We start from the raw sequence: 72089 nt of genomic DNA, 5'->3' as shown, positions 1-72089 counted from the left end.
CCAATTTATCCAGTTATTTACTTTGTCAGAGATTTGATTTTCATTCGCCATTTAAATATATGCTTCAATTTAGTCAGGAGTTGGCACTACAGGTTATGTCCAAGAGATGATAATGCTGTGTGATGATCTACCTAATATTATACAGCATGGCCATTTTCCTTAGCTACACAAAGTAACTGTAAAGGCTTTGCTTGGACTGTTTGCTGTGAAGAAATGCATAATTATTGTTGCTTAAGTACACTGCAATAGTTTCTTTCCAAGTAATTGATACCAGTTCATTTATAATTTTTCAAAAATGGGTAGAGATCCTCCCTGAATGGGTTGAAATGAAACAAATAAAACACTTTTCAGAGATAGTTCTTTAATATGTTTTGTATTTTTTTTAAATAGTCATTAGATTAATTAAAATGAACAATTCATTATTGACACATTTCAATAATTAACTTCACATTTAACATTACATTGATTCCTCCACAGCATTTAATTAGGCCTTGAAAATAGCAGTCATTGGTCTTCTGTGGTTGGGGTTCACTTGCCAGGCTGTCTGAGGCCTGCGGTGGGTTGGCACCCTGCCTGGGATTGGTTCCTGCCTTGTGCCCTGTGTTGGCTGGGATTGGCTCCAGCAGACCCCCGTGACCCTGTGTTCGGATTCGGCGGGTTGGAAAATGGATAGATGGATGGATGTCTGAGGCACATGACTTTGATGTGTTGCAAGTGTTGATGACCAATGTAGATTTTTTGAAGGAAGTATTATTATTACAAGTGCTGTCAAGCAATGCAAAACAATAGCTAGTTGATGATCATTTTAAATGTTATTAAATGAAGCCTTGTTTCATGAGTTTCCAGTTAAAAAAATGTGAAACTGGAGTTAAAGGTAGAGTAAAAAAAATGCACTTTGACTCATGACAGAAATAAATAGCATCACTTCAGACACATAACTGATGTTAAAGGTCTGTAACCAATATTTGCTTGTCATTCTTCATGTGTATGAGAACTGTGGAAATATAGAGATTTCACAACTGTCAATCAAAACAGAAACATCCATTACCTTCTTTTGAAAATCTAAAAATATTTCTTTATTTGTGGTAAGCAGACAGTGTAGTTACAGTGCATTATATGTGGAGGGCTGTTCCTGGAGTTGAAAGCAACATCGATCAGAAGTCATGCAGATTAAAACCATTAATCTTTATAAAAATAAATACAAAGCATAAAAAATATAAACACAATCCATGCAAGTTTTTTCCAACTTAATATACAAATTTTAACATTACTTCCAAAAACTGAATACATATTTTAACAATGAATTAATTTTCTAAAAAAAAATCCCAAAATCTGTCTTTGAATTTTTTTTTTATGTTATTCATCTATCCATTTGTTAACCCATTTAGTCCAGTACATGGTTATAAAAATCCAAAGCCTGTCCTGGCAGCTTTGGACAAAAGATAAGAATCCACCCTGGACAGGATTACAGTCTGTTAGAGAACATAGCCAAACTGGGCTACATTAGAGATGCTGATTAACCAGCACATACCTCTTTCTTTTGGGGAAATATCCCATTATACCTAGACAAAGCCCATAGTAATTATTGCCAATCCTACCATATGACTTAAACTATATATTCATTTTTTATAAACTGCACAAAATATATAGAAGCAGAGAGATGTAATGTGTGATCACTTTGAGACTTTTCCACTACCTCTGAAAATGGAGGCAGTAATTGGGTAAACATGTTACCTTGCTCTTTTTAGTGCTTCTGTAATTAATACAATATATAGATCACAAGAAAAAAAATAATTAGGTAACACATCATTTTAGGGTAGTTTCTAGTGAATTACTACTTTACTAAAGATGGGTGATTATGAACAATTAACTCATTGTTCATAATTAAACAATTAAAACAATTTAACTCATGGGAATCATGATATGTTAAATTTGAGACATAAACCCCAACCTTCCTGTTTTCTGAATTTTGCAGGACAGTGTCAACCCAGAACCTATCAATAAATAGAACGAAAAACAAACAAATATGACATTTTTCAATAGTAACGCAAATTACTATTATATCTCTTGTGGTGTGAGCACCAACAGTTCTGGAAGAGCTTAAAATCTGAAGTAGAATATAGTCCAGAATGCACACATAACACCTGTGTTCATGCCTTTTTTATTATGAGAAAGAGTAAGACAGTGCTTAATAAGCTGGAATACAAATACTGATTATGACCAAGATGGGTTTTAAACCTGGTTCTGTTTCAAGTAGTATTAAATAAAGTTCAACTGTTACTTTATAAACCCCCTGGCAAACCCTGTATGTATGATATTTTATGTATAGATTTATTGTTGTGTATTGCCTGCAACATTCAGTACTCCTGGTATAGAAGGCAAACAAAATCAACCTTCTTAAAAAGAACAGGAGCACAATTTCAACACAGTGAACCTTACAAGGTATTGCACACAAACCCCTTATTTTGTTATTTAAGTGCTCTGTATCCTAGAGTCTTTCTCCAGATTTGTTCCTCAAGGATTCAGATTATGATAGCATAACTGAACATGTGGTATGAAAACAGGCGTAAGATTTGCATTTTCTTCTAAATAAAATGAAGTTATGTATTTTACTACATTCTTCTTTATCATGTTTCTGAAGAGTGGCAATAAGTTACATGTTCTGACATGCTAGTAATAATGTCACTCTATTCTATACAGTAATAATGTAGCACATAGATTGAAAGTGAATAACACTAGGCTAGAATATGAACTGAGCTAAAATAGATCAACTGTACATTTTGTTCATATTGGTATTCAGTGGATTCACAAAGTTCAGACCCCTTCACTAAAATTGTCAAATTTGTCGTTTTTGCCCATCAATCTACACTGAATAGCTAATAATACCAAAGCGAAAAAATGCTTTTGGAAAGGTTTGCAAGTTTATTGAAAAATTGCAAACTGAAATCTCTCATTTATACATGTATTCAGATGGTTACTTCAGTGCTTTGTAGAAAACTCTTTGGGGCAATTACAGTTTTGAATCTTACCACACATTGATTAGTGGCAATTTATTCCATTCTTCCCGTCATATTCTTTCAAGCTCTATTACATTGGATGGGAAGCATCTGTAAACTGCTTTCTTCAGGTCTTGATGTCCACAGATGTTCTATGGGTCTTTGGATGGGCTACTCGAGAACAGTCAGGCTTTTCCCAAAGCCAGTCCTGTGTTGTCTTGGCTGTTTTCTTTGGGTCATTGTTGTGCTCAATGGTGAACCGTCAAAACAGTCTTGGGTCACATGCACTCTGGAACAGGTGTTACTCAAGGACCTCTCTATTTAGCTGCATTTATCTTTCCCCCAATTCTGAACAGTCTCCCTGTTGCTCCTGCTGAGAAACACTGCCATAGCATGATGCAGCTACCACTATGCTTCACTATAGCGATAGTATTAGGCAGGTGATGACCAGGGCTTGGTTTTTAATAAGCATAGTACTAGTGGCTCTGCCCAAAAAGTTCAATTTTTGACTTCTTCCATTTCACAATTTTTGAGACCAATTGTATATTGAGGTAGTATATTACTGCATAAGATAGCTTTAACCTTAATTTCCAATTTTGCTAGGAATTATGGCTATTAAAAGCCTTTTGTTGTATTGGCACTTACAATTGTGGGAGTAAAAAACATAGATTAAAAAAAACTCTCTATATTAAAAAAAGAAATATACAACACAATAAAGTGTGCAGATAGTGAAGGGGTCTGAACACATCTAGAATCCCTGAATATTGACGCAGATAGTCAATGTGCTGGCAGACTCGCATATAATCATTTGTAGCAATGGGGAGAAACAGTAAGGAAGTTTAGCGGAGGGGTAGTTAAGGTACAAGCTAGGTGTTATAAGAGCACATCATGTTTAATAAAGTTATTTTTAATCTTTGAAGCAGAAGTTCAAAATGTATAATATGAATTACTTATAATCTCAAGATGATATAAATGGGAATATTTTTTCAAGGTCTTGTTACTCCCTTAAAAATTCCTTTCATGCTGTCTTTGATAGTCTAGCCTTTTAGAACTAGCTTAGATTAAAGCAATTAATCATGTTTTTGGGAAATTATTTGTCTTTAGCTGAGCCTCAAACATTGACATATTGTGGGGTTTTCCCTTTTGTGCCCATTTCCTGAAGTCTGTTAAGGCCAGGGCTTCATTTTCCACAAACGTCAGAGTAGGACTTGTGATTTACTACTGGGACCATTATTGAATGATCAAAAGTGAGGCTGCTATGAACACTTGGCTTCTGTAAGCTAGTTATTATTTTGGTAACTTTTGTGGCACCTCCGTCTTAAACCTGAAAAAGTCTGAAAAAGCATGTTATTTTATTTATTCCAGTTACAAGCAGCAGAGATGCTAACTATTCAGGTAAATTGTCAGCCTTTCTCAGTATTCTGAGAAACACGGAGCCAAAACAGAAATTGAAAATCAGACATTTGAAAAATTCAAAATCCTTATATTTCCTGACAAAACAGTCCTTTTATTTGAAGTCTTCACTGTTGTTAAGGGGATATAACATGGCCGCCATAGTGTGCATCCAATGTGTGCTCTGTCAAGGTGGTACAATAGCTAACTGATTTTAACTTATCAAGATTAGGAGATGAAGAGACAGAAGCATGGTCAGGAAACTTGCCAGGTTTGTTACCAAGTGTACCTAACACCCTTACACCCAATCCCAATAACATTTTGTAAATCAGAGTCAAAAGGGAATGTCCAGTTCTTTGCCTTGTGATGCTAAACCAGCACCTAACACATACAGTAATAATTTTAGAGAAAATCCACAATCTTGGAGAAAGTGTTGTCCATCTCACCAGCCTTTATATTAGGGGTGGGAGTGTCGGTTCTGGAGAGTCACAGTGGCCGCAAACATGTTCGAGCGCAGGTTCTTAACAAGATGTGAATTATTGCTGATGAAGCACTTATTGATTAAGTGACATTTTGATGCTTCATTTTAGTGGTCTCGCTTATTATGGTTCCCCACCCTTAATTGCTTATTTCAATCTTAAACAGCTGCGTTCAGTGTTTTAATGGCTCCTTATCAGAAATAAGATGTAAATGACAAGGGAGCCAGCAGTTCTCTAACTTGTTTCAATTTACACCTGTGTGGATTCGTCATACACTATTTGGTTTAATAAAACACTTAAGGGAAAAAAGTGACAGACTGAAAATTATCCGATTTAAGCTTCAAATCATTTGGATGATATCCTTGGAGAGGAAAAAATCTACAATATAAGAACCTAACATTGCAGACTAACAAGCCCTAAAATTAAATAAGGTCTGAGACTGGCAAGGATTGGCGTATACTTAAGCAACTGGGTTGGAATGAAAACCTGCAGCCACTGGGGCCAACCAGGACTGATGTTGCCCACCCCTGCTTTATATGGTTGTGCTGATGACATCATCAAGCAAGACTTCTGTTGACCACATCCCCTAGTAAAAGGTCACCACAAAGTAGCAACGATGCAGGAGAATTCAAAGTATAATACATTGAACAATATTAATAAATGAATAATTAAATATCCAAGCCTTAAAGAAAAATTATTGAGGCAAATACAAAAACTAAGAAACGTTCACATATCTTACTTATGCCTGGGAACAATGCACCATCATAGAATTGTAGACATAAAATGGTGGTGGCCAAACAAAACATGTAAACCTCAAACAAAACAAGCAATTTATAAGATCTAATGCAAACTACATTTCAGCATAGAGTATGAGCAAAGAAAAAAATGATTGTCACCACATTTTTTTTTTGTTTTTTTTTTGTCTTCTGGCTTACTTTAAAAGTAAAAAAGATAAATTGGACACTAAAAAATATTCTTAGACTGCTTAATCTAATTTTGGGTTGTGGGAGACTGCAGCAGGAGACAGGGTGCCAGTCTCTCAGCACTCACTCAGGGCCCAATTTGGAATCGCCAGTAAGGTTAACATACTTTTTCTTTTCTTACATTTTTCAACTAATTAAGAGTTTGCCACATAAATAAACATGCCATGTGAACCCATCAAACCATAAAGTTCAGGTAATATATTTAGTTCATCTATCAATGCACCCTGTTTCCTGTTTTGTTTTGTTTTTTTCTCCCTGAAACCTACAAATTCCAAAAAATGATACAAAGTTCTTAGCAACCTCATAACCACAGTCTATTATATCATTACAATCGTTGTTTTTGTGTTGTCTCTTTGAGATGTGACTAAGACAACATAGCTTTTCTTTCCTGATACTAGATAGAACATCCATTCACCAAAATGTTCCTACCATTTCCACCAAAGCAAAAGCTGTAACAATAAACAATGACTTGAAGTATCTAAAATAGGATAAAGTCCCAATCATATAAGTGCCCTATAGGAACAGATTTACCTGCGTGTAGGCAGCTGCTTTAAGCAAAATGAGACTTAGGCATAGCTGCTTTATAGCTCCCCACATGTATGGCTTGTGGCTGCCTCAAGCAAAGAGACTTGGCAGGAGTAGACCTAATAAACTGCTCAAAAATATAAAGGAACACTTTGACAACACATTAGATCTTGTGGACGCTAAAGTTGGAAAAACAACAGGAGACAAAAACACCAATTTAAAATAAAAAGCAATTTCTTTATTCTTGGTGAGAGGAGGCAGGCTGCCCGACTGCCAGCTCAAGTTGCTACTGACAGGATAGGTCAGATCAGACAACCTGCCCAAAACAAGAAGTTTTTTGCTTTTTATAACCAGTCTTTATTCTTAAACAAAAAGAGGAAATATGGCAGTTCATTTTGCGGTTACATAGAGTTTGCAAGTAGCTTAAGATGACACATTAGATCAATATAGGAGAAGTACACTTTAGTCTTAAGATAAGAGGAACTGTCTGCATATCCAAAATTCTAGGTTCCCTATTCAACTTAGGCTATGCAATTCAGCTATGACTAGTTTTACAGTGACAGCACTTTGCAAAACATGTACTTCCCTATTCGACCGGGGCATCACTGAGCTCCCGGACAGTCTGAGGTGCAACCTGGCTGCGTCGTATAGACCGAAACATAATGTCCCAGAGGTGTTCTATTGGATTTAGGTCAAGCGAGCGTGGGGGCCCATCAATGGTATCAGTTCCTTCATCCTCCAGGGACTGTCTGCATACTCTCGCCACATGAGGCCAGGCATTGTCGTGCACCAGGAGGAACCCAGGACACACTGCACCAGCATAGGGTCTGACAATGGGTCCAAGGATTTCATCCCGATACCTAATGGCAGTCAAGTTGCCGTTGTCCAGCCTGTAGAGGTCTGTGCGCCCCTAAATGGATATGCCTCCCCAGACCATCACTGACCCACCACCAAACCAGTCATGCTGAACGATGTTACAGGCAGCATAATGTTCTCAACGGCTTCTACAGAACCTTTCATGTCTGTTACATGTGGTCAGGGTGAACCTGCACTCATCTGTGAAAAGCACAGGGTGCCAGTGGTGGACCTGCCAATTTTGGTATTCTATGGAAAATGCCATTCAAGCTCCACGGTGCTGGGCCGTGAGCACAGGGCCCACTAGAGAACGTCGGGCCCTCAGGCCACCCTCATGAAGTCTGTTTCTGATTATTTGGTCAGAGACATTCACACAATTGGCCTTCTGGAGGTCATTTTGTAGGGCTCTGGCAGTGCTCATCCTGTTCCTCCTTACCCAAAGGAGTAGATACTGGTCCTGTTGATGGGTTAAGGACCTTCGACAGTCCTGTGCAGCTCTCCTAGAGTACCTGCCTGTCTCCTGGAATCTTCTCCATGCTCTTGAGACTGAGCTGGGAGACACAGCAAATCTTCTGGCAATAGCACATATTGAAATGCCGTACTGGAGAAGTTGGACTACCTGTGCAACCTCTGTAGAGTCCAGGTATGGCTTCATGCTACCAGTAGTGACACTGACTGTAGCCAAAAGCAAACTAGTGAAAAAACAGTCAGAAAAGGTGGGGAGGGAAAATGTCAGTGGCCTCCACCTGTTAAACCATTCCTGTTTTGGGGGCTGTCTCATTTTTGCTCCTCTAGTGCACCTGTTGTTAATTTCATTAACACCAAAGGAGCTGAAACTGATTAACAACCCCCTCTGCTACTTAACTGACCAGATCAATATCCTAGATGTTCTGTTGACTTAATGCTATACTCTGATAAAAAAAAGTGTTCCTTTAATTTTTTTTGAGCAGTATAGTTTTCTTCAGACCTGAGTGTCACTCAACACCTATGCCACTTACCAAAGCAGATGCCCACTCACAACTCTCCATCCTACAGTAGGTATCCCATCTTAGCCACTAACCTCTATGGGAATTTGGCAATCATCCACACTAGGTGCTCTTATCACTATACCTTGGCCCAGCCAACCAATATGTACACACTATTGCAAACTAGCAATATGAATAAAACACAATAAAAAAAAATAGTACCAAAAACTAGGAAACATGTCTGAAAAGAGTCTTTATGAAAGATACTTACATAAGGATACAGTTGGTGTTTAAATATAAGTCCCTACAAGCCTTGGTGCATAGCTGCTTAAAAAGTTTCTTAAATCTGCAGAGATCTTGTATCTTGCCAGTTTTTGTGGAAATGCACAAGTCTCAACTGGGTGATGTTGAAGATCCTCTCCTGTTCTCCTGTGATTTTCTGTGCAACATGCATCCCAAACATAAAGACCTCTCTCCACGTGGAGTTAACAATGATTACATAACTAACTGATAATAAAACCATGGGAGTAGTTTGATTATAAAATTGTGTTCTTTTCCAATGCTAATCTTACTCTCAGGTTAATAAGTTTGTTTTACATTCAAGTAATAATAACTGACGTGTAGCAGTCTATAAAACAAAGTTCAAATCAATAAAGATTCAGTGTTTAAATCAACACCTAGTAGTTTGCACTATTATCATTTAAAATATGCAAACCATCAAATAAAGATGTCATTGGGTAAAACTGCAGTTTTCTTGAGCACTTATGTGCAGCTTGTTTGAGAAATTTCATGCTAGTTAATCAGTCTTGGTTTTGTTGCAGGTTGTCTCAAACGTTTGTTCTAACTAAAATACATTGTTTGAACAGTCATCAGAATGGCTATTTTCCTTTACTAATAGCACAGATTAGAGTAGGTGGAAGAACACTGCTCTAACAGCCCGGCAATCAATGCCCATGCCAATCTATGTGACACTGGAGGAAATTGAGTTCCCAAAGGTAACACATGCAAACATGGATAGAACATGCAATCTTCATAAACCTGGAACTCTAACACTTGCCCTATGAAATTGTGACATAGCAGCACCATGGTATCAGCCATGTATCAAACCATTTTTGTGAAATATAGCACTACTGTATATTGAAATGTGTTTAATTAATCAGAGAGTCTGGAGGAGCATGCATCTCTACTGGATCCACAATAAATATTGTATTATCAGAGCTATGTGTTCAAAATCAAGGTTTCACAGGGTCAATGTTGTATAGAAAAGTCTGTCCTAAAGAATAAAATTGTATTTTTTTAAACTGCAGACTGCTTATGTATTAAGTTATATTTAAAATTTTGCTCAAACCAAGATTAACTATAAATGAACTAATTTACAAAGGAATGTATAGAACCCTTAAGGCAATTTAACTAACTAATGCACATAGTCAATTTATTTTGAAAGCATTCTCTCTTGTGGACTAATTATCTATGGTCCAAATATAGTTGTACATTTTTTCTGCAATGTACCAGTAATTTGTAAGTTTAAAAAAATCTATTTTGTTATGCATGGAATTTATAATGGTTTTAGTTTAAAATGATCCGACATGTTTTATAACTTAATAGTAAAAAGAATGAAGATAAGAGATTGTACAGATATGTACAGGAGCAGAGCTTTTGGGCAGAGACATTCATCGCCAGGACAGTTATCCGGTCATATTGTAATGTCACATGTTTCGCAGCCCCATGTGCGATTTCAACATAAATAGAACTTGTCTGTAAGACCAAATGCGACAACAGAAGAAGCAACGTCAGAAAGAGACCATTTAATTTCGATATCAGGAGAAAGGAACTTATCCATCCATTCATCCATTGTCCAACCCGCTGAATCCGAACACAGGGTCATGGGGGTCTGCTGGAGCCAATCCCAGCTAACACAGGGCACAAGGCAGGAACCAATCCCGGGCAGGGTGCCAACCCACTGCAGGACACACACAAACACACCCACACACCAAGCACACACTAGGGCCAATTTAGAATCGCCAATCCACCTAACCAGCATGTCTTTGGACTGTGGGAGGAAACCGGAGCGCCCGGAGGAAACCCACGCAGACACGGGGAGAACATGCAAACTCCACGCAGGGAGGACCCGGGAAGCGAACCCAGGTTCCCAGATCTCCCAACTGCGAGGCAGCAGCGCTACCCACTGCGCCACCGTGCCGCCCAGAAAGGAACTTGTGCATCAAATAATTGTTGAGTCAAAAAACCACCCAGGAAAACATCCACCCTTGACATTACTGATTTTCAGTAAGCTTTATAAGACTATATAAAACTACACATTTTAGCTGGAAATCCACAAAGGGAGAAAATGCATCTAATATCACTTTGCCAGAAAACTCACTTTCATTTTAATGGAAAATACCACAGACAGAAAGAAGGCATGCCAATGTGCTCTCCATTATCTGGACTGTTAGCTGAACTGGTAATGCAGCGATATGAAAGCGTGGCTCTAACTTGGTTCACACCTAAGCTTTGCATCTGCTATGCTGAGGACACATTTGTGATATTAAAAAATGATCAATTGAATGGTTTCCACAACCCCACCAACACAATATTCTCTGCAATCCAGTTCACTATGGAAAAAAAATAAACCAACACATCAACTTCCTGTACATCTCGATTGAAAGAGGTAATGGTGCCACCCTGATTACAGGTTTATTGCAAGGAATTTTATGCAGACAAAATATTAGTTTGCTAGTAATCACCCATCATCACATAAACGGAGCTACATTAAGACACTAGTTCACACCCATTGTAATACTAAAAAGACTAAAAAGAACGAAAGGTGCTACCTTTTCCAACTCTTCCCATCAAAGACATTCATCAAACAATGCTTAGATAAGAGATGCCAGAGACTCCAGCAATCAATTGACTTTAACATGACCCCTCATCCTAAATGGCACACACTTCCTTATCACAGGGTATCAGAAGGTACAGCCTGTATCCTTTCCAGATAAGGGATCAAAATAGCCCACAAGTCTATAAATAATCTACACATAGTGCTTTTTATTGCTACAAGTTGAAAATTGGCAACAGAGATGCAGAACATGGTTTACAGCATACCATGTGGTTAATTCCCAGTTGTATGCATTGAACAAACCTTAAAAATGCTCTTCTCACATATACAGGAACATTGCAATGCTGTCAGAAGGAAGGACACCCAGTGTCTGGTTTATGCACATACAAGTTCAACTGGACACACATTTAAATGGGACTTGGTGCAAGTGAAATTCAAGACTAATACTAAATGTGTCAGGGAGCTGGCAGAATCATGGCTATCCGATGAAAACACCATTAACAGACTTTTGGACATGAACCCAGCACATGCAGTTTTGAAGAAAAGAACATACACATAATAAATAAGACTTTATATCCAACACCCACCTAACCCCACATCATTAATCCCAAAACCCCACATCCACCTCACCTCCCCTCCTTATTTGCTATACAGTATATTGCTTTGAATTCCTGTGTCTAATCATTTTCTTCTGATGGTGACTCCTAATAGGAGTTGAAAGCTTAGGATAAAAAAATATATACTTTAAGATACATGATTCATTTTCTCCCTTTGTGGATTTTTTGTCTATTTAATTTTCTGTTATACTATGTTGCTTTTAAATTTCTTTACTTTGTCCATATATCTTGAGAGACTGAAATAATAAAGTAAATATGAGGGCACCTAGTGTAGGGCAAATCATCATTTTCTCTGTCCCTGCAAAGTTATAGAGACTGAGATGGGTACTTAAACTGTAAGAATGAGTGCGGTAGAAATAACATATTGTTTGCTGGTAAGTGGCATATACAGTAACTGAAAGATGTATGAGCCTTTGTGTGTCTTGGGGACACCTGTATGTTGCTAGTTCTGAAAATGGTGAGTCCCTATGTGGAATATTAGGAAGCGTTGACAGTGCAGGAAAGGATCTTGTGTGTGCTTGCGTGTATGTGTGTTCATTTTAAGGTATGACAGTACACATTTTAGAAATTAACTTGGTGAGTCTTAGTCATCACTTAATAATACAAGTCAATTAAGAAGAAAAACTCAACAGTCTAACAAAAGTTTATTGATACTGTTAAGTCAGTAGTCACGATTATCTAAGATGATGTGCACAATTTGGATGTATTACAGTTAATTGCCTAACGGTTTTACAATTGGAGCACAGGTAAATTTTTGATAGCAGAGGCAAAGCTGGCAATCCTGTGGCTGCCACAGCCAACAGATGACACTACCAATTAAAATAAAAAAAAAGAAATCCACATTGGGTTTAACACATTAAAAGTTGTTCTTCTATAGTGACAGTATTGAACAACTTTTAAAAAGGATCCTGTAAAAATTACATTCACTAAGTTTTTACATTTTGAAATCTAGTGATCATAAGATGTGGGCTCATGTTTTTAGTGGAATATTTATTATAGTACATTATGAGTAGAGTTATATTTCCCTGTTATGTGCGGCTACTGATGAAACCCCAGCTGGTGCTCAATACTGCTGTTATGGCACAGGCACTACAAAAGCATGCTTGTCTCAGTTTATTAGAATTAGTCCATACTGTGTTACAATACAATGTAATATCAAAGATAACTCATATGGAAGAGAATTCAATAAAGTGACCCTGACCTTTAGTACTGGGTTTCTTCCTTTGAACACCAGAAAGGGTCAGCAGAAAAATAAAAAAATCCAGATCATTAGCAGAGAGAGAGAGAGAGAGAGAGAGAGAGAGTGGTTGGGAGCATTCACTGATTACAGCATGTTGCACCCACCACATGACATACCATCCGGATTAGGTCCCGTGCAACAGGTGACACCTCAGTACCACACTGAAACAGTGTTCGATTTTGTTTTGTTTATTTTTTATTTATTTATTTATTTTTTTAATTTTATTGATTTTATTGAAATCACACAACATTCCATACAAATAGATCAAGTTTACAAGAATAGGATTGAAAACGAATCAACCCCCACCCCTGAGAAAGAGAGCATGGGCAGCAGAATAAAACTTAAACCTAGTAAAAATAAGTAAATGGATAAATTAATAAGTGAATATAGATAAATGGAGAAGAAACAAAGAGAATAGGGAGAGAATCTGCTTCCTCTGTGCTTTAAAAGCTTATTCTAAAATGTTATTGATTAGATCCTGCCAGGTTTTGAAAAATTTCTGCACAGATCCTCTAAGTGAGAATTTTATTTTTTCAAATTTCAAATAATACAAAACATCAGTTACCCACTGACTTAAAAGGGGAGAGTTAGGATTCTTCCAGTTGAGCAAGATAAGTCTACATGCCAATAGTGTAGTAAAGGCAATTAGTTTGTTTGTCCTTCTCCACGTTAAGCCCATCTGGGAGTACACTAAACACCGCTGTTAATGGGTTAGGAGGGATTATGACACCAAGGCTGTCTGAAAGGCATTTAAAGATTTTGGTCCAGAATGATGTTAATTTGGTGCAGGCCCAAAACATGTGTCCCAGTGAGGCTAGAACTTGATTGCAGCGTTCGCAGGTTGGATCTTTCCCTGGAAACATTTTGGACAATTTTAAGCGAGACAGATGTGCTCGATATATAATTTTGAGTTGAATAATTGTATGCTTTGCGCATATGGAGCTTGAGTGAATTCTCTGCATTGCTACCTTCCACTCCTTTTCTGATATGTTAAGGGAGAGATCCTTTTCCCATTGTCCTCTTGGATCTTTGAAAGGGATGGACTGTACAATGGTTTTATATATTGCAGAGATGCTGTCTAAGTCCTTGAAACTGATGAATATATTCTCCAGCATAGAGGCAGGTGGGAGGTGAAGAAAATTGAGCAGGTTCTGTTGAATAAAGTTTCTAATTTGAAGATAGTGAAAGAAATGTGTTGCTGGAAAGTTAAATTTAGAATGTAATTGTTCGTAGGATGCAAAGATGTTGTCTATGTACAGATCTCTAATAAAAAAAATTTTTCAGTGCTTGGAGTGGCAGTTCTGCCACCAACCCCACCCCGAGTTTTCCCTGCAAGTTAGAGGACCTGCTTGCATGGCTTAATGCATTTAACATCATACCCAGGATGAAGCAATTGCAGGTTAAGGGCCTTGCTCAAGGGCACAATGGAATAGAGTAACTTCTGGTGCTTATGCGATTCAAACTTGCAATGTTCTGATTGCCAGTGCAGATCCCTAGTCTCAGAGCCACCACTCTGCCCCTATCATTAGCAAAAGTTAAGAAAAATATATTTTTTTCACACTTCACCTAATTTTAAAAGTGTACAAGATGATTAAATATAACTGATGAACCAATCGAACTTACCACCATAAAATTCACAAATTATATTCAAGTAAACTTGTGTGTATGTATCCTGAGGTATTAAAAGAAAGCATTATAAAAGATATGTTAATTAGCCACTTCTAAACAATAGTCTATTATATCATCTCAATCGATGTCTTCTTGTTGCCATTTTTAAGTTGTAAGACCATGTAGTTGTCATTTCCTCATACTAGACAGAAGGTCCATTCACCACAATGCTCATACCATTTATACAAAAACAAAAGCTACAACAATAAACAATGACTTGAAGTGTCTGAGTTAGGACAGCATGGTAGTCTTAACAACTCTGATCTTAATCCTATAATTATATACAATATGACTAACTTATTGTACACCTGGTATTTTTAGTATTATTAGTCAGTAATCCGTTTGTTTATGAAATGATTACTTTTAAACTAAGGTAGAAAGCTTTTGGCAGCACAGTGGTGCCATGGGTAGTACTGTGGCTTCACGGACCCAGTATTCAGGATGCAAAGTAATTGCCTGTGTTGAGTTTTCAGGCTCTCCCTATCACTATGTAGGTTTTCCTCTGGGTACTCCAATTTTTCGGCCACATTCCTAAAAATCTGAAGGTTCTGTCAATTGGATTTTTCTAAATTTGATAGTATCTCACAAAAGTGAGTACACCCCTCACATTTTTGTAAATATTTTACCAAATTTAACACACCTGCTCCCCATTCACTCACACCTTAGACCCTGTAACACTAACAAGTCACATGACACCGGGGAAGGAAAATGGCTAATTGGGCACAATTTGGCCATTTTTCACTTAGGAGTGTACTCACTTTTGTTGCCAGCAGTTTAGACATTAATGGCTGTGTGTTGAATTATTTTGAGGCGACAGCAAATTTACACTGTTATACAAGCTGTACACTGACTACTTTACATTGTATCAAAGTATCATATCTTCAGTGTTGTCCCATGAAAAGATATAATAAATATTTACAAAAATGTGAGGGGTGTACTCACTTTTGTGAGATACTGTATATGCAATTGTGGTTGTGTAGATGACTGGGAGCTGTGATGGGCTAGTAGCCTATCCAGGGCTGATAAACTGCCTTGCACCCAGTGTTGCTCAAATAAACTCTGCCCACTACATCCCTGAATTAGGTTTGGGATTGTTATCTATGGAAGCATTAATTCATGCTTAAATATTACCCATTCATTCAAAACAGACCAGTTCAGAAGCACCAATTTTCCTAAAAGATGTGTTTTTGAGGAGTGGCAGAGAAGAGGAGTTACCTGGAGATGAACTCATGGAGGCATAAGGAGAATGTATAACCTATATACGACAGTGCTCTGGCCCAGGTTCAGACAGTGGACTCTAGCTGTGATGAGCACTCAACATTGGCCAACCATACTCTCCACAAAAAATTGCTGTCGTCAACATCTTGTATCTTTGTACTAGTGTTTCTATATTAAGTTTGAAGACATGTTTAGTCCTACTATACCGGTGCTGGTCATAAAATTAGAATATCATGACAAAGTTGATTTATTTCAGTAATTCCATTCAAAAAGTGAAACTTGTATATTAGATTCATTCATTACACACAGACTGATGTTTAATCAAATGTTTATTTCTTTTAATTTTGATGATTATAACTGACAACTAATGAAAGTCCCAAATTCAGTATCTCGGAAAATTAGAATATTGTGAAAAGGTTCAATATTGAAGACACCTGGTGCCACACACTAATCAGCTAATTAACTCAAAACACCTGCAAAAGCCTTTAAATGGTCTCTCAGTCTAGTTCTGTAGGCTACACAATCATGGGGAAGACTGCTGACTTGACAGTTGTCCAAAAGACGACCATTGACACCTTGCACAAGGAGGGCAAGACATAAAAGGTCATTGCTAAAGAGGCTGGCCGTTCACAGAGCTCTGTGTCCAAGCACATTAATAGAGAGATGAAGGGAAGGACAAGATGTGGTAGAAAAAAGTGTACAAGCAATAGGGATAACCGCACCCTGGAGAGGATTGTGAAACAAAACCCATTCAAAAATGTGGGGGAGATTCACAAACAGTGGACTGCAGCTGGAGTCAGTGCATCAAGAACTACCACGCACAGATGTATGCAAGACATGGGTTTCAGCTGTCGCATTCCTTGTGTCAAGCCACTCTTGAACAAGAGACAGCGTCAGAAGCATCTCACCTTTGGACTGCTGCTGAGTGGTCCAAAGTTATGTTCTCTGATGAAAGAAAATTTTGCATTTCCTTTGGAAATCAAGGTCCCAGAGTCTGGAGGAAGAGAGGAGAGGCACAGAATCCACGTTGCGTGAGGTCCAGTGTAAAGTTTCCACAGTCAGTGATGGTTTGGAGTGCCATGTCATCTGCTGGTGTTGGTCCATTGTGTTTTCTGAGGTCCAAGGTCAACACAGCCGTCTATCAGGAAGTTTTAGAGCACTTCATGCTTCCTGCTGCTGATGAACTTTATGGAGATGCAGATTTAATTTTCCAACAGGACCTGGCACCTGCACACAGTGCCAAAGCTACCAGTACCTGGTTTAAGGACCATGGTATCCCTGTTCTTGATTGGCCAGTAAACTCGCCTGACCTTAACCCCATAGAAAATCTATGGGGTATTGTGAAGAGGAAGATGCAATACGCCAGACCCAACAATTCAGAAGAGCTGAAGGCCACTATCAGAGCAACATGGACTCTCATAACACCTGAGCAGTGCCACAGACTGATCGACTCCATGCCACGCCGCATTGCTGCAGTAATCCAGGCCAAAGGAGCCCCAACTAAATATTGAGTGCTGTACATGCTCATACTTTTCATGTTCATACCTTTCAGTTGGCCAACATTTCTAAAAATCCTTTTTTTGCATTGGTCTTAATTGATATTCTAATTTTCCGAGATACTGAATTTGGGACTTTCATTAGTTGTCAGTTATAATCATCAACATTAAAAGAAATAAACATTTGAAATACATCAGTCTGTGTGTAATGAATGAATCTAATATACAAGTTTCACTTTTTGAATGGAATTACTGAAATAAATCAACTTTGTCATGATATTCTAATTTTAAAAGAAATAAACATTTGAAATACATCAGTCTGTGTGTAATGAATGAATCTAATATACAAGTTTCACTTTTTGAATGGAATTACTGAAATAAATCAACTTTGTCATGATATTCTAATTTTATGACCAGCACCTGTATAGTTGAAAGAGTTTTTGATTAAAAACTATTTTTAAAATTGATATGACATTGTTTAATATCATCATCTCAAATGCTTAAATGTGTAGAAGCAAGATTTAGAATGGCCAGGTGTTTCTAACATGTTTCGAACACAAGTAGTCACTGATGTTTTTTGTTCCAACCAATTTCAACTTTAACATAATCATAGGCAGCTTGCCTCGTCTATTTGTTCACAGTTTTACAAGCTGTCAGCAGTATCGGATTTACCTTTTTGTACTTCACAAAGTAGTTGAATAATAAAGATAGTTTATTGCAGTGTCTTATGAAAGCTCCTTCCACTCAAATGTTGTAGAGCTCACATGTACTGAGCACTGCAATGAAGGGACACTTGCGGCTTGAGCTGAAATTGTTCTTCTTTGGCTCAACTGGTTAAGATTATCATTTCATTCCACACAGCATGGGATTTCCACCCAGGGTTGCATCCTTTTAATCTGGCTGGGATGCAACGTGAATGGTTGCTCTGTTCCAGCAAAGAGAAACCTGATACATAATAGGATATCTCTCAAATTCATCCATAAATTTGTGGGACAAGATTATATGTAAACAAATTCAGAATAAAAGTCAACCTTTCAATTTCCTAGTAGTAAAATGTAGCAAAAGTCAACCTGTCAATTTCCCAGGTCAAGACCTGGTACAATTGCTGAGAGTTTAAGACAGCCTGACCTTAACACTAAAGTGCAAAGTGAGAAAAGTTAGGGTTAAGGCTGCCTTGGGGTTAGGGTTTTGTAAAGGTGTACATTCGTATGCCCAGCATGTCATTTAAAAAAAAAAAAGGGGGGGCAAGTGGAAAGAGTTGCATAAATACCTTTAAAATAAACCACAACAATTTAACATTTTAGGTTGACGCATAACACATTGGCAAGTTTTATTTATTTTTGATATGAATGTCACATCTTGTAGTGGGCTTATTTTACTTCAATGTTCTTCAGAGCTATGTTGTTGTCTGAGTCTGTGCTGCTGATTGGGTTATCCATGGGAAATTGGTATAAATAAGATGAGTTTTACCATCAGTTTAAATGTCTAGAGCAGAGACACTGCAGTGAAGTTTGGGAGTGGTGTTCAATAGTAAATACATGAAGGTTGGGCAATCCACATGGTTGGCTGTGTTTACCACCTGCAAAGTGAAGGCTGCATTTGATTGTAATGGTAGCAAGATGACAGTCATGAATGAAATGGATTAAAGCATCCTAGACTCTAACAGCAGGAACTAACTCTTGGGACATAGAACAGGTTTTAAAATGGCAACTAGATTTTGTTGTACTTGTCTAAATATGATGTGTGAGTCCCTCTCCTGCACCCCAAAACATGAGGCTGACTCTCAGTACCTTAGCAAAACCAACTTTATTCAGCTTGAAACAGGAACAGCATGGTTATTTATTGTAGCTGGATCTACCACTCTCCTATACCCAGGCACAGCAATCAGGCAGGGTCATGGCCAAGTAGTACTGTTCCATACAATTATAATGTTCCTTGCATCACCCATCGACAGCAGGTGCTCATAGTGTGACCGCGATCCTTTCGGATTTGTTTTCGCGGTGAGCTGCTACAGCGCTTGGGACCCTGCAGTTGCACCAGCAACCGATAGGCTGTCTTCCACAGATGCGGCAATCACACTTCAGGATGTTCTTTGGTGTGTCATCCCATTGGGGGAGTCCCAAAAGAGTTTAGAAACTTTACAACATATATTCAGCATTAGTTCTTGCACCATATTTCTCAGTCTAAGGAAAGGTCTCTCTTCTACTCTGGATTTATTTCACAGGAATGCCCTGGAGGCTCTGGTGGAGCCACCATCAGGGCTTTCTGAGTGCACAATCAGGGACCCGTGAGGGTAAAGAGCCTTTTCACCAAAACAGTTTGGCAAAACTATAGTGTGTGCCCAAGTGATGAAATCACCGAGGTGGAATCCTACCATCCCCCAATAAAACAATTGAGTGTTCACATGCTGATAACAATAGCAGGAATTACTGTGCTGCATTAAACAACTGGGTGTCCACCCTCTGCATTGTTAAAAGTATGATTAACTCTGTTAATTTCATATTCTGTCAGTATCCCCCTTGCATCAACAAGAAAGAATAAGATTGTCATACACTACCAGGTTTATCTTACAATGTGAATATACTAAATTTATTCACTAACATTTGGGTTTTTTTTTTAAGAAACTAGGGGGCTTTGCCCCCTGCTCACTTTGCTTGCCAACCTCCCTGGCCTGCGCTATGCACCAGCCACTTTGTGTCTGTACCGCTCGCATATGTGGATTTCACTTTCACCAAACAACAAATCTTTTAAATCTCGCGGATACGCCTCTTCATTGGGAAGAAACACTACTTTTCCCTGATGGCAACAATGAATTAGACGATCTACAAGTCTCCGACTTAAAGTTTAAATCCAAACAATATATTCGATCTCTTTTCGCTGTTTCATTATTCCACCAAGTAATAATTTCCATTTGCTTGAGCTAATGCGATCTTTACTATCATTTTTTTGACACTTTCAAATTTTAGTACTTTCATTATCTCTAACCTGCCCTGCATGTGTATCATCCCAACATTTTCGAACCTCTTTATAACATTCTACTTTTCATCTACTCTTTGTCTTTTATTTCCAGCCCCGGAACAAAGTCTCGTCTCACGGGACATGAAAGTATCTCTCTGAAAAAGTTACGTCTCGTCCCAAGCTAAAAAGTCACGTCTTGTCCCAGGATTTTTTTATTATAGTAGAAAGAAATAAATACTGTTTAAAATCAGACCTGACAAAATCATAATTCAAAATTATGATATCAGTTCCACATGAATGAATAAACTCCAAGATTATTTAAGAAGGCTTAATTTAAAAAAAACCCTAAAGCTGCTTTGTAACAACACGTTTTTCAAATCAGTTCGTCAACAAGCCACTTTGTGACATTTACGATATTTGCTGTTTTCAGATGTATTGTAGTACTGGCACTGAGTGCCAGAATGGATCCTTGGACTGCTTAGATGGAATCTGTGACTTTGCAGGCTGGTGCCATCTCTCTGAAGCCGCTCATCTGCATGATCCAAGCTCATACTATGGGTGATTCATTTCTGGTTGAGACAGCTTGTCAGCACCATTACAGTATCATTATAATATACACACTTGAAACTTTAAATGGTTAATCACACTTAGATTAAAATAATTCATATTTCAATTATCACACACTACTGATGCTTTCATTTTCCAAATCTCTCGATCCTTTTTAGGTGCATTCTATGTAGCGAAACCCTCTGTCTGTCCACATGAAACCACTCTGCTCCCCTGCCAATTTTGTTGGAATGTGGCACACTTCAAAGAAATTTGTCAAGACAGTTCAATTTTCATTGAGATATCTCAAACAAATTGTTCTGTATGAAGTTTTAAAATTAAAAAAATTCCTAATGAAAAGCATTGGCAAATTTGCAGACTTAATCATCTTAAAATGGAGAAATGTGTTGCGACTTCAACTAGGAATTATTCAAAGTCACATTGACTCTTGAAAGTGGTTGCTTATGGAGTACTTATGTATTTTGTACATTTGCCTCTTTTACTTATCCTAAAGCCGCTCGGATGCCCAATGTAAGTGAGTCAGACACCGGGCAGAGTGCGCACACTAAAACAGCTCACACAGCAGCGCCCATTCTTGCTGCTTTAGGTAAGTTAACTAATAGTGCACAAAAAAGTAACTTCTCTGAAAGTAAATGGAAAGGGAAATCAATTATGTTAGCATTTATAAGACTGAATTGGCTAAAACAATAATATCTGCAGATTATTATTGTAAAGAACTGACACTATCAACCTGCAGCTAAATGGTATTTGAACTAATTAATAATATGGTAAAGGTGCAGCTACCCTAACTGAGATAAACATAGGATGGGTTTAAAAACGGACAGTGGCGTCTGTAGGTGGGAGGCTGTAGTGGCTTCAGCACATCATCTTTCAGTCCCAGATATAATTGAACAATCGCGGCAAGACCCTCATCTTCTTGCCTGTGCTGTACAATTTGTATTCCTGTTATACCAGTGGTTCTCAAACTGTGGGGCGGGCCCCCCTAGGGGGGCGTGAAGTAACAAAAAGGGGGGCGCGAAGATGTGAAAAAAAGAAAACAAGAATCGAAAATATGAAAAATACATCTATTGAAACCAAAACAAATTAACTTAAACTACATTCTGATACTAGAAAAATAGAATTAGATAAATGTCGATAAAAGCTAAGCAGGCATAATAAAATATGCATCTATAATATATCATTAATTAAAAAAGAACAAATTGGTATTAGTGGGGTCCTTTCAAAAAAATCTTAGGGGGGCGCGATTAAAACTGTTATGAAAACTCGGGTCGTAAATACTTAAAGGCTGAGAAACTCTGTGTTATACAATAAATCAGTTCATTTCCAAGTTTTTGATTACTTTTGTAATTTTAACAAATTACTGTGTTTTAACTAATAGAATTATCTAGATGGGGAACTTATTTTTGTTCTTTTTGTCTTGTCATAGGATAATATTGATATTGATTTTATATTAGTATTGAGAAACTGGTATCAATAGATATTTTTCAGTTGTGAGTTACTGGGTACTACTTAATTGGGTATACTTTCAAAAATGTTTAAGAAAATTGAACAACAATTAGTCACAGACCCTCCACGACTAACACACATCAATCAATGCATTTTCACATCACTTGAATTGCAATCTGCCATCTATAAAAGCTATTGAGCCTCCACAAGCCTATTTAGGCTTTATTTTTAACTCCATTGTAAAGTGCTGTTATAAAGTATATATCTAATGTAGTCTACTAACACATGAAATTGCAGTGCTTTATCAGTATTACTTTTAAATATGATTCATTGTTACAAAACTAATAAACGAAAAAGTAAAAAATGACTCTTGGAAGTAAATAAAAAATGTGAAACGCTTCAATTTTTATATCCATTAACTTACAGTAGTTGCCAAGTGCACCTGAATGTTATTTTCGTGCATAAGTTGAATGACTGCCACATTCTCCATATGTTTTACTTATCTATTCTGCAGAGTGTTTTGAGTTAATCTGCATCTTTGGCAACGTGTGTACCCAACACAAAGTCAAACTCCGATTAAAGCAGCGAGTAGGTCATAGGGGTAGAACAAAACTCAGTGCAACAGCTACATGAACACCTGGCTCTTAAAAAGCGCCATCAAATCCTCAATGATCCTACACTTGCACTACATAGACATTTAATTCTAGCTCTGTAGCATTAAACAGATTTTTACAATGTCAGATAAAAGCTTCCAGATATAAGATCTTTTGTGCCTTCAGCATTTCAGCTGTTTAATAGGAACGGGTAAATAGAATACACATCAATCACTGACATGGCAGAGTTTTTTTAGTTTACATATTTGCATATGTTTAATATGTGTATGCATGTTGGTATTTAGATATACTGTATATGGCTTTTTATATTCTTTTTGGTTTTTATATTAAAGCATTATGTAAGTTTATTATTGATTCACAAACCAAATGATTTTCCCTATATGGGATAATAAAGTTAAGTTCAGAAGTCCCACAAGCACAAGAAATTCTGTGTTCTCCAACTTGTTTTAAGCAATGAAAACAATTCTTTTAGTAGCCCCACTAACTGTACATCCCAGCATTCCTGCTTTGTCACTTACACTTTAGGCATCCTATCATTAGAACTGTCTGCCTCCTTGATTGCTGATTGCAAACAAACTTTTTCTTTTTGGACAAAAGGTGGAGGATAAATTATTATTTCCTTAAGAGATATTCATAGCTAAGCAGGATACTTCAACAACATTTCTGTCTTTTTTGTAATAGATTAAGGCTGTTACAATATGTTCTACTAATACCAGAAAAGGAAGCACCAAACATTTTGTTAGTTTTTTTTTAAAAAAAAAAAAAAAAAAAGGAAATGCTAAATTAAAAAGATTTATCTTGGAAAGCACAAGTAAAACTATTTTTTCATTTGACTTTGAAGGTATTTTAGCATATATCTTGTTAGAATCTTATTTTTTCATACCTTGCTAAGTTTGTTATGTAAGACCAAACAAACACAAAGCACTCTTGAAACTGCTGACAGAAAATGGCATCCATCTCTAATTACCAGTCTGTACTGTTAAGGAACTGTTACTCAGCATTCACTATTGTGGACTTGTCTACATGCAACAAAACTCTGTTTGAAATTCAATAGGGACACCTCCAAGTATTAATTATTTCCTCATTTTTTGTCACAGCAATGTAACACCGCTTAATATAAGGAGTGGTTTACAAAATCCCGGATTTTGTAAGTAAATGTGACATGTCTATATCAAAGGATAACAATTTGCATTTGTCGTTGATACAAGGAGGATGTTTATTCTTTTACTTCTAATTCAGTATGTTCAGAGTCAGACTGCAACAGGTAAGATGATGTGAATTATAAGCTTCTGTGAAAGAGTTCTTTACAAGTTAAAAGGTTGTATTTCTACTGTTCAGAAATCATTTAGACAGGTATGTGATCTGTTTTCTTAGTCAGTAGTTTTTACTATAGTTAGTGATTATTATTGCATTTCTATTGAGATATGTGGTATGGAACAGTGAATATGGAAATCAAAGAAAGAGTCAGCAAGCATAAAGAAACTTTGAGCACACAATGCATAAAGAAACTTTGAGCACACAAGATTTTTTAATGTAACTTTAATGCTTTTTTAGTACTGATAACTGTAATTTATCCGGATGTATGACTACAATAAACTGGTAACCTATCCAGGGGTTGGCACCGGTCTGTCACTCATTGCTGCTAGAATAGACACCAGCTCCCTGTGACATCAAGTAGGATAAGCAAGTTAGATAATGGATAAATGGAAACATCCATCCATCCATCCATTTTCCAACCCGCTGAATCCGAACACAGGGTCAAGGGGGTCACTGGAGCCAATCCCAGCCAACACAGGGCACAAGGCAGGAACCAATCCCGGGCAGGGTGCCAACCCACCGCAGACACAATCATTTATTTCTATTTATAATTAAACTTGATATTAAAATATTTTCGCACTTAGGAAGGTTGAAAATGGTGGTGGAATTTTTTCATAATTACATATGCATTACCTAGATTACGTGCAAAGTAAAAAGAGTTATAGTTACCTAAAAACATAGAAAAAGTGTTAGTATTATATTTGTTGCAATAAATTTCTATAGGTAAAACTGCATTTAACTACATTTAATTATGACAATGATGGCGGAAAAAAAATAGTGTGTACTGTATATATATATATATATATATATTAAAATTAAATGTATTACTAGGAACATGACAGGGATATAGCAGCGTATTGTTCCCATTACATCTTTATATTTACATGGCATGTTCAATGTTTACATGTTATTGTTAAACTGATAACGCATGCATTAAAATAAAATTAATAATACTTAATAATAATAATATTAAAAGAATATGCGTTATATTGAACACAGTTTTTAATATCGTGTACAGATTTATATTTCCATGATACAAAAAATTCAGATGGCTGTTTAAAAAAAAAACCTAGTTCCAGTTGGGTAATTTTTCTCAAATTTCATATCTGTTTGATTTTTATCATTATAAAAATCTATACAAAATTTGAATCATCTGTCTGTAATTATAACCATAGTTTACTTGAAAATTCACGCAAGTATTCGGTTAAAGTACTACTTCCGGTTGATGTAAGTGGCCCAAAAGTTGATAGGATTCTTTATTTTTGATATAAAACAGGTGTACAAAATCTCATTAAACTAAATCCAAGCGTTTTTGAGTTACTGTGTTTACATACAGACAGACATAATTTCAAAAATTGTATTTTCGGATTTTAGGAACGTCAAGAGTCATCAAAATCTCAAGGTCAAATTTTTTCACGATTCCTATACTTTCTCTATACTATGTACATGAGAAAGTAGAAAAGTTATTATCTGCTCATTTGAGTGCTACAAGACCCCATATTAAAATGTGAATAACTTATATAAAAACAAAAAAAGTGCCCCCCAGAAAATGTCTTTTATCAAAATGTATAGTTGTAGCATAAGGCGAGATCAAGCACGGGTAAAATGAGTGTCGAAAGAAATCTCTCAGTCCAAAAGTTCGTTTTAAAATTATTTAGTGAAAGTTAAAAGCAAATAATCCACAGAAGAATAAAAGAAAAAATAGTTACACACATAGAATAAAAGGCAAAAAAAAGGAAAAATGTATCTTCTCTAAACTTGGCTTTTCTTGAGAAACTTTAGTTATTTCTGTAGTTAAAGGTTCTTTACTTCTTCTATACTTAAAGGTTCTTAACTTCTTATATACTTAAAGATTCTTAGCTGCTTCTTCTGTACACTATAAGCGTACGGTTCTGCACTTAAATAAGTACTGTTTTATGGGTTACTTTACATACTCAAAAAGCCCGTGGCCCCATAAGCACATAGGCATGTGCACAGGCACGGTTACGGTTTAAAACCGTATGCCTCTACACCTTACACATGGCAAAGCTGTCACTAACTGAAGAATAATGTTTACTCAAAGCTGTTAGAAATGGCAAGAATATACCAATTCAATTCTACTTATGGGGGTTTTAGGAACCTCCCATAGATTATGCATTGTCATCTAGTAAAATATTTATGAATCTTATATAACTAGGAAAACGGCTCTTACAGTAGTATTGAGTAATACCATACGATACTGTTATAATATGGTAGTTCCAATTGTTAATGTACATCAGACTCGCAGTAATATAAATCTGAATTGCTCTAGCTTTACTATGGCTTAATGCCCAAATTTAACCAATGACTTCTAAAAGGACGAAAGCCACTTCAATATTTTGTTGACAAAGTAACCTACTTTAAAATATGTGGTTTGGTCAAATACAGATCCTAATACCGTACTGCTTTAAAGAGTCAATGAAGTAGGAAGCCAAACTCCTTGCAATGCATGCAGAACCACACATCTACATTCAAGCACCACATACCACCAATGTATCTATGCACAGTAAACAGACTGTAGTGCCTCATGGTAATGGGACAGACATTTAGTACAGAACACTAGTTTGTGTACACTTGCGTTATCCAGTTCAGAGTCAGAATGGTCCAGAGCCTAGCCTGAGCCCGGGACTATGGAGTTGTGAAGTAGCAATTCTAAATATTGTCCTTGTGTATTACCCCATTTAATGTATGCAGAATAAAATAAATGCAATCTTCTAAAACGCTATTTCAGTTGTTGCCTTAATGTAAAAATGAAATTTGCCAGTATCATTGCTTTTTAAGCAACAATTTCTTGTTTTAGGCAACATGACAGAGTTATTAGAGAACTTTTCTGCCATTCATGTCGCCATTTTCTGATTTTTCTTAATGGCCATGGCCATGCTGTTTACCTCATAGTATTTGAGTTCCAGTTACACGATCATTATCAACGTGACATCACCACTCTTCAACACAAGAAGGGATGTTAGTGCAATATAAAGGCTTCTGGATAGAATCTTTACCAAAAATGATGGCCATCTGTCTCACACTTAGTTTTTCTTAGGGCTTGTTTGATAAGTCACATAAAAAGACTTCTGCTCTTCTTTTTTGACCTTTGATTCTGCCAGCTGTTTTGGTTTAATTCACCTGTTATTATTCTGTGTTTGGTACTGATACCCTCCTTCCCTTTTGAGTACAAGTTCACTCTTCATTACTCAAGCCATTCTTGACTTTGCTGAGTCTGGTTTCACGCTATTCTCAACAGGACGGATCATGGTATAAAATGTGGCCATTAAGGAGGTGTTGCAAAATCTCAAACCTCAGATACAATTCCACTGCAATAGTCCCAGGCTCAAATAAGCTTATTTTTTATCTAATGAAGTGCCTTCCAACATATCTCTTCTTCCAAATCAGTAAAATTCAATGCACATATCTATTTTCATTCCTCCACTTCTCCCATGCAAGTGACTCCCTCTCCAAGTGAGGTGAGAAAATACCCTTTATTCCAGACCCAGAAGCACTTCTGGTGCTACATCATTGCACAAAGAAAGCACTTCTGGTTCTGGAGCGTGCCCCCCAAACAGTGGCGGCTGCTAGCTTTTGAAACAGGGGAAGCTCATATTAGGCCTTCATCATAAAATTCATTATGTTATTTGTACGTACATTCTGCCCTCCGTTCCTGTTGCAGAAAATGGTCTGTGACCCTGTCGTACCAATTGGCCATCTTTTCCAGGGACTTAACCAGTTTCCTTTCAATGGCCAGGAGAGCAAGGTTGCTCAAACGATCTTGGCCCATCGTGTTGTGGGTGTATGACTTGACCCGTTTTAAACAGGAGAAGCTCCTCTCTACACCTGCTGATGTAGCGCCAATTGTTGCCACTAACGACAACAGCTTGTATAGCTGAGGCATTGCACTATCCAACTCCATGTCTTTAAAAAACACCAAGAAATCACACAGCTTACCCCTGCTCCCCTGTAAGTCATGATCTTAATATAGTACTTGAAGTTCAGATCTCAGTCTTCCTGAGTCAAAGAAATGGCCATAACTTTTCAGCACACTTTCAAATGCCTCCTCTGGAAACACTTGTCTCATTTCATCAAATTTCCCTGGATTGACTAATTCTAAGAAGCTCATGCTTTCCAAATTTGAAAAACGCTGAGAAATCTGCTCCATGAGATTGTCTAGGATGGCCATGTACAAATTTCTGTAGCGGTCCTGGGGATCCTGTGATTGTGACAGACGGCGCTTTCTAATAGGTTCATCTCGAGGGTCTGATGTGAGATTTGCTGCTTTTGCATAAACTGCTTGATAAGCCTCCTCTGACCTCTTCTCCTTGCAAAAGCAAGGAGAGACCCAATTCTTTTTTTGCAGTAAAGAACATCCATAGCCCTTTGCTGGACAATATCAAAGACAACATCTGTCTCAGAGAATATTTGTTCATATGTGTACAACATGAACACAAATTCAAAATCCTCCAGTTTCATTATGAAGCCTTTGGCAGCATCTAATGTGTATTCATCCATGCTCTCATCCTGGGTAATCTTGTCAAAAGTCTGCAGGAGGCCATCATAATTGTTTGCCACAGTGCTCACTATCCGTGATGTGAAATTCCATCGAGTCGGAGCGTTTCTGGGCAATCTTGAAGACCCTGCAGACTCAAGAAAAGACATCCTTTTTGTTTTTATAGTGATGCCTCATTTTGTGACCCCTAAATGACTGCTATCAGTTATCCCAGTTATTACTAAAATACTTTTAGCATCTGAAATGTAAACTGGAAATTGTTGTCATAGTGGTTTTAAAATTCTCTGTCGATTCCAAGAAGGCTTACGGTAATGCATCATTAATTTTAGACTAGACTTAGATTTTTATGCAAACACATAAATCACATAAAATATGATGAAAGTAAAATAGAAAGAATAAAATTCACAAAGCCATTTAATCCAATTCAGTGCCAGGGCCTATACTGGCAGCATCATCAAAGCCATGTCTGTACAAACAACTAAGTAACACTTCAGTAATCCCTTCAGCAGTGGTGGATGGTAGTTCTAAGAGACCGTAAAAGAAATGTATTGGTTTAGAATTATTAACTGAAAATCTTACTCAATGATGATAATGTTAATATTAGGTTTCATAGATTTAATGCTGGCAATCAAACAATTAAGCATTTCCTTTGACATACTGTAAACTTGATTATTTCTGCACAAGAAAAATTTGATAATAGTACACTCTGCTTTGGTACACAATTAGCAAATTGATAAGGTTTGGGTGGTCTGTATGAGGCTTGTCAATTTCAGAAATGTAATACGTAATACTAAAGACATTTAGTTGAAGCAGTGGTTTCCTCTTGTGCCTTACAGGAGCCTGAATCCAGCAATTTTTTCTACTCTCTCCTGTAGAGTGTTGGGAAGGTTAACCTCTGTGATCCCATTCTATGAGTGCCAAGAGACATGGAATCTTTGCAGTTAGGGCAACCCAGCTTCTAGTTTGCCATATAGATCAGGGGTGGGCAAAGTCAGTCGTGAAGGGCCACATTGGCTGCAGGTTTTTGTTCCATCCCAGTTGCTTAATTAGAAAACAATACTTACCAATAATGTCATGGCTTTTAGTGCTTTAACTCTGCCATGTCAAGTCACTCATATCTTAGATTTTTTTTTCTTTCTAAGGGTATCATCCAAATGATTTGAAGTCTAAAACGGATGAGTAATTCTCAGTCCTTCACTTTTTTCTCTTCACTTTCCTTCCAGGCATTTACAGTAATTAAACCAAATAGAGCATGATAAATACGCACAGGTGGAAACAAGCTAAATGAAGTAATGCTGGTTTCTTTTGTCATTTGCATCTTACTGCTAATAAGGAGCAATTAATAACCAGGAATACAACTAATTAAGACTAAAATAAGCAATAAGGGCTTAAAATCTTAACAAGCAAGACAACTAAAATGAAGCAGAAGTGTTACTTGAGCAATAAGTGCTTCTTATTAAGCAACTGGGTTGGAACAAAAACCTGCAGCCACTGTGGTCTTCTAGGAATGACTTTGCCCATCGTGATACAGATAAATGCCAAGGTTTTCTTTAAATAGGCATGTAGTGAAATGTTCTAATTAATTTTCTGTGATTTGTGCTGTGATTTTTTTTTGCAGTGAACTATTTTACTGCTCCTGCTCTGGGCCATGGCAACACTGTTAATATTGCTGTTAATGGTGCCTACTGCAGTGTTGCAGCTCTGACATCTGCTAATCTTTGATCCTGAATGGTACAATATAAGCGTAAATATAGAGTGCACATCAGATATTAAACTTAATTACCTATAAAACATTACCTTCTTCATTGGACTACAGAAAGTAAGATGTTGAATTGTACATGTAAACATGTTTCTCTCACATTATTTGTTTATTAATTTGATCTTATAAAAAAAGTAATATATAAAATTGCAAAAAAAGATACCTGAGAAAATAAGTCAGCAATTTCCTTTTAACCTTGACATATTAAAAATGTATTGTAACAAAAAGAGCAAAAACAGTGTGTCCAAGATAGCAATACATGAGGACATTCCTAAACCTATTTCTGACACAAAACAACAAACGTAATGCTAGTCTACAAAATGAAACTAAACACAGTGAACCAGGGCTTGTACTACTGAGATCCTGATCTTCTCAAGACTGTCGAAGTCATTTTAACTTTAACTTTTTTTCATTTTATCCTCCTCAGAATCTGGTATCCCCCCAATTTTAATGTCCTCTGCAATTTATTGACTCTACCTGTATTATCGTGGTGTGAGTGTAACACACAAAGTTTGTTAAAGATTCCCCTATACACCCTAAGCTTGACACACAAGCAGAAAGATGCACACAGACTCTATGCACTTACTGTAAACATTTGTTATGTCATCATAGGGACTTACTAACACATCTTAAAACCATGCTAAATAGATTCTAGATCGTCTTTATACAAAAGTGCTTTTATTTAAGCAATAATAAAGAATAATCAACATACAGTTAGGTCCATAAATATTTGGACAGAGACAATTTTTTTCTAATTTTGGCTGTGTACATTATCACAATGAATTTTAAATGAAACAACTCAGATGCAGTTGAAGTGCAGACTTTCAGCTTTAATTCAGTGGAGTGAACAAAACGATTGCATAAAAATGTGAGGCAACTAAAGCATTTTTTTAACACAATCCCTTCATTTCAGGAGCTCAAAAGTAATTGGACAAATTAAATAACTGGAAATAAAATGTTCATTTCTAATACTTGGTTGAAAACCCTTTGCTGGCAATGACAGCCTGAAGTCTTGAACTTATGGACATCACCAGATGCTGGGTTTCCTCCTTTTTAATGCTCTGCCAGGCCTTTACTGCAGCAGCTTTCAGTTGCTGCTTGTTTGTGGGCCTTTCTGTCCCAAAGTTTAGTCTTCAACAAGTGAAATGCATGCTCAATTGGGTTAAGATCAGGTGATTCAAGAATTTTCCACTTCTTTGGTTTAATAAACTCCTGGGTTGCTTTGGCTGTATGTTTTGGGTCATTGTCCATCTGTATCATGAAATGTCGCCCAATCAATTTGACTGCATTTAGCTGGATTTCAGCAGACAGTATGTCTCTGAACACCTCAGAATTCATTCGGCTGCTTCTGTCCTGTGTCACATCATCAATAAACACTAGTGTCCCAGTGCCACTGGCAGCCATGCACGCCCAAGCCATCACACTGCCTCCACTGTGTTTTACAGATGATGTGGTATGCTTTGGATAACGAGCTGTACCACGCCTTCTCCATACTTTTTTCTTGCCATCATTCTGGTAGAGGTTGATCTTGGTTTCATCTGTCCAAAGAATGCTTTTCCAGAACTGTGCTGGCTTTTTTAGATGTTCTTTAGCAAAGTCCAATCTAGCCTTTCTATTCTTGTGGCTTATGAGTGGCTTGCACCTTGCAGTGCACCCTCTGTATTTACTTTCATGCAGTCTTCTCTTTATGGTAGACTTGGATATCGATACGCCTACCCCCTGGAGAGTGTTGTTCACTTGGTTGGCTGTTATGAAGGGGTTTCTCTTCACCATGGAAATGATTCTGTGATCATCCACCACTGTTGTCTTCCGTGGACGTCCAGGTCTTTTTGCGTTGCTGAGCTCACCAGTGCTTTCTTTCTTCGTCAGGATGTACCAAACTGTAGGTTTTGCCACTCGTAATATTGTAGGTATTTCTCGGATGGGTTTTTTCTGTTTTCGCAGCTTAAGGATGGCTTCTTTCACCTGCATGGAGAGCTCCTTTGACCACATGTTGTCTGTTCACAGCAAAATCTTCCACATGCAAGCACCACATCTCAAATCAACTCCAGGCCTTTTATCTGCTTAATTGATAATGACATAACGACGGACTTGCCCACACCTGCCCATGAAATAGCCTTTGAGTCAGTTGTCCAATTTCTTTTGAGCCCATGAAATGAAGGGATTGTGTTAAAAAAATGCTTTAGTTGCCTTACATTTTTATGCAATCGTTTTGTTCACCCCACTGAATTAAAGCTGAAAGTCTGCACTTCAACTGCATCTGAGCTGTTTCATTTAAAATTCATTGTGGTAATGTACAGAACCAAAATTAGAGAAAAAAGTTGTCTCTGTCCAAATAGTTATGGACCTAACTGTATGTGACTTAAAGAGCTACTATGCTAATTCCAGGCCTGCATGGGATAAGTTATAAGGAAAGATTAAAAGAGCTGACTCTTTCCAGTTTAAGCAAAAGAAGATTAAGAGGTGACATGATTGAAGTGTTCAAAATTCTGAAGGGAATTATTACAGTGGATCAAGACTGTTACTTTAAAATGAGTTCAACAAGAGCATGGGGACACAGCTGGAAACTTAAGAGAAAACTGCACACAAACATTAGGATGTTTTTCTCCACAGAGAACCATAGACACAAGGAATAAGCTACCAAGTAGTCTGATAGACTGTTAGGCTTTAGGGACCTTCAAAGCAAGACTTGATGTTATTTTGGAGGAATTACTGGAATATGACCGGTAAGCTTTCTGGGACTGAATGGAATTTTGTCATCTAGATCTTTCTAACGTTCTAATATCAACTATCAACCCCAAAAAGCATGCCTTTATTGGATTGTAACTGTTGTTGGGACAGGTTGCCTGCTTAACTTTCTCCATGCTGTGCTCTCACTATATCCAAGTAAAGTTTACTTCCACTTTTAACTACAATTTCAAAACACACTAAAGGAGATCCATAGGCAAGTCTCAAAAATACCTCTGGGTTCAAAGAAATTCTGCCATGTCCAGTGGAAACCACCTGATAACCTTTTATTATTCTTTTTTTAAATAAAGCAGGGCCCCAGTGCTTCCTTGGTGAACACAAGTATTGCCTTCATAATGCCATGGTAGACCCATAGTTTCCCTTCCATTCTACAATCCATAGCCTGGGTCACTGTGGATACAAATAAAGCCCACAAAGCCCTAATGATAATTCAGAAAAAACAGTTACTAGGGATAATCTTTCTTTTTGAATATACTTCTGAATCACAATCCCTGTCTCAGGCAGGTTACTAATGCTACCCTTGGATTTTAAGAGTTCCAAGCTGGAAATCCATTCATGTATTTTGTACCTAAACTCCTGAAGCGTAACATCTAATGACAACGGGTAGGTAGAAATGTATCTGTAAATAGCTGGATTTAAGAGCTTAATCTTATTCTTGTTTAATTTGTAGGGCAATGCTCTGAGGCTCCTGTGCTTTGCTGCAGTGGTCTGAACAGTGGCTGTGAGAGGACCAGATGTTACTGTGATGAGTACTGCCAGGTGTTTAAGGACTGCTGCTCAGACTACAAGGCAACATGTACTCAAGGTAAAAACTGACTGTAAAAATGCCACAATTCTACAATCAGCACCAGTTACAGCTATGATCAAAGTTTTGTTTAGTTCTTCAGCAAGCATATAATGTGCTGAAGGGCAAATAAGTGTGCTTGTGTGCTTTAGGCTAAGAGATAAGTATAGTAAAGCCTTATCTGTTCTGTTTATTAGCAACTGTCATTGGGTATGCTAACATGGTACAGAAGGTCCAGAAGTTGAAGTTTTGAAAAGTGCCTCACTCTCAGACATGGCCGTCTCTCTGTCAGCTATATTGTCCCTTATAGCTTCTTTTTGTCTTACCTAGAAGTCACTAGAGACCCTTCATTCCATTCCTGTTGAGTGCACATACCCTAGGCATTTACACACATAAGCATGTGTTCATTGAGTGTCAGAGTGTGCAAAACAAATCCTAACTCATGTTAACTCTTCTGTCCAATAGTTTTCATAAATTGGTGGTGCCAGAATAAGTTGTGGTCCCAATGACCCTGAATTGTATTAAACAAGTCTAAGAATGTTATTTTGTATTACTTCTCTCCCCCTTTGCCATCTGCCTGTATCATCTGTTGGAGTAATTTTTATGTTAAATTATTATTCATATGTTGTATACTTTCATAAATTCCAGACTGGAGAGCAATGGAGACAACAACATTTGTGGATCTTCCTTTCTACTTCTTTTTCATCTTTCAGTCACTCTTCACACATATTGTTAAACCTCCTGCCATCAGGTAGAAGGACCAGCACAGCCAGGTCCTATAACAACCTCTTTCCTCAAACCATAAGATTTCTGAACTCCTACATGTCACCCAGTACCATATCCCTGTAACATTTCCTCAATTATGTACTGTCACTCTACACTCTGCACATTACTGTTGCTATTGAGCATGTTTGAGCTTCATAGTCCTGCGTATTTTATTTTGTTACTTTGCATTGTTGCACTGGTTTTGGTAATGTTATGGTGTATATTAAATGTATGTTGTGTTGTTTATGCACCTGGGACTGTAAGGGACAACATGCTACAAATGTTGATGAATAACAATAAAAGTTGAGTTGATATGTATGCCCCTATACATGTAAAGGTTACAGGGTAATGTACTTTTTTTATATTTCTGCAGATCTGTGTAGGCATTACTTGCAATATCAGGATTTTAAACACCGAAATGAAACAAATTCATTTCTTGTTGATAGAAGTGGTACTGTCAAATACCATACTTTATCTGATGACAACATACATTGAGATGTGCATAAGGAGATGCTCTTTTAGCACTGCTGTTTTATTTGCCTCTCAGTTTATTGACTACAGCCTGACTCTGCTGTGCCAGCTCCTGTTATTTATAAAGTACACTGCATATTATTTTCTTTGGAAATCAAAACAAGTAAATCATTATCAATGAAACGTGCATTGTGCATGCGTAAAAAGCATTTAGTTTAATGGCAAGATGGACATAAATCCATTTATTACAGAGAATTAATAATGAGAGTTTTAGAGGACTCTTTTTTTTCCCAGAGGAATGGTATAATAACCTGTTCCGAAAGTCAAACATGCAGATAAGAACTGTAATGTAATTCTCTGCCCACCTGATCATATACTTTAATTTGAAGTCATAAGGTTTAGCAAAGCTACTTATTTACATTGACTCTTTTGATTTGATAAGAATCTGCACGATACTCATTGACACCACCAGTAAAAAAAATGTTTATTAAAACTCCCTTGCCAAATACTCAGACATTTATAAGTGATTGCTAACAACAAACACATTCTAGTTTTCCTAACTTGCATATGAAGTATTCATTGATGCATGCCAGTACTTGTAAAACACTTAGCATCATCGCAAGATGTTCACTGTGACCAGGTGGAATATAGTGGTAGTGCTGTGAAAAAGGTATGTGGGCAGAGCAAGAGAGAAATCGGCAAACATCACCAGGAAACAATCCACTTGGAGTGCTTAAAGGCATTCCCTGCATGCACTTGTGTAGCAGTTTACCTATTAGCTTTATGGAGTAAAGATAATGATTCTAGCGGCTTTTGTAATCCAGACACTGCAGGTTTGTGGTTGGCCACCTCGACACTGGCAGTTATCACAGTGCAAATGTCTGGACTGCTATGAATTGTGGTGTGAATCCTCAAAAATATGTAGCTGCTGTGGATAATAGAGGGAGTGTAGTAACTGAGCCCCAGCCCCTTAACACAAATATACAGGAAACAGTCGCAGGTTCATATCAGCCCTTTTATTAAACTGAGTACCTTTTCACAGGATTTTAACCGATACAGTGTACTTTTCTTTTCCTTTCTCTTCTTTTTCATTCACTGCCCAAGGTGAGCTTTGTCTTCTTCCTCCCAAGTCCAACTCCCTTGGAAAAATGTAGGGCACCCTTTTAAACTTGACCAAGGAGTACTTCAGTGCCCAAACCATTGTCTCCAGGGAGCTTTTAGGGATCATGCAGAACCACACATTCATCTCCTGACAGCCCCAATGGCACCCAACAAGGCAGCCTCATAGGTTCACAATTCCCATGCTGCCTTGCAGGTGTCTACACAGAGGCTTGCCACGGGTGATGACCAGCCTGCACATGAGAGAGGCTTTCTCCCACTGTCTCAGATTTCTTTTGGCCTCCTGTCTGGCGAAAATGACAGCAAACCATCCTGGTCACTATGCTTCTCCATCCAGGCCATTCATCCATTATGCTGACCTACTATCTGGGGGAGGGATTACTATCCAATACTGATAGGATGCCGGTCCCAGTGCACCAGCTGCCGTAGTGCCCTCCCAAATACCCACCTCCTTGATAGGAGTGGGATTAGCACATTTCCCTTCCTGTCCGTCCATTGTACTGGCCTCCTGGCCAGGTAAGGGAATGGGTTCCATCCTGGTTGGGAAGCCAGTCCATCCATCACAATGTAAATAAGAACTATTAATAGTTGCTTTATTGTAAACAATTTTCACCAGTGGTCATTTTCCAACCACAAAATGTTTTTAGACAAGAAGCCCACTTGTAACATATCTGTGACCATGTTATGTGTAAGAAAACTCCAAAGGAGCTGCTGTCCATGATACACTTGTCAGCTCTCAGTGCATTTGGTAGCCTGTATTATGATTCATTCAGTGCTACTTGAAACTTTATTTTTGCTTACTGTCCCCCTGAATTGCACCCATGCATAAATATTCAGAATTTGATATCTCAGGTGGATTTTTCTCAAGCTACTCTTGCTTTCCAAAGAGGTGTGTTAGATTAACTGTTGACTTTAAAGTGACTCAATGTGAGTTGGTGTGTGATAGACTAGAACCCGGTCCTGGTTTGGTTCCTGCTGTTCACCTAATGCTGAATGGGCAGGCTCTGGCACTTCCTGAACCTGAGTTGGATTAAGTGGGTTAGTGAAGTTACTCTGACAACCCCACGTAGCTGTCAAAATCTCCAGTGCAACATGGTCATGGTGTTATACTATAGACACCTCGCTGAATTTCTAATAAAAAATGCTGCTAGACAAAAATGTACAAAACCAGGGTATCTGTAAGCACAAGTATTTTGAATGATACACAAACAAATCAATATATGCCAGCCTGTCTTGCCTGAGCTGCACTTAAGCAATAATTTACCTGCCCCTACTAAGAGAGAGTAGCTTTCCTGTCTCCTAACACATCACACCATCTCTTTCCTTTACCTTGCATTTTGATTTGCACTTCTCCCACTAGGAAATTATGACTGCTCCCTACTATTCTCAGATTTTATTTGTCAGAACAGTAGTAGCCAATCATGACTAATTCCAGTGGCTACTTATAGATCAATTACTTCCTTGAGTAAGAAGATGTCCTTGAATCCATTTTCCTAAGGGGTAATACTGCTGTTTTGCAGACCCTAAGAGCATTGCATTCCTACTTCTAAAAGGTTCTTAAAGTTAGGCCCACTTGGCTTTCACAGTCAAAGTTGCAAAGCCAAGTTGTGTAGTACCATCAACTAACTGCTCCCTGTTCAGGTGAAATTCAACAACCCACTGGAATGGAAAAGTCACTATGTAGTTTGAGGACAAATTTTTTGATGGGGTATCCCACCCAGGCCTTGAAACCTTTGATAAAAAGTTGTACCTTCAAGCATATGGTAGAAATAAAAACCAGTAAGTAACCCTTGGGCACTATCAAGGCATTTAAATACTTATGGAATGCACTACATATTAAATTGACCAAATTAGGGTACAGATCTCAACCCATTTATCTATTTTCTAAAAGCTCTTTCTTTTACAGCATCAGAGCAGCTATATTCTATCCTGGAAGCATCAAACACAAGGCAGAATCAGACTGTAGATAGAGCACACAGAGCATGCACAACCACAATAAGTCACACTGATTCATATTAGGCTAGGTTAGAGTCAACATTTAATTTACTATGCCTACCTAGGGAATACAGAAGGAAAGCTTGAGTACCCAGAGGAAAAACCCATGTGAGAGAAAATGAAAACTGCTCACAGCTAGTGGGGCTGAGTGGCCACAATTTTATAGGGTCACTAGCTGTGCTACCCATCTAAATTAGTCAAAATTTAATTAATCAACACAGACATCAGCAGTAATATTTTCAATGTACCATCTATTGGAATGTATTTTATTTGCATGTAGTAATAAAATGCATTGCATTTATCATTTCAACAGACGGTGCATCACAAACATTTGTAGTAATATAATGCATTGCTAGAAAGGTTTGTGGTGAACCATCTGTTGGCATGACAAATTCATATGTCTGTTATATGCCATTTAGTATAGAATTTGTAAAAGCAGTGTTCATGTTTGTTGTGTCTTCTTTTGAAATTACAGAGACATAGCAACTGGATGAACACACAGACATACATACAGACACTTGTCCTTATATTAAGGTGTATTCTTGTAATGTGTACAGAGAAATTCTTACTTGCATATACTAATCAACTTGCAGCACATCAACGCTCTCCAGTGCCATGAGTAGGAAGTATAACTACCTTACATCAAAACTTCTGTCTTTCTTTTAATTATTGTGCCAAAGTGTCTCGACTTGGAAGTTTATTATGATGCATATACCCAAACTGGTATATACTGCTGGTGTTCAACATGATCAGGTATACTAAGTCTCATACTAAGTCTTAAAATAGAGCAGCGGTTCTCAAACTTTGGGGCGCAAAGATGTGAAAAAAGGAAAACAAGAATCGAAAATATGAAAAATAAATCTATTGAAACCAAAACAAATTAACTTAAACTAAATTCTGATACTAGAAAAATAAATATAGAGATAAATGTCAATAAAAGTTAAGTAGGTATAATAAAATATGCATCTATGATATATCATTAATTAAAAAAGAACACATTGGTATTAGTGGGCTCCTTTCAAAAAAATGTTAGGGGGGTGCGACTAAAACTGTTATGAAAACTCAGGTCACAAATACTTAAAGGTTGAGAAACGCTGAAATAGAGGATACCAATCCAGTCCTACAGTACGTAGTTTTTAATTTCTCAACACTACATAATCATGTTATGGATTAGCTCAGATGTTAGTCGTCTTTTATATTAAATATACAAAAAAACAACTATATGGATATGGATATGGATTCTAATTTGTAACCTTCAAAACAGTGTATTGCATGCAATTTCCCCCAATGCTTGATTTAATTGATTTGCTTTTTTTGCTTTTTGGTTTGCATACCAGTGTGTGTTCTGAACATCGTCTGGCTGACTACAAGTCCATTTTAGTCCCTAGAACTGTCCTAGCTTTGCATCGAGTACTTCCAAATTCTGCAGAAGCAAGTAGTTAATTGTAATTAAGTTAAAAAATCTTAGAGTAGATGGCTCCTCTTGAAGTATGAATAATTCCTTGTTGAGATGATAAAAATTAAAATGAGATGACTTTTGGCAATACAAGATAAATAATAATAATTCTTTTCATTTATATAGTGCTTTTCTCACTATTCAAAGTGCTCAGCAATTGCAGATTAAGGGCCTTGCTCAAGGGCCCAACAGAGCAGAGTCCCTATTGGCATTTATGGGAATCGAACCAGCAACCTTCCAATTGCCACTGCAGATCCCTAGCCTCAGAGCCAAATACAATAAGTTATTTCTTGTATAGCCCAAAATCATGCAAGGAATACTTCAGTACCATCCCACTTTTCATAAAATGTGTCATATAATATTAAAAAAAATATATATTTGATTTATTTGAGCAGCATGGTCAGTGCTCTTCAGAGTCACAGGCTCAAATCCTGGCTCGGTCACTGTTACAAGTTTACAAATTCTCCTTGGGTTTGTGTGGGTGTTCTTCCATCATTTCAAATGTGTGTTAAATAAGCTGGATATCAAAAGATTTTGATGTGTAACAGAGCCTACCTTGTGATGGACTGGCTTCTTGTGTGTTGCTGACTGGATAGGCTCCACCTCTTTTGACAAGGAATTGTAAAATGAATGAACAAATATTAGCTTTTTATTCTAAGAGACAAGTTTATTGATAGTTTTTGCATGTATCTGCAAGAGCTATAAAAGTTCAGTTTAAACCATATGTTAGAATTTTTCCAACATATATTTAAATGGGGCAGCATCCTACTACACAGAATGCAGCTTGTTTTATGAATCCTCTTTTTGTTCATAAATAGAACAACAGGGCATAAACATGCATAGCTACTGAATTTTACATCAAATTATAATATAGACCTTACCATGTCTTTTTTTTTTTTTTTGCTTTTTACCTTAAATGATAATATATGATAGTTGAAGAAAATAGATTTGTGAGATGAGGCTGCCAATGTGCTGTATGATTCATCAAACAGATTGGAGAATGTCCAGGAGAGACAGTATGTGCTGCCAGCTCTGTCCTGTTCTGCTCCATTAAACTGTCACTTCCAGACATTGGCACATGCAGACACACACACGTACACGTATGCAGTTTTCAACAGTACCACATTTATTCTCAGCTGGTCTTTACAAATTTGATGCATAGGTGGAGTAGTCAAACATGTTATTCCACATACTTTTTAAAGTCATTACACTGGGAGAGGAACCTTTATCTTTTTATGCATAAAAGCACAGTAAATCCTTTTGTTGTAATAAAAGAAGGCTGGGACTAAAAAACAGCTCAGTTTACAGTAACCATTACATTTTTAAAAGTTAACTCACATTCATTTTTTGAAAAAATATTTGAAAATAATATTGCCTGGTTTATTTTGCAATATATTGCATGTCATTTTCTTAAATTAAAATTAAAATTCATTTATAAATGAAATTGAAAGAATTTGGACTCATAATGTCTTTTTTTTATATTCTTATGTTCTGCAGCAAAAAGTACATCTCCCAGCAAAACATCACCTTATGTGTCACTCATTAGTACAAAATCATCACAACCGTCTGCAGTCCCTTCAGAAGTTATATCATCTAGCACACAGCTAACAACACCTCCAGCAACAACTTTCGGAGATGCTTCTACAAGTACAAAACCAGCCTCCGCATTTGCAAAGCAAACAGAAATTGTTTCTAGCAACAAAAATTCAGTAGCGATGACATCCTTAGAATCATTTTTTTCCAGTACAAAATCAACAGTGCCACCTTCTTTGCCTTTGGAAGCAGAGTTTGCCAGTACAAATTCTGGCATGCTACCTTCAACACAGCCAGATTCTGTTCCTACAAATACAAATCCATCTTTATCACCATCAGCACATTCAAAATCTGTCTCATTCCCTTCACAGTCCATATCATCCAGTCAACATGCACCACTGCTGTCTTCAACATCCAACACACATTTAAATTTAACTTCAGCGGAATCCACCCCATTTAGCAGTTCAACAACAGGTTCAGAGTCTTCTGTCTTTACAAAACCAGCTACTATGCTTGTAACATTTTCAAAAATTCTGCCAACCAGTACAGAACCACCCCAGCTAACCCCAACCTATTCTGAATCTGTGGTAATGAGTGATAGTCCAGCATGGCCACCTGGAACAAATGTAGATCCTGTACTGACCAGTGCACCATTCTCTGTGTTTACAAGTAAAAAACTGGATGCAGTTCACCTGTCTTCAAATACCGAACCAGAATTACTTAATGATGCATCCTCAAAATCTACTAATTCACATCTTGTTCCTACTGCTTCACATTCAATTCTTGCGTTTAACAATACAAAATCACCAAAGCTGTCAGATTCTGTTCCTAACAGCATAAAAGTAGCAATGACCCATTCAACATCTACAGACGTTGCGGTCATTACCACATATACATCACCACTATCTTTAAAGTCTCAACATCCCCTGTTAACCACTACTAATAAACAATCATCACTTTTATCATCTGAGCCCTTAATGTCTACCACTAATCTCCCCACAATATCCACAAACTTTCAAAGTCCATTAATGACCATGGCAAATGGTTTTTCTATTACTTCTCAAGAATCAACATTAGCCACCACCAATACTCAACTGAACATGCAGTCCAATTCTCAAGAATCAGTCACAATGAATTTATCACTGTCTAAAGCACCTCTAGATAATGAGTTGACGATGACCGATAAAAAGTTTCAGATCATGTTCACTCCAAAACCTGCATTGACTACTGCAATTCAACAATTGCTGACCATATCATCATCAGACCCCACTGCACCCACTACAAATTTGCAACTACAGTCTATAAATTCCAAAGACCAACAATTGACTACCAAAAATCCATCAGTGCTATCTATTACACTACCAGTGCCAGAATTGATCACCATTAATCCACACCTGATGATAACATTTCCATTTCCTGCACTACTATCTAAAACACCCCCAGGTACTACACTGTCCACTACAATTCAACAATCAGCACAGATGCCCACAGACCTTGCATTTTCTTCTACCAATCAACTATTTCAGTCTATAACATCTTCAGTCCCTACAATGACTGCTACTTCACACTCATCACCACTATTTATAATTCAACAAGACTCTGTACCAACCAAATTAAATGATTCGCCACAGTCTGCAACATTGACAGACATTTTACTCAAAATTACACATCCACAACCAACTATAACTTCTGAATTTAATTTACTGGTAACTGAGAATTCATCATTGATATCTGTATCTCGTTCAGAATCTGTGACAACCAAAACAAATCCTCATTTGGAGCTTTTAACCACACTAAACTCTGCACTGACCACTACAAAACCACCAATTCCATCTGATGACCCTGCATTAATGTCAGGTTCAATGGATGTGTCAATAATTTCTCCAGTCCACAACTTATCAATGACACATCCTGTTTCTACACTGCCCACTAAAAGTTCACAACAGTGGTCAGTAATGCCTCCGGACCATGATTTGACCAATTTAGCACCACAGACCGAAGCACCAACCTTTGAAAATCCAGAAATACAGTCCATAGCTGCATTGACCAGTACATATTCAACACAGACAATAACATCTCCATATCTTTCACTGAACACTGAGAGTTCACCTGTGCTACATCTATCCACCCCAAACCCTATGTCAGCAACTGCAAATAAATCGATTCACTCTGTACCAACATCAGAGACAGGTCTGACAACAACACAGCAACAGCAGTCTGTATCATCTCTGCACTCAAATTCAACAGATTTAGTATCTATTACATCACAAGTAACTGCACCGATAATGAAAAGTTTACCACAGTCATCTAGAGTGCCTCCAGACCCCATTTTGCCTGCACAAAATTCAGAATTACAGTCCACGGCTGTTCCAGGTCCCATATTGACAACAACAAATTCATTACTACAATCAATGTCATCACCAGAACCTGTATGGATCAATACTGATCCTGATCAACAAACCATGGAAACTCAAAACCAGGTATTGGCCTCCACAGATCCAACACTGCACTATACAACATTTCAAAAACCTGCAACATTGATTCAACATACAATACTGAAGTCAGTAAAATCTTCAGACCCTGTAACATTAAACAGAAGTCAATTGCCATCCGTAGACCCTATATTGACCACAAAAACTTCACCACAGTTTTCTGACATTGAAAATACACAATTATCTGTAATATCGTCATTAACTTCTATTACACTAGGATCACCTGAAGTTTCAGTATTGGCCACAAACAGTTCTCCACAATTGTTTGTCAAATCTGCAGATATCTCACTGACTACCACAGAATCACTTCTGCACTCTATTACAGATTCAGATTTTCCTTTCAGAACTAAGCTTTCACCACAGCTTTCAGTAACTCATTCTCCAAACAATAAGTTCACCATTGTAAATGCAGCATTACCTCCTGTGATGTCTTCAGGCCCCATATCGGTTAAAACAACCCCATCACCAGCTTCTATATACATCTCCAGAATATGTTTTTACAACCAAAATTCTATCACAGGTTTCTGTAACTCCATCTCCAGACCTTGCACTGACCACTACAAATGAAATACCAAGTTCTGAATCATCTCTATACACAATGTCTACCACAGAAAATGTATCTGTGCTGTCAAGAACATCTCCAGACTCTTCTTTCATAACCAATATGACACCACAGCCTACAGCAGTTTCATCCCCAGAATCTCTGTCAACCACATTAGGTTCACCAGTGTGGTCAACTACATCTCCAGACTCTACTTTGACAACTAATCGTTCACATCAGATATCTAGAACTCCATATGCAGATTTTGTTTTGAACACTACAAATACACCATTGTCACCTGAATCATCTTCAGACTCTATATTGCCCACAATAGATCCTATAATGAGGTCCATACCATCTCCAGACATTGCTTTCACAAACAGAGTTCCTACTAAGTGGTTTATAACCCCATCTCCAAGCAATCAACTTACCACTTCCAATAGACAACTGCCATCCGCTCAGCTTTCTGTAAGTCCATCTCCAAATATTTTGTCAACCACCACAAACACTGAGCTGCAGTTTACTACATCTCCATATCCTGTTTTGGACATCCTCAAAGCCTACATCGTCATCTTTGGCCGCTCAAGCATCAGTCAATATGCCAGGCAGAGTGCAAAACACTCCAGACTTCAGCTTTTTCTCTTCTTTGCCTTCAAACAATGATGTCAATAAGACAATCCTAGGAGAGTCAGGTATGATGAACACCTCAAAACAGAGAGACATACAAGTGACAATGGGCATGGAATTTGTTACTCTAGCTCAGCAACCTATAGACGATTCCAAAATCCTGACAACAAATCAGAGTTCAGGTCTTGTAGTCTCTTCTTTCATTAAGCACAAACTGTTGGCCCCAGTGCCCACACAAAGACCATCTGTGACCAGATCAACTCTGTCGGTAGCATTATACTCAGTGCAGGAGTCAGAAACTACAGACTATGCCTTCTCACATACCAACATAATAGACACCAACAATGGAATGGCAAAATCAGAAAACACAACAGCAATTTCAAAACATCATCTTCTAACTTCTGAGCTCTCTTCTTCAATGAGTCTGCTGGTCACAACATTGAGAAAACCAACCTCCATTCTGCCAAAGGGAGAAATTGTACCAGAGCACATTACTATGCACAACAGAGATGGACAACCACTTCCAACAAATACAACCCCAGAAGCTTCATCTACTAATGCCGTAGGTACACAAAAAGACAACCCTTCTTCCTCCACCCCAGTATCTAATGTGGAATTACCCTCTGACATCAAAGATGTACAGTTTGAAACAAGCAGCACATCACAAGCAATGCAGACAGATCTAAGTAAACAACCTGTGACAGTCACCACAATTTACACAAATTCAGTAAGCATTGCCAAGTCGCATACAACTACAGCATTTCCTAATACTACAACTGAGCCACAAGCTCTCCACTCCTCACAGGCCAATGGCAGCTCCACCCCTCTGCTGGATTTGATCTTTGGAAATGTATCCTCTAGAACACCACCATCATCCTTCACAAAGGCCTCAGCAGAAAAGGAAGGCAAGGGGCAAAGCACAGAGGATGGCACCACCAAGTACCAAACAGACTTTTCAGAAACATCAGTCACGTCAAGTAGTTTAGGAACAGAGAAAACAGAACTACTGGAACCTGAGGCTAGCACCAAATCAGAACGTAAGTAACAAGTGGCACATGCAGTAGCTTTTGTTAAAATTGCACTTGGACTTGTCCCTTGGATGTCTTTTTTTCCGTTTATTCCTTTTACTGTTTCTCTGTTTTTAATTATATTCCCCTTTTTACCCTTGTATTTTTTTACTTCTTTATTGTTCGTTTCACTTTGTAATTAACTAAAATAGAAACATTTACTTCGTGGTATTCAGTCGTGAATGTCTTATGTTGATTGTTAACTGGAGTGGGGGCAGATTAAGTTATGATCCTCAGGTGCTGTGGCTGTTAAACCATTTTTTTGATTCATAGTAAAGGTTTGCTTTCTTTGGAGTTTACTTTTAGACTTAGTGAATTTTGATCTAGTGAAATTAGCCTTACTATTAAGTTGGTAACTGTCCTTTTTGAGGTTTACAAGATTGGAGCATTTTTGTTTTCCTTAATTTTGTTTGAAATATACTACTATTAATAAAATAAAGTATTGATTGGGCAAGATGCTTTTTAGTTGTTTTGGCATTTCCTCAGGACCATTAAGGAAAGCTTTCAGGTGGGTCTCCATTGAAAAACTGAGGTCCTAAATCCTAAACCTTAAGCATTCTAATGCATGCACACTTTCTTGCATTTTTTTTTCAGTTGAATTTTACAGGAAAGTACAAAACTGTGACATCTATGTAGACTAAAACATTGGTTCCTTTGCTAAAAATCCTTGAATCATTTAGCACATTTGCCATCTAAGTTAAAGGAACATTCCTGATTCTTTGGAAGCAACTGATTATTCACCTCTGCTAATTTCATAAGAGTATGTCTGCATTATTCACCCCATGCTTTAACCCAAACTGAAACAATAATATTTATTTACATAAGATATTCGAATACAGAAGTGTACTTTAAAGTGCTTTACACATACAGGTGGTAACAGAAAATGACAGAAAGTAACACAATGTAAAAATAGGAAGATCCTTAGAGGAGCTGAACATAAATTACAGTTTTATTCAGGTATTTGTAAGCCTCTTGTAATGATAAAAGGTTTTTGTTTGATTACATAGCTTATTCTATGGTCAAATGGCCAAAGAGAAAAGGAGAAAAAAACTGCAGTCAACGATAAAGCTGGAGAAAATAAACCTCTAGGAATGTCAAAGCCAAAATACTGCCAGGAGCCACAACGATATTCTACGAAAATGTACTAAAATGTGAGAAATTGATCAATTGTTGAATATACAGTACAAAAGTCTAAGAATGGTTACCATGCTTATAACCACAGTGTGATTCTGAACATCTCTGTGGATCCAGACTAGTGCAACACACTAAGCCACTGCAATAGTCAAAACCCAAACTTGCACCTATTGGTGTAATTTAAACATGCTGACCTAAAAGGTCATTATGGTGGTGACTTTCATGTAGCCAATTACTCAAACACTTTGAAACTGGAAAATATTTAATTAACAATCCTCACAAAGGTGACAGGGCTTGAAATCCTAAAAATGACACTGTTTTCATCTCTTTGATCTTACAGGCATTGCTTTATGACCATCATGCCTGATTCAGAGTAATTTAGAGGCATAAAACATTAGACAGGATTGCAGAGTGATATAGCATGACAGCTTCAAACACCTTGGTCCTTTTCCCAGCATATTCAAGTTGTGGATGGAGATATGTTTTTCCCATCACATATCTCTGGTTTCCCACATTCCCAAATATTTGCATGTTAGGTTAATTACTTCTTCTAAACTGGTAATGTGTGCCCTGTGCTTTGATGAAAGTCACATTTTATAGCACAAAAATGTAACATTTAAAGAATTACATTAAGAATTCACAAACTATCAAGCAGCATTGTGTACAATGTTCAAATGTATTTTGTTATATTTGTAATGTTATGTAAGATATGTAAAGCATGTGCTTTTAGAAAGTGCTATATCTATAATAATAAAAGGCAAAGCCCTCACTGACTGACTGACTGACTCACTCACTGACTGACTCATCACTAATTCTCCAACTTCCCGTGTAGGTGGAAGGCTGAAATTTGGCAGGCTCATTCCTTACAGCTTACTTACAAAAGTTTTAGGCAGGTTTCATTTCGAAATTCAAAGCGTAATGGTCATAACTGGAACATATTTTTTGTCCATACACTGTAATGGAGGAGGCGGAGTCACGTATCGCGTCATCACGCCTCCTACGTAATCACGTGAACTAAAAACAAGGAAGAGATTTACAGCACGAGTCACACGCGGGGAACGAAGGTAAATGACGTTAATTTTTGACTGTCTTTTAATACTGTGTAAGCATACATATTAACACATGTGCAATTAAACGTGTGCATTTACGGGGTGATTTCTCAGGCTTAAAAGCTCACCTTTTATCAAACGCGGGAACAAAGGTAACTGACGTTGTTCACTGTCTTTTAATACTGTGTAACCATACATATTAACACATGTGCAATTAAACGTGTGCATTTACGGGGTGATTTCTCAGGCTTAAAAGCTCGCCTTTTACTAAAAAGGTAAATGCAAAACTATTTTCAATCAGTTTATTGAAACTCTCCCGTTAAGGATTGCAATAACATATTCGCGAGATAAAAGAACGAAAGTAGGGGGAAATGGAGGGAAGAGCCGCAAACAGCGAACAGCAAAAAAATAATTAAACAATTGAGAACGGAGCGAGTTAAGCATACAAGCATGTTCATAAGGGAAACAAAGCACGGTGTAAAACGTAAGTTTAAATTAAGTTTATAGAAACGCTCCCGCTGCGGATTGCAATAACATATTCGCGAGATAAAACTTTAATGAGAAGACACGAGGTATAAACGAACCACACGCCGTGGCGCAACGTTAGGGGCAACAGTTTCAACCATTCTATGATCTGCTTCTCGCAACTGAAAGACGGCACATGGCGGATGTTAGCCAACTTGCTGACCGCAACGTTAGGGGCTTCAACTATGGCGCTGACACCACATCTCAGTGCCAACACTTTGCAGACTCTACTTAAAAGACACGCCCTCCTCACTGGACAGTTAAAAAGACCAATCAAACTAATGATGACATCAAGTATTACCCAATCAAAAGTAGGAAAGGAGGCATCTTCATAAAATGCGTGTGGGATGATTTGCATGAGACGCTGCTTTAAAAAATAAATTATAAAAAAAATACGGGATAAATCCCGTCCAGTATTGATTCAAAACGGGACGCGCAATTTCATTCTCAAACGCGGCACGATTCCGTATTTTAAAGGACGGGTGGCAACCCTACAGTGCCAGGTAACCACCCATACAATCACATTGTGATTCAGACTAGGAATGCAATGAATGTAATTACCCCGATCTACATACAAGGCGAAAGTCTTGCAACATTCAAAGATGATGGTTTGGGATAAGTACACCATACAACATAAAAGAGCTTATGAAGCCTTGAACCGAAAAAAGCAAGATCTCAGACATCGTAAAAAAAAAAATAGGAGGTAATGTCGTTTTACTCGCTGTAGATTTTAGTCAAACATTACCAGTTATTCCACGAGGGAGACCAGCAGATCAACTCAACGCGTGTTTAAAATCCATGCTTCTCCCACGCTCGGTTATATGTCGCGTGTTCTCGGGTAGGTGCACCAAAAAATTTATACATTTAAGCATGTAATGGACAAACAAAAAATAACGTATACCCGAAGGCACTGCAGTAATACTTAATGTAACTTTACTTCTTAAATGTTAATGTTTTACTGTTTAATAATTTATACGCTTCTTATATGTTGTTCAAATTCTTTTATCAAAATACCACTGACAGCGCAATGCACGATAACATGGAGTGAATACACCATACGCATCCGCCCACGGCTGCCCTGCTGTGCGCAGATAGGAGTTGATTCTACAATAAAATAAAATAAACATAAAAAGAGTAAAACAATCATCACCCATAAAGCGGATAGTAGACGTGACGTACTATATGTGTACCACATTTCAAGTGTATAGGTGAAACGGTTTGCGAGCTACAGGTCATTTTAAATCCTGGACAGACACACAAATTGCCACGGTAGCAAATTACAGAAGAAGATTTTACTGTTTAATAATTTATATTTATATGAAAAGTGCTTCTTATATATTACTTCATATTCTCATATGATAATGATGTTAATGTTTATATTGATTTCTGTGTTATTAAAACTGCATGTATGTGTGTATATGTATATATATATATATATATATATATACCGGTACTAGCAAAATACCCGCGCTTCGCAGCGGAGAAGTAGTGTGTTAAAGAGGTTATGAAAAAAAAAGGAAACATTTTAAAAATAACGTAACATGATTGTCAATGAAAGCCCGTTTCAGTCAGTAAGTCTTATGTGTGTGTTTATGTATGTGTGTATATATATGTAGATGTGTATATGTAGATATATATATATATGTATATGTATATAAATGTTTATGTGTGTGTGTATATTATATATATAATATATATATATATATATATATATATATATATTATATATATATATATATATATATAAGACAGCAACAGTTATAACAATGACAACACAATTACATTGACAATCATGTTACGTTATTTTTAAAATGTTTCCTTTTTTTTTCATATATATATAGTCGCACACGTGTAAATAGGAGGCAGCTGAAGGGCTTGGAGAATAATGGTAACACATCTGCCCAGGGGGTGGCGGGGGTGCACTGATGCTCTTTCTAAGTTCCCTGCAGACCTTTCCTGGGAAATCCCACCGGAAACCACTGCCTCGACTTGGAGCACACCACTTCCGGTCCCGGGCCCCAGGACGACATCACTTCCGGTCCCGGCACCGAGGATGACATCACTTCCCCCAGACTTCCTATAAGCCTCACTCCCTTCCTCTGGAATTCAGTTCGGTTTTGGACTCTGTCTTGTAAACTTTACTTGCACTCAACCTTTACATTTTGCAGCCAGGATACAGATTATACGGGTGGCTGCCCCAAACCTTTGCCATGTCTCATGTCTCTTCTTGTCACAATATATACATATATATATATATATATATATATATATATATATATATATATATATATATATATATATATATATATATATATATTTACCAAACTTGATCTAGCCCAGTGAAATATAAAGCTTTATGATTCTTACAAATCATTCAGCCACCTGTGCCTTTAACACTGGACATCTTATTTATAGTACCCATGCTTGTATGGAACTAAGCTACTTCTGGTTCTTTGTGTTAAGGAAAACACAACAAAAATTTAAAAGATTTTCATGTAATATTCTTGAAACATGCAGTTTTTGTTTCCTGACACCTGATCTGGTTGATTGAGTAGCCATACAGCTCACTCCAAAGGCATCTATATTGTGATAATCCTAGTCTGTTTCTCATGTTGCATTTTTCCACCTCACGTCTTCTTGACGATCATGAATTTCTGTAGTGATTTTTTTTCAATTTGATTTTTTAACGTCATACTGTTTTTTTTTCCCCACCTCAGATAGCCAAATACTCCATCTTCAAATTAAAATGTCTCTTCTTCCTTCTGGAGTTTTGGATAATGAAACTATAATCCAAGTGGCACGGCATGTAAGTAATGATTATATTAAACTGATAAACTCCATCAAGTTCCACGTTTACATGTTTATAGGGTATTTATTGGCACATTGTAATATGTTTTTTCAAACAATTGAATCACATATTATTAGAGTAAATAACATGTTACTTAGCTGTATGAGCTTGAAATATCAATGGAAAAAGTGCCATAAAAACAACATCATGAACAATTTCTCCTGGGAAAGACAATCTTACAATGGAATTCCCCCTATTATTCAGGTTAGATTGGAAGGAACTGGAATTCTATACTTTCACTAGCGGTACCTTTAAATATATGATAACAATCACAATGTGACATAAATTAACTAATTTAAACCCTACATTTATCAGAAATCAGAACATTAGTGAAAACTGGAAACCAATCACAGTTATATATACAGATTATAGCATTTTCAGCCATATCCATTCAAACAGACTTACAAAGGTACTTTATAAATCATTTATTTTTTTAATAATTTTAATAATTTATAAATCATTGGCCAATAGCAATCCAAGATGAATGTTTGAAGATGAAGGTTTGATGTTATTCCTAGATTTTTTCAAAACCATGGGTAAAAAACAACGTTGCTTTATATTTAAAATTCAGGTTTAGGGAATACATTTTTAATTCTATTGATTACTTTTACAATAACATTAACAGCTATGTTTCTTTGGAGAATAAATTATGCCTGACATTGTTGTTTTGTAGCGTTTTTTTTTTTTTTTTTTTAATTTTGTAATTTTGTTTTGCTCAGTTTTCCTGTAATTATGTGTTTAGTGCCTTCAGTGTAAAATAAGGATTATATATACCATCTGTCTGCAGTGGGTTGGCACCCTGCCCGGGGTTTGTTTCCTGCCTTACACCCTATGTTGGCTGGGATTGGCTCCAGAAGACCCCCCGTGACCCTGTAGTTAGGATATAGCGGGTTGGATAATGGATGGATATACCATCTGTTGGCATCCGTTCTCTACTGAGGCAATTAGCACTAGAAACCCCAGGCTTGCATTTAAACTTACAATAACTACTGGACACCCTGACCCTAAGGTGATCCTGTGGGCCAGACTAGTACACAAATATCTGTAAAGAAATAAAAACTATAAATCTATAAAGAGAGTCACATATACACATCAAATGTGTTTTGATGATACCATTTACCCAGAGTAAAATGTGAAAAGTAGGAGACAAATTACAAAACTTAAAATACCTGAAAAAAGTACATTTGAGATTAGTTGTAAAATGTTTTGAGGAAATAAGTACATTCTGCTTAACATTCTCATTATTTTTCTTTTGTATACTGTTTTGTGGTATGTTCTGTGGATTCATTTATATCAAGAGTTCCCAAAGTGGTCGATATCGACCCCCTGGGGTCGATTTGAACTTTCTAGGGGTTGATAGTTTCAATAAAAAATTTGGGGGTCGATGACAGAAAAAATAGACCCCCCTTACTACTGCTTATTTGTTTGTGTTTGTTACTTCAAAATATCTATGATTCCAATAGGTATCTAATTAAGAAGTAAAATAATTAAAAAAAAAACACTTTTTTGATAAAAAACACATTACATACCAAACTTGCGAGCGAAAAGGTAAAATGTTTCATTAAAAGAGTCGCACGTAAGAATGCATGAAAATACATTTAGCAAAAACATGTCTGAGCATTGTCTTATCGAATGTATCAAAGCAAGTGCGGACATGAAAAAACGTTGCAAGTCTCTTCATTTTTATATTTAATATAGTGATTTCAATACAGTATTTGTACTTATTTTGAATTTACATATTTATTTCATAAATGTCAAAAATGTAAAAAAACTTCTGCTCATATTTTTTTGCTTTAATTTTCGTTAGTGCAGGTTTCGATATTAATGTTCGCACACGATAATGCCATATTCATTAGTCCTTTTATCTTTTTCAATCATTAATTATAAGTGATTAAAATGAAAAGTTTGATATCTAGTGAAATATTTAATATTGAGTACTGTACAAAATTTATTAATTTGAGTAAGTAAAGTAAATGACTAGGGGGTCGACGGTTTTAAAAGTTTTTGGTAAAGGGGTCTGCGGCTGAAAAAAGTTTGGGAACTCTTGATTTATATGATAGTTTTTATATTCACCATGTAAAAATGTTTGAAATGAATACACATCTGTATGCATACATTTAACTTTTATAAGTAGTGCTTAAGTAGCTGGGTTTGACAAGACAAGGATGCAAATTCATATATGTATATGATCCTAAGGAATGTCTATGCTCTGGCTGCATGAATCCATACATACAACTGTATTTATACCTGTAAATGTATTTTCTAGTATTCCTCCTTCATATAAAGCAGTGGTGTTAAACCCAGGCCCTTGAGGGATGCAGTAGGAAACAGGCTTTGTTCCTAAAAGTTGATAGTTATGGTTTGTAGAGTCAAATTCATTACTATAAGTATACTTTTAAATTTTTTCGGGTTATTGTGGATTCTTGCTTTGTTTGTGGACTCTGAGTTGGAATTAGGATTGGATTTGTTAGCCTTACGTTATCCTTTTATGCAATTGTTTTTTGCACTTTTTCCCTGTGTCTAGCCATTTTTGTTCTTCTGTTAATTAATAAATCCTTTCAATTTCTAATATTTATTGTGTGTTCTGTTTAAGATAGAAATTACATGTTATCTCCCTTAAATGGCATGTTTGAACATTTAAGAGTATTTTTTAGCATTTTAAGCCTGAGCCTCATTTTGACCTTTTGCAGGCCTTGAAGGCCTGCCCTTTTGAGTTTGGGGTCAAGCTGCCTACTGTGAAGCCTATTTCTAGGCAGACCAGTTTAAACAGTGCATATGCACAAAAAAGTTATATACTCCCATTTCCTCACGCACTTTCAGATGTATAAAAACGAAACTTGCCGTAAAGCCACACACATTTTCATAGTAGCCCCCCTACCTTGTGTACACACATTTCTGCTCAGTTTTGCAAACTGGTGGCACCCTGCATCAAAGCAGTGCTACTGTTTCTGTGTCATTTACTCTTCTTTTTCATATTCACATCAATCACGCAGGATTTATCAACTACACCGAAATTAATTGCATATTGTTTCTAAATTTAATTCACTTGATTGTAATCATTCTGTAACAATATAATGGTTCATGGCCAAACTATTCCAACAACCATAGCTGTTTTGGCATTACTAGAAGACATTGCAAATGGAAGAATTAGAAGAGAGCGCTTATTTACAGATGATTACAACTGGTCAATTTTGATGTACAAGAGCTATCCTCTTGAAGCTGTGTTCTCAACTGCCACCAACTTTACAAAGGCAGACTTTGAGAATTTGTGCCATACTTGCTCCTTTGCAAGTTTTGTCTATGCTCAGGTTTTTCACCACAGGAACTTTTCAAGGTGAACTTGTTGACCGATCGGGTATTTCATAAACATCACTGAGTTGCACCATGCTAACTGTAAAGGATGGTATTATCCCCTTGTCATCCAGATAGATAAGATTTACTTACACTGTGGTTGAACTATGATACATCAAAGCGCAATTCGCAGCAACATCCGGTTTTCCAAATGTAATCGGAGCAGTCAGCTGCACGCACATTGCTATTGCAATGGCGCCAGACAAGATACCTGTATATCAGTCAGGGATGAATCACCAGAAGAATGAGCTGGCATTACATCATATATAGTTGGAGAACCTATAAAAACAACAGCTCCATACAGTTGCAGGTGCTTTTTCCAACTAGTGCTAGCGGCTTCTCTTTAGCATTTAATGCTTAAATTTTCTCTTTTCTGTTTGCTATTATTTTGATAGCATTTAGATTTCAACAACCATAAAAAGTGAAAAATGAAGAAATTGACAAATTTCTTTTAACCCGAGTCTATCAAAAATACAAATTTCACATTAAGTTGTCTTTCTGTCTGCTATTGAATCAGCCTGGAAAATGCTCATAAAAACAAAATGGAGTGATTAATAAATTTATTTTGACTTGTATTCAAACAGAAGGAGTATAAGAGTATAAAGACAAGGTATTTCATATTTTACATAATCAACTGTATTTTTTTAAAGATATAAGTTTTTTCTGAAATTGATGCCTGCAATACATTCTAAAAAATTTGTGATGGGGTAATTTAGGACTAATATCAATGTGACAAGTTGAAATAACAAAGTGATGTGAAACGCGTGACAACCGTATAACAGTATATGAGGTGCTGCCAAAAAGGAGAGGATGGGTTGAGGCTCACCAGTTTGCCAACAGATGCATCAGCCAATAATCCGGCACTTTGAGAACAGCTCAGCCCCCCAAAAAAATTCAGTAGGATTTTGGGCATTTTACCCTCGACATTGAACAAAATGATTAAAAGATTAAAGGAATCTGGTTAGATCTCAGTGCATAAAAGGCAAGACTGAAAACCCCATCTGAATGTGAGTGATCTCTGAGCCTATGGATGACATAGTCTTAAAAATCGTCATACAGTTATAATTAACACTAGCCAACCCGCAGCGATGGGTGAACACTTCCTGAAAGACACAGTTGTCCAAATGGGGTGGGTTTGAGGATACGACTGTAAGTGAATGAAAAGATGGAACTCTGGAGAGAGCAACACACAATTGTCCGTGACTGACTGGTTTTGGCAGATACAGGCATATCTTTTTGAAAGTTTGGCCCTGTGCCTTATTAATTGTCATTGCAAAGGCCAATCTAACAGGAAATTGTCTGCGTGTAAAAGTAAAAGGCAAATTTAAATCTGATGGGGTCAGGGATATCCGGGGAATAAGGACAGTTTGTGAGGTAGGATCTGCGATAGTTTTACACTTCAGTACATTTGCGGTGAATGTGTTAAGTCAGTCTAGTGCCATTACAGAGACTTCTTGCTGGCATGAGGTTTCTGAGAAGCATGACGACTGAACCTATTTTAATTTTGAGTTTATGCGGAGGCATGCTAGTGGGAGTAAGACTGTTAAGAAATTCTTCGGGGAGTGAAACTTGATCTGCGGGATCGTCTGTGACGATGGAGTCAACGCTGGTGAAAGTTACTTCGTCGATAGGGATAAGTTTCAGTACTTGTTCATTAAGGTGTAGCGAGTCTTCATTGGTGACGCTTAATATAGCTCACGGACTGAGTTGTTCCGGAGTCACAGTTGAGAAGTCGATGTCGCCCTATAGTTGTTGAACGGGATCAGAAATAAAAGGAAAACAATGTGAAGGTAATGGACGTGGGAGGAGGTTTAGAGTTGGTGGGCGGGGCTCTGTCTTGCATGCGTGTGTATGCCATGGTCGGGCGACTTGGTGGATTATATATAGAAAAGCAGCCGGAACCGAAAAGAACAATGAAAAGTCAACGTGGCTCAGAGGTGCATGTGGACTGTAGCAGAGACGAAAGCGACTGAGGTGGTGTTTGGTCGGGTGTTGCGTGCTGGCACATGAGCAGGCAGCGTACATGCCTTGAGAGCGAGGGTGGACTCGGGAGGAGGGTTAGAGTTGGTGGGCGGGGCTCTGTCGTGCGTATCCCATGGTCTTAGAGTTGGTAGGTGGTGCTCTGTCGTGCGTATCCCATGGTCTCTGTCTTACGTGCCATGGTCGGCTGCTTAGTGAATTGTTAGTGGGCGGGGCTCTGTCTTGCTTGCCATGGTCTTAATGAATTATCCATATTACTAACCGAGAATGCTAAACCGGATGGACGCAGGGACATCCGGCCATGGGCCGTAGCCGCAAAAAGACGTACTGCGCAGGCGCCCCAAGAAATGAGGGGCCGCGAAAGGCGGATGAGGGGCCGCGAGAGGCGGACAAGACCACAGAAAAAAGGAGTCAAAGAAATGAGGCGGCGCGAGCAAAGAAAAAAGGAAAAGGCACAGAAAAAAGTAGTCAAAAAAAGCTGGCGCCGAACGAAACCCATTGCACATGAAACTAGCACACAAAAAAAAAAGAAGACGCTCGCACACAACAGCAAGGCACCCAACCCCCCCCCCCCCCCCCCCACAGGCACCGGACGGGACACACACCAAGAGGGGGATTTAACAAGCCCATGGAACACAAAAAAAAAAGAACACAAAACCACAACACACAACCCTACAAGCAACGGACGGGACACACACAAAGAGGGAGATTCAAAAAGCCCCTGGAACACAAAAAGAAAGAAGACGCTCGCGCAACAACAATCCTCACCAACCCCCCCCCCCCCACACATCAATAAGAAGTGACACCCAAAGCCACATATCTAAAGGAAACGTCCATATTAAACATACGTCATCTCAACACCTTCACACTAGGCAGCATAGGTGGATCTCCTTACAATAAAGCACTATTAACCGTTCAACTGCAGAAAAGGCGCCATATTAACAGTGAGTGCGATCCTCCTTATTACTTATCCATATTTCGCACGCTGAGGAACAAACAAGTCATGAATACACGGTCACAGGTACAAAACGATTCGGATCGGATAACGGGACCAAACACACGAACACGAATGAAAAAAAAAAAATACATGGGGGCGCATACAACGCGCTTCGGAAACTCAGGGAGAAAAAATGTCTCGGATCAAAAAACGAAAAGCTCAAGTAACCCCGTTACAGAGACGTGCCCAAATGGACAGACACAATGAACGTAGACGCATACAGCGCGCGTCTCAAAGTACTGCATCGAAACAAGCACGATTTCAAAAGAAAGAGCTCACGTCTCAGACATACAAAAAAGGGAGCGAAGAGACAGAATAAATGAAGGCAGACGTGTACAACGCGCATATGACCTGCCAGAAAACAAGCAAGCAAGACTCCAAAAGCAGAAAGCTCAACTGACCGACATACAAAAAACGGACAAGGCTCGATACAAACAATACACGACGTACACTGAGACGGACTTTTGGCAAAGGCGGGGGCGAATCAATTAAAAATCCAAAATAGCGCGTCACAAATAATGGACATGCAACAACGCGGCACTCAAACGCCACAAGCAAAACCTTCCCGTCGCGGACATCAACGCAAGACACCTGCTAAACCGCTTACGCCAGTTGGCTGACAACGCCTTCAATAATGAGTCCACTATTGAGGAAAATTCATTGGGATTAATGAATGTCATTTGCAATCATTGTCATTCACTTAACTTCCCAGAAGAAACAACTGGCAATTCAAATAATGAATTTACACGTTGTTGTCAAAAGGGGCAGATTAGACTGCCTCCTTTACATTCATATCCTGAATATCTACAGAAGCTTCTAACTAACGATGTGCCTGAAAGTAAAAACTTTATGAACTGCATTAGATCCTACAATAGTTCATTTGCTTTTGCATCTACCGGAGTACATATCAGGCCACCAAAAGGCAATGGCCCATACTGCTTTCGCATATGTGGTTAACAAAACGCACTATATTATGTCCAAAAAATATTAATGTTAATCACATTAATAACCAGGTCATTTCATTACTTCCTGGAGAGACACGGCTCTTTCTAAGCTCTGACAAAGTTGACTCTGATGACGACAATGAACATCTGAATTTACCCTTAGAATATTTGAACACTATTAACCCAGACGGATGACCACAACACAACCTTACCCTTAAAAACGGTGTTATTCAAGCAACAGTTCTTACAGAATCACATGCTAACAATACTGTTCTCATTCCTAGAATTGACCTTACGAGTTCTGACCTGGATTTACCTTTTAAATTGAAATGCCGACAGTTCCCCATTAAACCTGCATTTGCCATGACCATCAACAAATCACAAGGACAAGCCATGGACAAGGTTGGCATCTACCTCTCTGAACCCGTTTTTGGACATGGACAACTTTATGTTGCCTTCTCACGTGTTCGACGTTCATCTGACGTTAAAGTTAAAGTTATAAATGATCCATGCCAAGGAAGACTCATTCAAAGACAAGACACCATCTTTACTACTAATGTTGTATACAAAGAAATATTCCAATAAAACATTACTCTATGCCAAACACTCTATTTTTTATTTATATAGGCATCATCCAAACCTGCACACTATTCTATATCTAATTCATACATCTCACTCTTTGTCATGCCCCAACGCCAGGGGTTGGCGAGCGAAGCGAGCAGGGGGCGGAGCCCCCTAGTATATATAGATTATGAAATGGGCGCAGGAATACTTTCGTAAAACTTTGTCAGTCAACAACTATTGCCGCTGCATCCAAAGGTGCAAGGCATTACTGTGCAAAGCAGAAATCATACATTGTCACTTCTCTGGGCTTGGTCTCATTCAAGATGGAAAGTAGCACAGTGGAATCATGTTTTGTGGCCCAACAAGTCAGTGTTTCAAATAGTTTTTCGAAAAAACAACCATCGAGTTATTCAGGCCAAATAGGAATAGGAGACTCCTAGCTGTTATCAGCATAAGGTCCAAAAGATATGAGAGTGTGACAGAACCCATTAATGCAGAAAGATATGCACAAATTTTGGAGAAAAATATGCTGCCATCAAGGCTCTGTCTTTTCCAAGAACATCACTGCATTTTCCATCACAATCACAAAATATGGAAATGAAGGGCCCACACAACTGAGCAGCTGAAGACCTGCATAACAGATGAATAGGGGAAAGTTCTGCTTTGCTTGACTGAATCAACTTGTGTCTCCAGTGCCCAAATGCTTAATATGTAATGTGACACTGTGGTAAACACTTGACTTGCACAACTATGTTTAAAAAAATTTCAGTTTACAACATAAAACATCAAATAATGTGTTGTTGCAGTGCTTCACAGGTTGAACAGAATTTACAAACCACTCTTTTTTTTTTGTTTTGTTTGTGTTATTATTTTCCAGTTCCACTTTTTTGAAAAGTATTTGTTGAAGCAGTATTAATTGTTTCAAAAAGTGCAGGCTTATAAGGAGCAGATACTGGTGCCTGTGACACAAACAGTTACTTCATTATCATTTCTGCTTTTATGATTATTAGCATGCAACTGATTAAAAAAAGACTTTAAAGCAATTAAAACATCCAAATCTTTAAAAGAGAGATTGGTATATCTTAGTCTTGCTATACTTGTTAAATGCCTTTTAAAACAAAACAGCCCTTTTGTGCATTTCTGGTTTGAAACAATTAGGCTAGAAACCGACAAATAATAGCATATGTAACTAAAGCAGAGGTCCAATTAATGTCAAGAATTTGTTGGAACAAAAACTTGCATCCAAGGACCAAAATGAGTAGCTAGACTGTAAAAGGCTACAACTTTATAAGTACTGTCTCATTTTTAAAGTTATAGAAAAGGTAGTGTCTACTTTCATATTAACCATTCTAGCATTTTGTTAGGGCTCTTGATGTTTCTATATGTTTTTTCTCATTTGATGTGTCAGATTTATTTCTTAGCCATTTTACTTGACATGCAGCTATAAATAAACTGTTTTCCTTTTTTTTGTTAAGTGTCACATTGGGTATTATATACTGTATTTCTTAGGTTTGTGAGTATTTCTTAGAAGGATTGAAAGCAATCTATTATGAACTAAACAATACTGGCCAGCACAGTACTATTCAAAAGTTACTGCCAGATTAAATACAAAAAGCTGTTTATTAGATAGGCAATAAAGGGCAAATCAATAGGCAAAAGGTGCAGTCTTTAAGTCTAAAATATTCTTACTGAGCCAATGGCACAAAAATGTATTGGGGCTTTCAAAAAGACTGGTAAAAGGCACAACTAAACATTAAAACCCACAGTGAAACAATGAGGCATGGGTCAAATTGCTCCCTCCTGCTCTTCCATTTTGCTCCATTTGTATGTGTCTTTCTAACCTAAACCTCCTTTCAAACTCCTGAATATCCTTTCAATCCCACCTTACTGGGATTGAAATGAATGTGGCCCTCTATTTTAATTTTATGACCTCTATGATTCCTCTTTCTCCGCATTTCAATTACTGGTTGGAAGTTAGTCTTTTATTTATAAGTTATTATGGAATGGAAATGATCCTATGTTAAACATACATTAATTCACAGTAGGTTTTATATATGTGGGGAGGGTCGGGGTCGGGGGTGTGACTCTGATATGGAGTACTACCACTGGCGCTTCATCCTTTCTTCTATCTGGTCCTGGCTATCCCTTCTCTCCCCTCCTCCATCACAGTTGCATATCAAATTCTCCATTGTTACTGCTCGTTATCTAGCGGGGGCACTCTTTGTTCCTTTGAAACATAAGTCCTAAATGGTGCCCTCCATATTTGGCATTGGCATCATGCAGGGAGACATATTAGTGCAGCGTTGAAATGGCATACTTGCACCCTTATTTTTCGTAACAATGCCCTTAACATCATTGGTCACCCATTTGTTTAACCTGCTTGGCAGAGTGCAGGATTTACTAAACTTAGTGACCTATTTAATGATGCTAGGCTCCTGTCATTCAAGTCTCATTTTACTTCTCCCTTCCTCATCTTTTTTTTCTTTATTTACAGATTGGTTCAGTGCTAAGAACACAAGGTATCTTTTTCTCTGCTCTGCCTGCTCATCCTCTTCACTCCTTATCTCACTCTTCATCTCTAAGGATCATGTCTCCAGCCTCTATACTGTATTATGTAACTCTGCTTATAAACCTCTCCCCCTAATTTGTTTGGCTCAGAGACCTCTCGCCTTCCTTTACTTCTCCTGCCTGGGTTACCATATGCCATAGTGTAAAATGCTATTCCAGAAATCCTAATTATGAACAAACTCAAAGTTAGTCCATAGAGTTTACCCTACGCCATGAAAGCACTTTCTGATAGGAACTTGATAGTCTTTGTCACTTTTGCACAATGGTTGTCCCTGGCACTTTTCTCCACATGTTCAGGCTCTGCCCTCCCTTTTTTCCCTTTGGACTTTGTAAGTTGTTCCTGGTCTTTCCTATATACTGATATTTCGGTATTGCCTGACACTCAAATCCTTTCAGATCTTACCTACCTGCATCCCACCATTTACCAACAGAACCTTACGAGTATGTGCTTAGGCACTCTTGTCAATAAACTTCTCCTTACTTCAAGTTGGAAATCTCCTGAAACTGTTACTTATGATAACTGTGTATATAAAGTTTACAGTTTACATATGAAGTTATCTGCATCTTGTACTAACAAAGCATCTATGAAAACTATTGAGGGCTGGTCTACTGCTGTTCAGTCCTTTACATCATGGATGTCTGCCGCTCACTAATGTTACTGCTGGTTCAGTGTCTTTCAACTCAGGATGGGTGGAGGGGTTCTTGTCATGCTATGGATTTAGCTATAAATGTTACATACAATTGTTTTATTTTCTTTATTGAAAATATTAAATAAATAATTGATAAAAAAACCCAGAATACATATTGTGCAATAAGTTTATATTCTGTTAATGCATGATCACAATTTAAATTTTAAAACCCATATAATTCATGAAAGTCTTCTACTTATTGGGCATAATAATTTAAAGATTAAACTGTAATATTCTGTTTTACAGCTAAAAAATATTATGGAAAAACAAATGAAAGGGGAAAGCTGCTCACTGAAGATTCTAAACATCTCAAACTGATGAATGGATCATAATGTTTATAGAGAAATTTGTTTTCCTCAAGTCAGTCTTAATTTTTTTAATACACTTTACCTGGCCAAGACAGAAAAGGAAATTTCATGAGATATACAACATTGAAATGTGCTGCTGTTGGTTAGTGATTGATCATTGGCTCATTAGCTTGACAATTTCGGATTTATCTTCTCTTTTCATCTACATGACTCTGTGATTTGAAATTCACAAAGTACAGCACTGCACCTGGTTTGTGATGCATAGAAGACTAGACATGGACTTCATATCACAAAGAAGAGCTGCCAAATGCCATCAGACAACTGTGGAACTATTATCATGCGAAAGTATGATTAATGAAATTACTTTTACTAAATACAACGCAACTACCTGTTTTTTTTTAACATCAGATGTGTCATTTTATTTAATAACTAGACAAAAAGCCCATTTCGACAACGTAAGATGAAACGGGCATGAGTTTGTGTCAGTAGTGTATGAAGAACAAATGATAAGTAAGAAATAAATAAGAAAGTGATGTAAGTAATGATACTTAACTAAGAGGTTTGGGATATGTATGACTTTATCACTGCAAAAAATACTGTACACTTAAAAAAGACATGCTATCTATGACGTTTTTTGTTTGTATACTGGAGGCCTGTCAGTATGCAACTAACGTTGTAAAATCTCTCTATAGACTACATTTTTTGTGAAGACACTCTCACTGTTTGGCAGTAATTTCCTTTGATGTGGCCCATCTTTAACTTGCACCTTCACATCACTCGCCCACTGAAAGTACTTAATAATAATATGTTCTTACGTATTATTTTGAGTGTGAGGGTTGGCTGTGATCGGGGCTAATATCCTATGCCTGGGCGGAAGGATTTGAGATTTCAGAATAATAATCCCGAAATGCGTAGGCTAAATCTGCCGCCTGCCGCGATGAAGCAAATTTTCTCTTTAGAGGCATTTGTATAAGTTGGAAGTGAGACGAACTTTGAAATGTTTAAGTCATGAATGTACCCGTTGAAGACAGTTGTATAATGCGTAGGCTAAATCCGCCGCCTGCCACAATGTTGGGGTTGGATTTCGGTCGCGTAAGGTTTTTTGGGCAGCGGCGCAGAAGGCGACTGCGCATTCGGCTTTGGACGTGAGTGAGCGAGTGAGTGAGTGAGCGAGTGAGTGAGTGAGCGAGTGAGTGAGTGAGCGAGTGAATGAGTGAGTGAGTGAGTGAGTGAGGACGCAGGCGAATTATATATAAGATGTTCATTGACTCAAAATGTTACAAAAGCATTAGTCAGTCAGCCTAAGCTGTCACCAGTTCAGTAATCTGCAAAAACATCAGACCAACTATTAATTTGCTACTTCTAGTTCACATTTACTGTAGTTTAATTCCCATGCATGAAAAATAGACAGGCTTGTTTTTAAATATGCATGGATACATTCAGATATTTTCACCTTAATGTGTTTCATTATGCAATAGATGGAACCAATGAAAATATTTGATTTTTAGTTGGTGCAGACAGTGAATGTTATGTGTTATGCCTTTGAGACATTAATAAGTAAGCTACTCTTGCATGCTGACACCATGGAAGCGATGCTACCTCACCATAAAGAGACAAGGGTTTATGTCCCAGGTCACCGTGCATGGAGTTTGCATGTTCTCCCCATGTCTGAGTGGGTTTCTTTCGGGTGCTCTAGTTTCTTTCCACTGTCCAAAAACATGCAGGTTAGTTGAACTGCCGTGTGTCTGGTATGTGCATATGTTTGCCCTGTGATGGACTGGCATGCTGACCAGGGTTTTTTTCTGCGTTGTGCCCTATGCTAGCTAGGGTAGGCTCCAGTCCTTCCTGTAACCCTGGTCTGGATTAAGTGAGTTAGAAGTTGACATGATATGATAAACTACTGTGCCATTAGCTGGCAACAAGCTGATAGTGCAGCTGCCAAGGAAATCCCTAATAAAAATATTTCCAATGATTCACTCAGTACAGCTACTGTAGGAGCCACAAAGAAAATTGATAAAGCTGATGGACATTTGTTTTGTACAGTAGCCACAAGTAATGCATAGCATCACATTATTCAAAGTAACCTCTACTCCAAAATAAATATAGAAACTGTAAAATTCATCACCAAGGTATAAATAATTAAAACTGAACATGTGCCCTGTTAAGATTCCAAGAAGCTGAAAAATGATGAGAATTTTGGAACACATTTTACTTTCTATTATAAGCTTGACTTGCCCAAAAAGAAAATTGCAGAAGGCTAGAAACTTGATGATGAAATCACTTATCTTCACAACACAGCCTAAGCATCCAGGATTTTCTTTCACTGCTGAAACAGGCTTTTATTTTGAAAACAAAAGAAAGACACTGTTGGAATGAAAACTGGATAATGAAAAATAAACTGACTCCAAAAGAGTGCATGGGAAATATAAATGAATCATAGATGTGAAGAATAAAGACGAGATTAGGAAAAACATTGAAAAGAAGCATTGGCTATCAGAGTACTTCTTGGCATAAATGTAATGATACAGTATTTCTGTAGCAGCATATAACATTGGGGGATAGCCATAAGGTGGCAGCAGTGCAGCCTTTTCTGACGCTGTTTTACATTCGCAGTGGTGTAGGCAGCAGCAGGGAGACCCTTTGGATGCTGTTTATTTTTAATTTTATTTTTTAATGTACTTTCTTAAATAGAAGCAAATTCCTGGACTTAATGGATCATGGTTTTTAAACAGATGTCTTGTTGCTCAATATAATTCATTAGAAATCTCGAACCAGTGTATATTTTACTGTTCTGGGTTAAAAACATCAACACAAAGCAAACTTTCTGATGCTATGATGTCTTGATGAGATTTTGCAGAAATTAGTGCATCTTTTAGGCTCAGTTATTAAGAATCTTAGTGGACTGCATTTACAGATTATCGATGTGGAAATGTTTATCTATTTACAGATGTGGAAATGTTTATCTTATGTTAAATATCTTAGATTATTATGGATAATATAGTCAACAGTTTTTTGTTTGTGTTTCTCATATTTCTTTCTAAATTCTGTTTTCAGACAGCTGCTTCATGGTGAACAACCAAGGGAGCAGATGGCACAAAAAATCAGTACTCGAAATGTTATCCTGAATGTGAACCAAGTAAAAAAGAATTGCTAATAATGTATGGAGTCTCTAGCTGCTGCTGTATAACTATAATAGTCTTCTTTCTGAAGTTTATGTAAATGTAAAGTTATTTTATTGTAGATTTCTAAAAGTACAGTAGGAGAAAAGCAACAACACATTTAAGTGAACTGTATGTTCATCTTGTAGTAAAAGTTTAATTTTAATTTACTGAGTGGCTAACACTTAAATCTTAAATGACCATAACCCTTTTGTTTTTAGTCAGGTATGCCCCTACTACAAATACTGTAACAACTAAACATGATTAAACTATTGGCAGGAAGAAGCTGATAATATTGCACACTAATAAATGTACAGTATGTAACAGCTGCAAGAGGTGCCGAATTAGAAAACTCATGTTAGCAAGTATCTCCATGCATTAGAAATGTTTGGTTAAATTTATTATTAAGCAATGTGCTTTAGCTCGCCTTTGTTGTTGTCAGTCTTCTACAAAGTTCCCCACATCCCCTGTTAAGTCATACTTATGCCATTAACATGATTTAAGCCACTGATATAGACAACAGAATTATCAAAAAAGACACATTGAAATGAAGTTATTTAAATCTAGTAATCAGTAATTAAATGTTATAATACAATTACAATGTTGAAAAGAACTTCACATGAGAAAAAACAGTTTAATATTAAATATTTCACTAAACAATAAGAATAAACACATTCATCTATGTATATTACATTTCTCTATGAATTAAAATAATTAAATACTGAGAAATAAAACTCGTATCATTTTCAAATTTTCAAAATATATCTAACATATCTATTCTTTAAAGTGTACTTATTTTAAGTTACTAGATGTATATATTTAGTAATAAATAAATGTACTAATATTTTTACATACAATAAGTTCACAAAATAAATTCACTAACAACCCTAGTCTCTACACTTGGCCCCAGTAGTCGATCTTGGTATCCTTGTTCTGGGTGGCATTCTCTTTGTTCTCCATCTTTGCCTGACCCATCACTTGAGGACATCTTGACAAAACTATAGCAATTGAGTGTGCAGGATTCATCACACCAAGGCCAAGAGTAGATAATTTATACTTCATTTTAATCAGTCAGAAACCAAAATGGATATGTGATATTCTAGCATCAATATTCAACAAAACAGTAGAAATAGTATTCTGTTTAAACAAATGAAAGGCAATAACCCAGTTGAGAAAGAGACAGTAAATGGAAGTATGGTCATTTTGTGAACCTTTAACATTGATACAAATTTTTCATTGAGAAGGTACATTAAAGATGGGGACAATCCAGGTTACTAGTTATTTAAGTGTTTATTTCCCATTTGGATGCATTCACAACCTCAGCTAAACTTTAAGCTTTAAAACACACTAACAATGATGAACTTATGACATAATGTATATTTGATAAAAGTATTGAATTTGATAAACTTATTAAACTTATTTAATTTAGCATGGCAACAAAAGCAGAACCAGTTAGTGGTTAATGGTCTCAGTAAGGTGTGTCTGTGCCAATAGACACTCGTCATAAATGTTGAGGACTGACCAACTGAACTGCATCCTACCCCTGGCATTCATGTTATGGACCTGGTACTTCCTCATAAGTAGCAGATGGAGGAGAATGAAAGCAAATTTTTGCTGCCCTAAAACTCAAAACCTTCAGCCAAGAGAGTAAATTCAAACAGCAAATCCAAGGTCCTCCAGTGTACCAAAGAACTGAACACCACCTTATAAAAACCACCATGGTACACAACTGCCAAATGTTACGGATTATTTTGGTAGTAGAGATTTGAAAGATGGATGGATGGAAGAATTTGAAAGTTTAAAACAATGCGGTGACCTGGCAAAATGAGAAAAGTGGTGTTGCTTTGGCAAGGAAGATGTAAATAAATAAATAAGAATATTCACTGTTTTAGAGCAGGCCAAAGAGGAGAAATGAACAATTTAGAATAGGTTTTTATTATGATGAATAAGATGAAGATAGTTTTATTACACTTTAAAGCAGTAAATGAAAGGATATATGGAGTTCAATTGAGAGGGAAGTTCAGAAATATAACTATAATAATCATGCATCTACTGAAGAAAATCTATATGGAGATTCAACTATTCTGTTAGCTGGAGAGTTCATGTAGCAGTTAAAAATATGTGACTTGCTAATGGTGATAAGCAATCTTAATGCAAAAGTAGTGAGTGAATAATATCATCAGATAGCAGAAGGTATATATTCATAACACAGTAGAAGAAATGAAATTTTACTTGATCAGTTTACTATCAGAAAAAATATAGTGATTGAAAGAACATATTTTGCCTCTTAAAGGAGTGGCGGAGTGGTGGCTCTGAGCCTAGGGATCTGTACTGCCAATCGGAAGGTTGCCGGTTCGAATCTCGTAAATGCCAAAAGAGAGTCTGCTCTGTTGGGCCCTTAAGCAAGGCCCTTAACCTGCAATTGCTGAGCGCTCTGAGTAGTGAGAAAAGCGCTATATAAATACAAAGAATTAATTATTATTATTATTATTATCTGGAAACATGGATGTCTTCTATACATTGGAATATTGGGCCAAACTGATGACACTCTCACTGATGCTCATCACTCCTCTCACTCATCAATGTCATGTCAGGAGATGTAGAGGGATGAACTGCAACTGTGATCACTACCTGGTGAAGGTGTTAGTGAGAGAGAGGCTGGCCATGGTGCACAAGGAAATAATGAGAAGAAAAAAGTGGAATAAGAATAGACTGAAAAAAGTGAAAGAAGTAATGGAGTATCACACTGGACAATAAACAGGGAGAGAATGAACAGGAAAGAGGTGAAAAGAAAAAATGGAGGAGAACACAGAATAGTAAGGGTGACAGCAGAGGTAGTCATAGGAGAGAGGTATGAATGCTTTGATGAAGACTCCAGAAATACCACACAGGAGAGAACATTGGCAAGGCAAAGAATGTTACACAGAGAAACCTAGAGCAATTGTAAAAGATAACAACAGGGGAATGTGCACAAAATATGAAGAAGAAACAAGATTAGTATAAAATAAAGTTCCAAATAATGAAGACTTAAATCAGAAAAGTTAAACCAGAAAATCTGATGCACCAAAGGGTTTTCCAGACTAAGTACAGTGGTTGGAAGACCAAAGAAGGAGAGTGTGCTAGAGTGAAGCAGGAGGATGGGCTTGTATCCTGGCTGGGATGGACTGTATTCCTGTACCTGGCAAAGAGGCCAACAATAGATAATCCAAAGGGATGGAGGTACATTTCAACAATGATGCTTGGTGCTCCATTTCCCACCCAGAAGGCTGTTGTGTAGGGTCAATATAACAGACAGTAAGAAAGAACTGGTATCCTATCTGGGTTGCATGGTGCTCCCTTAACCAGGCAGGAGACCATAATGTGGGATAAACAGAAACAGGAATGGATGAACATCCCAATACAATGGGCACTGTTCACTGTCTTAGCTGGAAGGCAGGGAAAGCAGATGGACAAAAGGATATAACCCCCTGAGACAAGGTGTTCCTACAGTGCACTAGATAGCAGTGTTCCTCTGGTGTGGCTTCAGTTTGGGCACTCGCGGGGCTGCCTAAAAGTTAACAGCAGTTCTGTTGGGGTCCATGAGTGCTGCCAGAGGGCACTGCTGGAAGAAGATCCTTTTATGGAGGTTTGGCCTGAATGGGAAGTGCTTCCTGGTTGCAATGCTATAGCACCAGAGGTACAAGAGTGCGGCATAAAAGAAGCCACCATGCCTCATCCAGGCAAGCTGGAGTTAGGAGAGGAGAAAGAAGACTTGAACTGTTTGTGACGCATTTATAAAAATCTATATCAAAAGTATTGTCGCTAATATATTAGGTATATGAACCCTGTACTGTTGATTGTGTACAGTAGTCTTGTCTGGAGTTTGGGTGCTTCAGATACACCCTACTGGTTAAAGTGAACTGGAAAAGAATGAGAGATAGTAAAGCAATGGGTTGAGTATTTTAGGGACCTCCTCTACAGGGATATAATTCCAGAAGGAAGACAAATAACATGGAAAAACTGACAGAAAACTAAAAAGTTGGGATAATATGCTACATCTGTAAATCAGGTGTTAAGATGGAATTTGACAATTCCATTTGCCTAGAACATCCTGTCTGACTGGTGATTAGTTACAGATTGAAAGGGTATACTGAAAATATACTGGGAAAATAGCAAAGTGAGTTTCAAACTAACACAAGTACAATAGACCAGATATTTCTCATTAAACAAATGATGGAGAAGTTTTCTGAATGTGATATGCATGTGCAGTTACTGCTCATTGACTTCTAACAGACCATCAAGATTACAAATAGACACCAAGTGCTGAGAATGCTATGGATTTGTCTAAAATGAATGATTAGTCAAAATGAAAATAAAGGATAAAGAAGTGATGGTGGAAAAGTTTGGAACCTTATCAGTGAACCCTATAAATTTAATGCAAGAGCGAGGCAGCACCTCCTAAGTGAACCCTGTGAATTTAAGTCTAAAGTGAAGCAGCAGGATGGGCTTTCCACAGTTCAGTTCAATTTAGTCTTATATAACATTGTAAATAAAATTGATCAAATACAGACAATATATATTAAATCCATCCAACATTGTATGTATACTTAAGATATAGAAATTGTTACAAACAGTATAGCTGTACTTAAAGAACTATATAAGAACATGGGAAGAGGTAAAGTTTGGTCTTGTGGTCAAAGAAATTAAAACCATATATAAAGTTAAAATGACTATGGGTGGAAGGTGTTTTGAAGGAGTGCTCAGTTTTATATATCTTGATGCTTATGTAAGTAATGACAACAAAATGAGTTAATATATTTGGAAAGGATACAGTATGGCAATAGAGTATAATTTGCATATTTGCACCTGTTTAAGAACCATGTCATTCAAGAACTACCAAACTTAAAATATTTAAAAGTTTGGCATAGCTGGGTGTCACACTCTGGTCAGAAGAATGGTCAATGACAGTAACAGTGAAAATACCCTTATTTGTTTTGAATGAAATATAAATAAAAGGGAGTGCATCAACTGAAGACACTGTAGAACTGCATGTGTTGATGCAAGGTCAGAATATGGTATGATTTATAAAGTACCAAAGGATAGAGTGGTTATGTCACAGTGAAAGAATAGAAGAGGACAGAACCCCCAAACTAACGTTAAAAGGAAGACAAAACTTAAGGAGACAAAACAGGACACAGAGGACAAGGTGTCTGGATGGGGTAGCAGCAGATTGTACAGTGAAAGGAATCACAGGTTGGAGTGGTAAAATAGTTAGTAGAGATGGTTAGAATAGATGTAGAGGAGGCAAAAGCCCACTAATAACTGCAGCAACAAATAGGAAGACAAAGACAGTAGCACAGGCATTAATGCTCTAGAGTCTGAGTTCTACTTTCTGTATCTCTGTGGATTAAGGTTTCACTAAATCTTCATGTTTACATAAGATTTCTTTGGGTTTTCCTTTCCTTCTTCTGTGGCTGCTGATACACTTTTGCAATGAATGTTTATGCACCCATGTATTAAAGATTCCTATTGCATTTATTATGCACCAAGTAGAAATTGTTTCAGTTGATATGCATGTTAAATTAACTGCTGGTTCTCAATTTTCCCCAGTTTACTAAAGTATCCCCTCAATGTACTCATATTCATATGTTCTAACTCCCTTTAACAAAGTGAAAAAAGCAAGTTTTAAAAAATAAATACATACCTAGAAAATATGTAACAAGTATATTTTTTCATTACCTATTGTGAAAGAAGAACTTCAAAGTTTTTATCACTTATCCTGTATGCAGTATTAAAAGTGGTATGTCAAAGTAGAAGTGTGGTTAACTGCTGCATCACGTCATCACATTGGACGTAACATGTTACTAATACAACGCATTATGTAACTATTACTATTTTGTCTCAGTAATTTAACATACTCATTTGGAAAAATAAGTAATAATATTGCAGT

The 72089-nt window shown here is 37.4% G+C and overlaps 1 protein-coding gene across 1 annotated transcript; it reads left to right on the top strand.

Moving 5' to 3' along the window:
* The first annotated feature begins 44372 nt into the window (after positions 1-44372).
* On the top strand, positions 44373-63332 carry LOC127526541 (uncharacterized). The gene is made up of 3 exons (XM_051922253.1): positions 44373-46015; positions 51471-51559; positions 62941-63332. The coding sequence occupies exons 1-3, from the start codon at positions 44950-44952 to the stop codon at positions 63010-63012; spliced, it is 1227 nt and encodes a 408-aa protein (XP_051778213.1). The 5' UTR covers positions 44373-44949; the 3' UTR covers positions 63013-63332.
* Positions 63333-72089: the final 8757 nt, after the last annotated feature.

This window comes from Erpetoichthys calabaricus, chromosome 2 (assembly GCF_900747795.2).
Source record: "Erpetoichthys calabaricus chromosome 2, fErpCal1.3, whole genome shotgun sequence".
NCBI lineage: Eukaryota > Metazoa > Chordata > Cladistia > Polypteriformes > Polypteridae > Erpetoichthys > Erpetoichthys calabaricus.
Note: the sequence above shows the minus strand (reverse complement) of the source record. Positions and strands in the feature narration are given on the sequence as shown.

Excerpts from the sequence above, each read along its gene's own strand:
- LOC127526541 (XM_051922253.1), top strand. The coding sequence starts at position 44,950 with ATGCCAGGCAGAGTGCAAAACACTCCAGACTTCAGCTTTTTCTCTTCT. Across the intron at positions 46,016-51,470 it reads GGCTAGCACCAAATCAGAAC|ATAGCCAAATACTCCATCTT; the intron begins GTAAGTAACAAG and ends TCCCCACCTCAG. Across the intron at positions 51,560-62,940 it reads TAATCCAAGTGGCACGGCAT|CTAAAAAATATTATGGAAAA; the intron begins GTAAGTAATGAT and ends TCTGTTTTACAG.